This window comes from Hypomesus nipponensis, chromosome 9, assembly GCF_054491055.1.
Source record: "Hypomesus nipponensis isolate SF chromosome 9, ASM5449105v1, whole genome shotgun sequence".
In the NCBI taxonomy this organism is placed as follows: domain Eukaryota; kingdom Metazoa; phylum Chordata; class Actinopteri; order Osmeriformes; family Osmeridae; genus Hypomesus; species Hypomesus nipponensis.
Genome location: NC_140369.1, coordinates 18,443,809 through 18,513,291, shown reverse-complemented (window position 1 = coordinate 18,513,291; position 69,483 = coordinate 18,443,809). Strand labels below are relative to the sequence as shown.

The window sequence follows — 69,483 nt, the reverse complement described above, 5'->3', positions numbered from 1 at the left end:
TTTGAATGACACGATAGACCCGTTCTTTCACTGTTACTATAAGAAGGTTTTACTATTAAGGACAAATCCGCTGCAAGGATCACAACTAGTATTGCTTTCGTCAACGAAAATTATGACTAAATATCGTCATCAACGAACCTTTATCAAGTGACAAAAACGAGACGCAACGTAAATGCTGGTGATGTGACGATAGCCTATTTAAATGTCTAATGCAATATCGTTGACAAATAAAAACGAGACGAAATGTAGTCCTAGTTTACAAAATAAAAACGAGACGAAATGTTATAAGGTTATTTTGTCTCGTTTAGTCGCGTTATTATGATTAGCTAACTCATGAGGCTGTGCTTAATGTGTCTCATTTTAACGTTAGCTTTAGACGTTAGCTTTAAACGTTAGCCACTGGAGCTGAAACCGACTGAGACTCTCAGTGAGAGTGTGTGACTAGCGTGTGTGTGTTGGTTTGAGAGTGTAAAGTGGGTTACCACGTGTGTGTAGCTACTGTGTGTGTGCGTGTGTATTTGTTTGTATGAGAGTGGGTTCTTAGTACCTACCTGACTGACTGCATGTGAACTAAGCATCCCTTGTTGGCCAAATACTGTAGCTAATTTTGTCATTCACATAGCAATCACACTGAACTGAATTTGGCATCAACAACTTGAATTTGAATAGGCCTACCTTATTCTAGACCAATTATCACCCTACGTCACACAACTGTCAAGCAGGCTCAACTGCGCATGTTGGTTGCAAAAGACGAACTTCTCCCCGGTCTATTAGCCTACTCTTGGAGTGTCATTCAGGTCATCATATATCTTGATATTAACATTTTGATGCTCTTGGCCTTTGGACAAATACATTTACGTTCACATGTCTATGCACAAAAGTCACTTGACCCCGATACCCTTAAATAGCCTGTCCAAGTGATTGGGCAAAACTAGCCTGGCTAACGGAGGTCGCTTTCTCAGGAAAATTACGAATGAAACAGGCTCGGTTAAAGAAATTTGAGATTCTGGCTATCTTCATCAGACTCGTATCTTCATTAGGCAGTCCTCCCTGACGTTTCTGGTGTAGAATGGAGTGAAATACAACATTGTGCACACTGCCAGTGAGCGAGTCTGACTGAGGTTAACGTCAAAACAGTGCAACTGGGATGTCTCAGATTGCCAGTTTAAACAAATCAGAAAAATAATCGGACCAGCTGACTAAAAGCAGAATTCCCATATCTCTTGAAAGCTGCCCTGTTCGACTTTTTAAATGTAGAATTGACTGTAAAAGCGTAAAATGATTAACTTTGTGACATGACGTGAAGACATGGTTGCCGCTCGACTATGCGGTCTGTACCGGGCACATTCTCACTCCAATTTAAGACTTTTGTGACCCAAATCAAAATTCTGATGCAACATATCATTGGGTAATCGCTTTCTCTCTTAAAGGCATGTCCTCCTCGACGTTTTTTTTTTTTTTTTTATCGAATTATTTGGATTATCAGTGTGGTCCTTTTGCCATTTAAAATGTTATCCTTTCCCGGTTTTCTGCAGCCACATTGCATGCGCATCCCGAATGTACACAAACAAATAATTGGTCTATAGGCCTACATTAGACAAATGGTTTTGGCATTAACATCTCGAGACTATTGCTTAGACTATTTCTGTTTTTATCTAAAAGAGACTCAAATACAATTTTCATTGACTTAAATTACTATACTAAATGTCAGCTGTTTTCGTTGACTAAAACTAGACTAAAATGTCATCAGTTTTTATCGACTAAAACTAGACGAAAATAGTTATGGATAAGTCTGACTAAAATAAGACTAAAATGCTCAGACTTTTAGTTGACTGAAACTTTACTAACTTGACTAAAAAGAGTATGAACGTGACTAAAACTAATAAAAACTAAAATGACAGCTTTACACAAAGACTAGACTAAAACTAAAATTAAAACAGGCCGCCAAAAACAACACGAATCACAACAATACTTTAGGGTCAAACCTTGCAAAATACTTTTTTAAAGACATTTCTAAACAAAATTCTTAGTGCAAGTGCAATAGTTTGATTTTCTTTACATTTGAATTTTGATACAACATTGAGAATGCAGTGCACAGTCACTCAAACCTAATTGAAAATATAATATATTGACTTTTTATCTTAAAGTTTACTTTAAGGAATGATATTTAGATAAGATGCAAAGAACCATTGTATGTAACAATGTACATTGCGAGAAAATGGTTAACAGTTACAGAGACAATACATGTTCCAGGGCATAAACTGGTGCAAGTAGGAATGATAACATGTTGTAGCTCCAATGCATGCACAACAGCTTTCTTTCAGGTGTGCAGACAGGTGTAAAGAAACAACAATGGTGTGCCAACAGACCTTTTTAAAGTTGCAAATGTTTACTTTCATGCAACAACAAAAACATATTATTAAAGAAAAGGAGAAATACTGGCTCATGTTCATTTCTTTCTCTTTCTCTCTCTCGGTCATAAATTGAACATATCGTTTGACACTTGACAGCCACACCCTGGCACTTGTCATGTTCTTTTTGCTGTGCAATGTCAACTATGTCAAGATATAAAACGTGTAGAGTGATCAGGGCTTGGTTGCATGTCAATGTTCTGCACTATACTATATATGAGAACTTTTGGCTGATGGACAAGATTGAACATTTTGGGGCACTGAATGGGAAAACCGGTATAGGCCCGTGTAGCCTCAGCAGGACAAGACCAAGCACTTTACATGGGCTGTACGAGTTCCTATATTGGCACTGCTGCAGAGGCTATGGTGCGCCGAATGTACGCAATAACCCTTGGACAAGACCAAAAGTTCTTTTGAACGTGTGTATGGACCAATCTTCACACACACACATATGACAAGCAACACCCTACCAGATTCCAAGCAGCACAATTCTCCTTAATATTGTCAATTTCATGCAGGTTCTCTCTGTCGAACTGTGCAACTCTTTTAGACCAGGCTTCTCAAACCCTGGAACTGGCTTACAACACTTACACTGCCCTGTTCTCTGTTCCTTGAGAGCTATCGTTCATAATACTGTAATGCATGTAATATTGGGATGTCATTCTTTTGAGTATTGATGCCAACGGAGGAAGTGGGTGGATCACAGCCCATCTAATATCACGCACACCTACTACCGAGCCTCCAGCTCCTCCAATGGACAGCCAGCTTTCGGGACATTCACAGCCGAGCCTCCAGCCCCTCCAATGGGTGGCCAGCTTTCGGGACATTCACAGCCGAGCCTCCAGCCCCTCCAATGGGTGGCCAGCTTTCGGGACATTCACGGCCGAGCCTCCGGCTGCTTCTCCAACAGACAATTAACGCCAATTAAGGACAAAACCTTAAAGGGCATGTTGGCAGCGTAAAGGGTGTTGGGTTTTCTGATATCACGAAGCTGTGCGAACAGCGTGACGTTGGGTAATATTGAACTGGCTATATTGTTATCTCTGTTTTGAACATTGCAGGGTTTTGATAGGGCAAAGTGCCATTCGTGCAATTCGTGTCATTAGACTTTGTGCACTAGTGTTAACTTGCCGCCTCCCCAGCTCGCATAGCCTTCTGGTGGTGCCACTATTTCCCTGTTTGTATTGTATCTTATGTATCGTATGTATTATGGTCGGTTGCAATTGCTGGCGTGCGGCCAGGGCCCTGATCGGAAAGTTTGCATGTGTGTCCAGCTATACTTAGACCAGAGGGATTAATTGCCGTGAACCTCAGTGTTTTTTTGGGTGCGTGTGCTCACTTATTGCATCGTGTTGACGTTTTGTGTGTAGTTGCACTGCCTATTTCACTGTGTTATTATTAGCTGGGTTATAAAGGCATCCTGTGTATCAGTGGCACCAGACCTAGAATACCTGCTGTACATTTTATTTGTGAAATAAACGGACTACTCTTTTGATAACATGCAAAGGCTACCGGTTATTCACTGAAGCCCCATTCCAGATCCTTGGTTTAGCTAAATGACTTCCGAAAGTCACACGTTACAATACTATAAACGATAGCCACGGCTCATTATAATACTAAAGTTAGATAAGGCCGAGGCCAGTATCTGCAGGCTGCTATTGTAGCTCTCCAGGAAGAAGGATTGTAGAACCCTGCACTGGACGATCCGGTCAGGTTTGCCACCCAGGCGTGCTGGACCATAGGTATTGCAAACCTACAACCTCTAGTCAAACCTCTGACCTTCACGCCAAAGGACTAATGGATTATTTTTGACTTCCAACCAAACTTGCGAGCACTTGTTAATTACACGACGAGGGTGTAGGGGCTGGTGTAACATCACTGTTTCCAGTGGTGCATGTGCAGTAAGCTCATAATAAAGCACAACATAGATAGCAACAGACAGAGTCCCCATTGACTGAGAGTTAGAGGGACTCTGAAAGGGGTTTAAACGTTACTGTCCACAATGGAAAGCTGTTGGAGAATGCCCCTTTTGCCTCCTCTAGATTCCGGTCATACCTCTCCATTGCTTTACACCAGAGAAACTTTGACCTGCAGCCTTTTACTCATACGAGTTGGCTTAAGGAGAGATCACAGGGGCACGTCATTTAAAAACTGTTTTTTCCAAGTGCCATCAACCTATTGTGTTGGGAATGATACTTAACTGACTTTCAGGTGAAATGTGCTTGTTTATGTGGGGATCCACACAGATGTATTAAACCACACATGACACGTTTATGTGAGTGGAAATCAAATGCAGTTGATGCAATACAAAAGTGCAATCTGAATATATTCTGTTTTTACACAACACCTGAATTCTACTCCATGCTACCCTTCCCTTGAACGAACTCCCATATATGCACATGTACCGACTTAGATGGGAGCACAAACATACACACACGCACATACACACACACACACACAAACCAGGTGGTGTCCAAGTGGTTTGACAAGGCATCAGCTACACGCCATGGGCTGTGAAGTATGAAGTGCAAATAATGAGTTTGAAGTACCAGTCGTACCCCACTGCTCCACATAGACTGTTCATTTTGAATCCCAAAGAGAATTTCTGGGAGTGTTATGCCGTTCATTTCATACCAGCATAGGAACTAAGTATCAGCATAATAATAAATGTCAACACTGAGCCACAGGGCGTGTGTGGTGCCTTTTCACACAGAGACACACACTCAACACACCCCTGCAGCTTTGGTCTTCCTTGTAGGTGTGTGTCTGCAGAGGCGTTGCCCCGACTTGTTATACCGAGGAAGCTTTGCTTTCACCACCTACAAAGGTACACACCCTAGCAATGAGCTGATAGCAAGTCAAGTGTTCATCTCAACAATGCAGTAAGACAAGACAAAGGGAATGTTGTTCAACTGATCCAAAGCCAAAGGGCCAAACTGGTACAGAGCTTAACAGAGCAAATAATAGACACAGAGTTGTTCCTTGTCTTCTGTGAAGGTTTTACGATGGTAATTGTTAGTGCTGATCTGTGGGCCACTGTAAAGCTCTTTAGGACATTGCTTGTAAAAATGGCTATGAAACAATGAAACAATTTTGTCGTGATTTAGCTGGATACTTGCAATGTAATGCTAATTGTTAATTCTGCTGCTTGTCCACTCACATACACTGTGCAGTTTTTCCAACCTTTTCAAGCCTTAGTACAGTAAAATATCTTCTTTAAGAAGAAAGGTTCTACAACTCTGTTTAGGTAAAAAAAAAGAAGTAGAAGAAGAAGTTATATTTCCAAATAGCACTTTAGAAAGAAGGTTTACCATGAACATGGTTCTTCAGTTTCTATATTGAACCGTATTTCATAATCTTGATTTCTTGTTTTCCTAATTAGCAACTTCATGTGTCACTACCCCACCCATTATTTCAGACAAAATGTGTGAACTTTCCAATAGGATCTGATGGGTGGTAGCTGGGATGTTAGGGTTTAGAACAGTGTGTACTTACGTAGCTCAAAGATGATGTGATATTGTGTGACTCACTGACCACAAGACACAAAGAGACAGTTTACCGAAAACATGTCGACTTGACCTGAAGCTCATGATAAAGAGGGAAAGTGAACAATTCTGCACAATATGTTGGTGTGGTTTTGAACACCTGCATGTCTGTGACTAAATGTACCTGGGTGTGTGTGTGTGTGTGTGTGTGTGTGTGTGTGTGTGTGTGTGTGTGTGCGTGTGTGACTGTCTGAGTCTCAACAGGTGTGGCGACATGCTTAATTGATGACATGTTTTTCACTCCAAGATTTTGATGTGTGAAGAGGGAGAGGACTAGAATTTGATCCTAAAAAACTAATCAGGGCCCTTTTTTCAAACAAGATTGAAACCGATATTAATGATATGGATAGTATTTAAGGTCAAGCAATTGCCAAATTTAAATCCTAGATCATCCATAGCAGGTATATGTTAATAATTCAACCTAAGCCTCCGTAAGCATAGATGAAATTATGTAGGGAAGGAATCTTCAGTGATAATCCTTCCCATTTCCTTTCGGTGCACAGAGACAGAAATATGGATTTGCAGAAAAGCTATTACAAATGCCATGTAGTGTTGCTCAGAGACCAGCTTGTCCGAACGAGTCTATTGGCCCCAGGAAAATTCCTGCTGCGTGATCTACTGTGACATCACAGGTCATCTCAGAAGCCAATCGCAAAAGCCAATTGCTCCTTTCCTGAGGTGGCCCCATTACTTTGTGCGAGTTTGTAAATGCACAAACTCAATGTTTGAGTAGCCATCCGAGGAGCTATCAGGATTGAACTGTGGAGCAACACACCTTAACAAGCGAAACATATTTTCTAGTAAAATTAGAAAACAAAGAGAGTTGTACTCATTTGTATTCATTGCACTGACGCTTGAATAGTTATCTCTTCCAGTTATCTATTCCATGATCTAGTCCATTATGTAGAGTAACTTTAACGTGTAATTGCACTATACTCTGTATAAAACGTACACAGCCAGCCAGGCAAACATTAGCATGGAACACTCCATACAGGGGCTAGTTTATATCAAAATATGTCTATAGAAGTCTACAAAATATTTTTCAAGACAATTTACCATACATGGGATACAAAAAAATAGATTTAATCCATTTCAAATCATTCATGTTGGCAATTTCATGACAGGCACCGAGAGGTTGTTTCAACCTGTGTTTGCTCTTTTCTTCTGAATGCATGATGAGTAATAGTGGGTAGATGCATTTGTAGACAGACATGAGGCCACTTGCATTGTAAAATAGTAAAACTAAGAGACTAAGTGGGTTCATTTCATGGGAATTGTGGTGTTGTGGGAATGTTCACTCACATGGATAAACACTGTCCCCAAACAATATTTTCATTTTCTTATTTATTGTAATCCTTCCGACTTGAGCCTTATATTTTTTAATGTATTTAAACAGGCAGAAGGCCTGGGTAACATGCAAACAAAAGGTCATAGCACACATTCTTTGAACCGTTATTCAAAGCTGTCATGTTTTAGACCGTAGGAGTGATATTTCAAACCAAAGTGTAAGACACAAACGACTTGAAAAATTACACATTGCTCAAATCTTAAAATTGTTCTAGGACCTATTCTTTCAATATGAATTGAAAAGAGCCTCAGATTTCCATTTTCTGCCACTAGTAGCACTTAAATGTGTTTCTTGTTTGCAGACGATCCATAATTCAGTTTCCCTAATTTAGACAGGGTGCAGTGTTGTTGTCATAGCTGCACAGTGCCTAGCAACGGTAGTGGTTACAAAACCTTTGCCTCATTTTCGAGCTGAGTGAGGCAACCTTAGGTCATAGTTGTGGCTTCCACCCAAGCACTCCAGACACGTTTATGGCTACGGAAGTTGTGTATTTCATCCATTGCCATCATGAGAGAGAGGTAAATAGATTTGAAACTTCCAATAGACAGTATAACCTATACAGTATAACATACAGTACAATATACCCCCATTGTCTTTGACAGTAACTTTTGCTGTTAAGTTTAGGGGCTCACCCAATTGTTTTTGTTTGTTTTGTCTTTAATGTCTTACAACAAACTTAAACCCATGTATACTATCTGAAGATTAACCATGTTGATTTGAATGAGTTATGAGACAGTGTAAACGAAGCACTAGCTGTGCAGACTCAAACACACCAACAATTATGGTTATGGAACAAACTGTGTCATATTTCCATGGCAACTTACAATCCAGTCAGTCCAGTAATCGCTTAGATAATGTCTCATTCATTGACACCTTATAAGGACAAACTGTGTGGGTGTGTTTATGAGTGAGTGTGTCAGAGACATGGGCGTATCAAACGTTTCATTAGCCCCCTCCAAAACATTTATAAAAAAATACATACATTTAATTTTTAATTTTTCTTTCAAATTCTAAATCTAAATGTGTTAGTTTATCTTCCTAAAACCCAATAGACGACACTGTTTAAAAGGATATTCAAAATATCCAGACCCCCCTAGTTTTGCTGCGGCACAGGAAAAATAATTGTTTTTATCTAGGGGCTTAGCCCCCCCAAAAGTGGTAACCTAGATTCATCCCTGGTCAGAGAGACAGACAGAAAGAGAGAAACGGAAAGTACAATGACTAAAAAAACATAGACAGGGACGATGATTAGCGTTGGGCAGGGAGAGTGGGAAAAGATTAAGATAATCGAGTGGGAGCGGTCACACAGGATTCAAAAGGAGTGGCCACAGTATAGCATTGACAGACCCAGCAGGTCAAGACCGTGCCACGAGTCCTCGTTACAGTGACCCACATAGCTCTGGGTGGACTTGTCTCATAGGCAGTCCACAGACAATTGAGTACTTTTTGGCTGTGTGAGCAATGACTGACATTTTGTCTGTCTTGTTTGTGTATACAGTACAGTACATAATTTGGAAATCAACACACAAATAGAAAATTTGATATGTAGTGTGTGTGTGGGAGGAGGGGGGAGGGAAGGGGGAGGGGGAAGGGGGGGGGGGGGGGTTGCGTGTGTATATGTGTTTTTAAGCCTTGGGACAGAGAGAGTTGTGCAACTCTTAAACAAAAGCAGAAGTGAGGTCAACTAAATACAGAATAAAACAGATCTTATTTACTCCAGTCTGGAAACGGTTAAAAGGCTCACAGACAACATGGAATTTACTTTAGGTGTGCCCTTCCCTCCTGGGTCAAGACCTTTGGTTGCTAGGGGCTACCAGAAGACCAGGTGGACTGGTCAGGACCACTCCGCTGACCCAGACAAGAAAGAGGAATCACTGTTTAGACAGAACGTGAAAACTCACATCAACTTCAATATTTTCAAATGTCATGCTGGAGCTAGATCTATATCACTGCCAACCAAGACAGGCCTCTTAACTGTCTTTCAATAGCTGTCTGCCATGGTGGTAAAGCGTTTTGTCAGCAAACATTAGACACCACATACCTGCTGTCACTTCATTTTTCTTTTCTTTGTGCTTAAAGTGCAGCTGCCTCAGTCCAGACATGTGGACACTGTTTAGGGAAATTCAAATTGGTTTAACAAAATGTTTCATTCAGAGGGTTGTAACTGCTTGTTATATTATTCAGTTATACAGTGCTTTGCAGTAGTCAGAGAGGCATGTTCAATGTATCTGTTTAATGTCAATAATATTTCTTGCTGTTACCCTCACCAGACACACCCACTCACACAACAAGCAAGGACCTGTTCCTTAGATCAACTCTCAGCTCAGAAGGATACTGCTCCCAGCCAACTCAAGTGTCTGAAGTGAATTACATTGTATGAATAATATCCCTGAAGTCATCTACCCTAATGCCTCGTAATTTGTATTCGCAGTCATTTAAATTAATAGCTTTTGTGCCAACACTGACTATTACTAAATGAGTGGGGAAAAAGAAAAGGCCAAGAAGTGCACAAACTGTACATATTCTGATCAGCACATGTTATTTCTCATGCGCACACAGTCTCACGCGTGTGAACATTCAAACCCACACAACACACACAGCCACAGAAAGAACACAACTATTCACTAAAAGCACCGACAGAGTGTTACTTAACACTGGAACTCAGGCATGCTACTTGAGGATCAGCATTCTCTGTCAGAAACACATCTGTCACGGTTCTGACAGGTGCATTAAATGGATAGAGTACGCAGCATCAAGCAATAAAAAGATCTCAGCAACTGCCCAGACAAGCACGAACCAGTTGTTAAGCCCATGCAATGAAGAAACCTGCGATGTAATTGGTCCTTGACAAAGGCGTTAAAATACTGTAACCTTTGCATTTAGCTTTGAACTAAACTGAAACAACAATCTGCTTCATTAAAACCCTGTTAACCCCATGTTTCTTTGAGATCTGATTGCATTTTCTCACTGTACTCAGCCTTTTGCATTGGTGCATGTGATGTTCAGCTATGCAACATCAGCGAATGCATGCTATGAAATGACAGCAGAGGTTAATGAAATGTCAACACCTTAAAAGTAACAAAGGACATGTATATCTTGGGGCATGGATTAAGGGGCGCTTTGGAACTACCTGCTAATCTGACAATGCACAGGTGCAGAGTGAGTTTTGATTCAAGCAAGCGAGGTGAGTCGTAACAAAAGTGGTTGCTCCAGTTATCGTGATTGACTTTGCTACATCTTCAATCTTATCTCTAACCCATCTTGTCTGAGAAGAACTGATCTGTCATGTCAGAGTAGTTCACAGAGGCACTATAAATCAATGTGGTGCGTGTTTTTACAAAATTGAGAAATTCCTCTCCAGCAGTAGAAGAAATAGTCCCTTTTCTTAGGCCTTTTTTCCAAAAAAACCTTTTGGTTCTTGATTGAGTCTGATGTTTGGGGAATCTATTAGCAGACCAAGATTGTCTTCAAACAAATGTCATCCAATGATGTTTCATGTACAGTAATCAGTTTTGTGTAGGTCTGAGGTAGCAAACCAGCATCAAACCATTACACTTCTGCTTCCAAGCTTTGTGATGTATGGGTCACTAAAGCCTTCATTTCTCCTAGTGGACATTCCCATACAGTTCTGTAGGTAAATGAGTCAGGAAAAATAAGGCTTGGATGGGACCTCAGACCCCATGATTTGCTGTCTTTTAATCAGCTATTCCAGGGGTCCCTAAACTTCAGCCCGTGTGCCGAATACGGCCCACCAACGTGTTTGGACCGAACGGTAAAAAAAAATATATATATTTTTTTTTTATATATATAAGATATCTATAAAAATATCTGTTTACACTGATTAATATGCATGAGTAAGTAAATGTTTTGATTTCAATAGCAATGAATATGAAAAAAGGTAATTACGATAGTAGTAATGCTCTTTTAATAGGCTATACATCCCTTGATATGTTCGGCTGTACGGTGCATAACAAAATGATAAACTAATCCATTAATCCAATTAATAAATTTAAAATCATAATAACATATCCACAATAATACTGGTAGTCACTCTGGCCCATGTTATTTTCTGTTACAGACCGACCCGGCCCCATAAAAGGAAAGGAAAAATTATCTGACCATCGCAGAAAAAAATTTGGGGACCCCTGAGCTATTCCAGACAATACCAGAATAGTTTAGACCAGAGCCTGTAGACATGCTGAAATGTGAAATGTTTGTTGTATTAGTCTGGAGGTAGGACAGCAAAAAGATATCAAGAGTTGATGTCTTTGGTGGTTGATATTAGTTGGTGATGAAAACTTGTCACATAATTAGTACACATTTTGGCTACTTCATTGTAGATGTAGTATGGGACAGAATACGTATGAAAATACAATTATTTCTTGTTTATTTTTTGTAAATTAGTTTTTATCTTTTTTTTGTACGGTCAATACGTTTACAATATTATTTAAAAATTATGTTAAGTGAAAGATTAGTTGTTCTTAAGGGGGTAAATGGTTTAAAAATATATAATTTGGATAAATTATTACATCATTATTAAATCTTGGTGTGAGGTCTTAACTGACATTATGTAGACAGTTACAAGTCTAAACATATTTACAAGGCGTTACTTCATTTGATCTCCTTCCATGGTAATTTGTAGAACATGTCAGCTTTTGAGTTTTATTGAATGAACTAAACGATGCACTGGCGGGTATAATCATAACCTTAACTTGTCTCATCATGGCTCTGTCTGCTGAATGCCTAAAATAAATTGTCAAACCTTGGCAAGATGTCTTGTTTCACAAAAGATTAGCATTTTTTTCTTCTTCTTCCGCCTGGAGCAACAGGTTTGAATTCCTCTGGACTAGGCTGAAGACCACTGACAGATTAGGGAATAGAACCAGTGAAACTGGGCTCATTTCAGATGGATGCCCCTTTCAGGTGTGGGTTGTGGAGGTGTGGTTCAAAGTATGGGAAGCAAATCCAGCAGGTATTTCAAAAACTGATACCTCCAACCCTTATCAAAACCATGAAGGGCTTAGGGCTTAGCAGAACCAACTACACCGATCAATGCAAGACATGAACTGATCCTTCGAAGTTTAGCAAGCGCTTTCATTGTATGTTCACATTTCAATGTCACCTTTGAGCAAGCATTGTATGAACCATGACAAATGAACACATTCAAACAACAGTAAAGCTTTCAAACTTTTACATCTGAATCCCCCAGAAGCTTTCGTTCTGGTGATATGGGTGGGGCACTTTGCATTCCTTGGAAACTCCATACAAGGTTGAGAGATATTGAAAAAAGAATGGGCTGTTGTTTTACTTTTGCATTTCAACTTGTATTGTCACTGAATCCATGGTATGCATGATATGAAATGTATAGTGTCTTGACTTAACATAGACCCAAGTCCAATGTGCATACAGTTTAAGGTGAAAAGTCTCAAAACAACGTTACTAAAACATTTCCAGATTACAACACTATAATTCATTTTCTGAGCACATATATCTATATGAATAAGAATTTGTAATAGTTTTGGCCTGTGCCTCTGCTCTTTTCAAATGTCTTCACTCCTTCACCACAAAATGAAACTACACAGATGTTTTTACTCACAAGTTTAATTGTGTTTTTTCAAGTGCTTCTGATACTTAGTCACATTAAAGGTCAGATTTTGTTCAAGGGGTTGGGGTGTGGTTCAGAAGTTTACTGTTTTGCTTGATTAAAGTCCACAGTACTCATTAAAGCAAATTCTGAATAGTCTTTAGTGGCAAATGTTGACAAGTCCTGTCACAAGTCCAAAGACATGTTCAGAAGATCAAGAACATAAAGTCAAGACAGTTTGGTTTGGGTGTCATTTCCAATGATAGCCATTGTATGTGAAGAAACAGGGAGAAATTATATCAGAGCTTCTACACCATCTATTGGCACAAGATGGTAACCTTTTTATCATGCTCCTCAACATAAGTTACAATATGTAATGAGACAGTGAATTGTGAAAGGAAAATATTCAGTGGCACTCACAGATTAAAAAAGGGCCCCCCTTACACAACATCCTGCTCATATTCCAATACTATTTGGTGTTCATTTGGAGTAAATGATTTGGTCATGTGGATGCAAACCATGGAGATGTATGATTATATTTGCATGATACTCACTGACTGTCATTGTTGTGTTTTAATGTAATCATCTTCTACCTACTCAGGCTTATCATATATAGGCTTACCTTTGACACTGCGGTTTAACTGTGTACACAATTTCCTCTGTCCTAGAAAAGTACTTGTAGTTCTTATAGGTTTTCGCAAAGACACTGATAATGGATACTATGTCAATTATGTGTTACCTTTTAAAATAGGGTTTGAAATAAGGGGAATTGTTTACATAACTTGTTTAACACAATTATGACTGGTGTAAGTGTTGAAGTAGTTTTATTGCTGAAAAAAGTCACCAACAGCGTTGAACAGAAATGCTCTTTCGATGTTATTGAGACACACATGGAGAATGAACTACACAGACATTCATCTTTCAGCCCTTCAAGTGCAGTAGGTCTAACTCATCAATGTCATTACAGAAATACTGCATAATGGAACAAATCATCTGTGTTGATGTTTTGTCTGTGTTGGTGCTACAGCAGAAACAAACAGCAACAAACGTACACCACAGTGAATGAGACTACATTGACAGTGGGAAGCCTCACAACAAACACCAGAAAACCCATCACTAAACTTCTCACCACCACAATCTTTTTTTAGGGTTAAGGGGAGGGTCGGAGGGTGGGGACGAGGTTGGATACGGAATCTAAAAGGCACATTTATGAATGGCAGTGTTTCAACACAGAGACAGGGGCTCATTGAAACTTTGCCCTTCTGGAGTCAAGTAACTCCTGTAACAAACTGCCAAAGACGGGAGAAGTGTACAGAAACTGACGGAGATAGAAAAGCCTTGAGCGAGATCCGTCATTGACTTCACTCGTCGTCTTCCGCATCTGCCTCCTGTTCCTTTTCCTCCGCGACGTCAGGTGTTATCTCAGGCGCCTCCAACTCTCCCATGGACTCTTCGGCCTCCAGGGTCTTGATGACAACGTTGGTTGTTTTGGTGACGGTGGTGGTGCTGCTGCTGCTGACGGTGGCGCTGTTGTGGCTCACCACACTGCTCTTCAACTCTCCCTTGTTATCAAAGGTGCAGCTGACTATTTCGGGAGGGCTGACTTTGACTGCATCAAAGGTGCAGCTGACTATTTCGGGGGGGCTGACTTTGACTGCATCAAAGTTACAGCGGACTAATTGGGGGGGGCTGGCTTTGAATCCACCATAGCTAGAGCTGACGTAGGATGCGGTGCGGGTGCTCTCCATTGGGTAGGAATTGTAGTTTGCGGCTGCGGATTGAGATTTTTAAGTTAAATGAACGTTATATTCAAGTTTTTTTTATGCCTATCATCCAATGTATCAGGACATTGTTTAGCATAGTAAAGAATGCTAGAGCCTCGTGGAATCAGAAAGCAGAATAATGCATGCTTGTCTTTAGGATTTACTCTTGTTTGATTAGCAGCAAAAGAAAGTAGGCTTATCTACATAACTACTTGGTTCTCCTGCTTGTGACTGTTTACTCTTTGAAGAAATGTCTTAGACCTGTACTCACAGTTCTACTCAAGTAGAATTTGTCTGAAGAACAGCAGAACAACTTTTTATAAAATGCTTCTGTACTATATCCACCTCTGGTGGGTTCAATAATTGTTGGCACAATAAATCCATGTGAGCACAATAACTTACAACTCTGTTTGGAGACATTAATGGTCTTGATTCCAGTTGACAGTCTGTTGGAGAGAGGGAAGAGATTGTCAAACATTGCCAGTCATAGACTCAGAACTCTTCTTTTTATCGTCATATATACATGATATACACCAGAGTGCAAGATTAACTTTGGACACCAGCTGTTGCTATAGTTTCAGTTAGCTATCATTTTCTAATGAAGATGAGCAAGATGAGCAAGATGAGAAGCTGGGTTCTCTTAATCAAGATCTTACCTATCCTCCTCTCCTTCCAGCAACTTCCTGTAGGTGGCGATTTCAATGTCCAGGGCCAGCTTGACGTTCATCAGCTCCTGGTATTGGCGCACCTGGCGGGCCATGTCCTGCTTGGCTCTCTGGAGGGCAACCTCCAGGTCCCTGACACGGAGTCTGGCATCCTTCACAGCCAGCTCACCACGCTCCTCTGCCTCAGCGATCTGGCTTTCCAGGTTAGCACGCTGGTGAGATAGATGGAAGATGGCTTAATATTCGAAATAGTTAACTGACCCAGGTATCCTAAGGCATCCCCAGTATTCCCTTTAATCATTGAGATATTCTGTTTGATTACAAAAAGACATAAGAAAGATGATGAGATTGCTGACTACTTTGCCTGAGGCCTAGAGGTTAGATTGAACTTTTCTAAACTTTCACTCAGCTAGGGTGCAGTTTTGGCACATTTGTGGATTTGTGTAAAATACATGTTTTCCTCATGGCACCCACCTGATTCTTCATTTGGTCAATTTCAGACTGGTATCTCATGATCTTACGGTTCATTTCTGAGATTTCGGCCTTTGTGTTTTTCAGGTCATCCCCATACTTGCCAGCTGACATCTGCATCTCCTCATACTGTTGGAGGCACAAGCACACATTTCTATTAACTAAAACCCACAACTTACTGTAGCTTCTCAGAACATACACCATTACAGGTTAACCTGAGTCAATAAGAAGCATGTTGATGTTTTGGGGGGCTGGGGCGAGTCAATGTTGTTGTGTTGTTTATTGATTATAGGTGGGAAGTTGCATGTAGGGGGGGAGGGGCGGGGCGCAAGTGAAAGACCTTTATGATACCTTCTTCTGGTGCATTCTGGGTAGTAGAGTTTTATTTCTGGGCTTCACCGTACCTTGGCATGGTACCAGGACTCTGCCTCGGCTCTGCTGCGGTTGGCGATGTCTTCATACTGAGCGCGGACCTCAGCCACGATGGAGTCCATGTCCAGGTTACGGCTGTTGTCCATCTCCACCACGACCGATGTGTCTTTGATCTGGCCCTGCAGCTCACGCAGCTCCTGCACACAATGAAAACATTGAGAATCCATTGGGAATCCGACGAAACTGAACGATGGTGGCCATTTTGAACATCTCGCATGGGATGTTTCTTTGTGAACACTGTTATTACAGCTGGCTTGACATGACAGGGTCACATAAATAAGCCCCGGATCAAGTGGGATTGCGTTGTGATGATGTGTTTGACTGAGGTCATGGTAAAGGGAGCGGGGGGGGGGGGGGGTGATACCTTACCGCTTCATAGATCTGCCTGAGGAACTCGATCTCATCCGACAAACAGTCAAGCTTCGCCTCCAGCTCCACCTTGTTCAGGTAGGCTGCATCTGTGTCCTGAGGTTCCACATCCCGAAGCAGAAGGCATATGTTCAAGAGGTAATACAGATGTGTGTGTGTGTCATTCAAATTATACATACTAAAAGGCTGGTAAAGCTAATAGCTTTGAGTGTTCTAATGCTAAATATGTTGTTATATGTCACTGTGACTAATAGTTGACAAGTTTCAGGTCTTGAATTGAAGGATACTGACCTTTTTTAAAATAACGAAGTCATTTTCGCACTCGTTGCGCTTGTTGATCTCATCTTCATACCTTGGAAACAATTTCAAGCCACTGAGTAAGTGTCACACAAACATGGACATGGAAGACATGTTTCTTGTGCATCCTTTCCAACTTTAGCATGATTCTGCAACTGGCACAACAAAATTGTACATGCAGTCATTTAGTCATGCCCCAAAAGAACAAACGTGCTATATTTATCTTTCAACACAGATAAGGCTAGGGTCTGGGTTAAATTAAGACTTCAGTTTAAGGTTACATATGGTTGAAAATGCCCATTCAAACTAATTATATTCAATTCATTATGTTATTATGACATGAAGTAAAAGTTCAATTTAGCACAGGGAGCATGTGCTAAATTGATCTATTTCCCACCATTGTTAACACTGTACATTAAATACAAATTCATAACTTTTAATAATCAGAAAACCACTTAATAAAGGTAAGCATAATGAAAATGTTTGTTTCCAAAATGTATTATTAAACATTTCATGATAGAGAGAGACAAGAGAGGCGGGAGACAGAGATAACTGAGGGCCCGGGCTGAAATCGAACGCAACCCCCGGTTTAGGCCTTTGTGTTTTAGCCCAGTGAGCCACACCCCCAAAAAACGTTTCTTTGAATCCCATTCCACTTTTTCCGCTAACTTACTTGCACTTGAAATCCTCCACGAGCCCCTTCATGTTGTGCAGATCGGACTCCAGCCGCATCTTCTCGTTGCCCAGACCGTCGAGCTGTCTGCGCAGGTTTGCGATGTAGGCCTCGAACATGCCATCGATGTTGGAGCGTGTGGTGGTCTGGTCCTGCAGGAGGCTCCACTTGGTCTCCAGCATCTTGTTCTGCTGCTCCAGGAAGCGCACCTGCAGGTCAGGAAGACAGACAGATCAGAAAGTCGGTTAGTAGTGTTTAATGAATGGGTGGATCATGGATTAAAAAAATACTGGTTTGTGAGATTTAATTGAAGTATGATCTTTTAGGTGGAAATAAAGTAGCTGCAATGAATAATCAAGAGAAAATACTTAAGCTGAAACTATTGGAATCAAAGAAAGATTTCAATAAATGTATCTATGAAGGAATGCTTGGATAAATGGTTGCTAAAATATTGGACAGTTTGTACATTGTACCCTGGGTTAACTGCTTCAGTATAATGACGCCAGTCCAATTTGTCCTCCACAAAGTTCCATATGTTTACATCCAAGTTCTGTGTATCAACACAATGAGGCACTGTTTCTCAATGTTTTCCATGTTTTTGTGCCCCCTGCCTTTGGGTGGGGTAGTGTTCAAATTTAAAACACAAAGGACATAGAAAAGGTGGGATGGTTGTGTGCACAAAGGTGTGTGTGAGGAAGGGTCAACTGCTAGTTAACATGGAATTCAAGTGGCCCCTCGGGGGCCCCTCTATGGTATGGATGACATAGAGAAGTGACAAAGTAGAAGTAGAATCCACAAGACAGACAGAAGACACTCCAAAACCTCTATCTAGCACTGTAGTGTTTCAGCCATCCCATGTCATTTCCTGTTTGACTTGGGATGTGCTAGACAATGAGTGATGAAAGTCTCAAGAATCTTCTCAGCAATAAGTCTTACATTAACCAGTTACAAGTTGATGCCATACAGATATGTATTGGTCTTGACATTAGGGTGACACATAAACAGTTGTGAGTGCTGAAAATGTAAATTCTACTTGCATTTTGCTTTGTTTAAGTCATGTAACTAAAACCACTGTCTCTTTTTCTCCTTAACTCTTACCTCATTACCTCCACCCATCCAACCCTTCACTAATAAGAAGATGCTCAGGAAGTTATCATCATTTGGTTCCCCTTCTAAAATAACAGTTTTTAAGTTTCCATCTTAGAGAGTGCTGGGTGACTGCCACAGGTTGTATGATTCCATAACAAAGCAGGGTTTATTGTCTTTGCATGTAGATGACACACCCCTTCCGAACAGAAACATTCTGTACTCAGCTTGGTGTACTTACTTGTACTGCTCTCTCCATGCAACACACGCTTTGACTGTGCAACTCACATTTGGTTGCAACCCGATAGGGGGTGATCTCACCTATCACGGAAAATCCCTGATACAACCTAACCTCATCTCACTTTTTTAATGTAACTTTTTTCCTCCCATGCAGCTCTCTATTACAAAGAACAAGCACCATATGGTGAATAATACTGTACTGTAACAATATTGCGTGTGTCAATAAAGCAGACAATGCCTTTGCTGGAAACTATGTAGATCTACACATGAAACACACATCACGTACATTTTTGCACATGCACTGGATATCATTCATAGGCATCGCTACATGTGTGGATCTGTGGAAAATGCATGGAAACAAGCAAAGAAACTCACCTTATCAATGAAGGAAGCAAAGCGGTTGTTGAGGCCCTTGATCTGCTCCTTCTCCTGGGTGCGGACAATCTGGATGGAGGGGTCGATCTCCAGGTTGAGGGGGGCCAGCAGGCTCTGGTTGACCGTGACAGCCGTGATGGGGGGCTGGCAGCCTCCATTCATCATCCCCATACCACCGCCCATCCCCATGCCACCCCCCACACCCATGTACCCAAATTCCACCCCGCCACCTCTCTGAGCAGACCCCCCTGCCACGTATCCCCCAACCACCTTGTACCCCCCCACGCCCATGCCCCCAGCCCCGCCGTAGGCACTGCGGACGCTGTAGCTCTGCCTGGCTCCCCCAACCCCGTGCCCCCCAGAGAAGGAGCGGCTGCTGTACCCTCCGCCCCCGCCCATCCCTGACGAGGTGGAAGATCTCACGGAGTAGCTGGTGGTCTTCACAGCTCTGGTCGACATGATAACTGGGATTCTAGCACGTAGGTGGAAAGAGAGAGAGAGATGTGGTCTGAGAGAGGGCTAGAGGGGAGACTGCTGCTGGGAGTCAGTCGAGCAGATAGGACGGGCCCTGTTCCCGCAGCCACTATTTATCTGGAAAGGGGAGGGGCCCGGGGGTCGAGGCGATTGGCTGATCCTCGTGGTAAGGGGAGAAAGGGATGGTGGAATGTCGAAGGAAGAAGAATGAGAGTCCTGTTACACATTTACAGCACACGGAGTGAATCTGACAGAGGGAGAACGAGAGCGAGAGGGAGAGAGAGAGAGAGGGAGAGAGAGAGAGAGAGAGAGAGAGAGAGAGAGAGAGAGAGAGAGAGAGAAGAAGAAGAACACAATCTTACATAACAACTTAGTTTGACAGTCTCGATACAACTTCAACTGAAACTCTGGCTGTAGTTTTAGCGTCTGTTAGTATTGGAAGTCTGCCATTGTGTGTTGCCAGCACACCCAATTAATACAGCACCTATAGAACTCTATGTTAAAACTATACATGACGGTTGTCAGCTCTGCTGCACATCAGTGGAGTCTCTCCAGCAAAACATGGTTCGCCTCAAACAAGTACAAAACTTCAGCCTCACGCATGAAATAAATGCATGACAATCGATCTTGCATTCATTAATGTCTCTGTTGTCACCTATGTGCCGCCATGTTGGACTTCCAGTATGGTCATTGTTACCTGCAGGAGAGGCACACCCACGCCCATTCAATAAAACACAAACTTAGAAAGATAAAAACGACTTCAACCTATTCCATGCATGTCTTTAAAATGTTGGTACAGGTTTCTTTTATGATCGGACAAGCTTTGTGTCGTTGTTCACCGTGACTGATGCTAGTAAAGAGTAGTAATCTATGGGGCCATTTCAATACAGTCTTTACGCTACTGTACTTTACATTCTAGACAGGTACATGCAGCCCTATCTCTCCCAGGTCAAGAGTCATCATGCATTCACAGTAATAACAGTTTCCACAACTCCTCGGAAAGAAAGTTGCACTCTTAGCGTCAATCCTACAAAAAATACTATGCTCTTCATAGTATATCTGTATTTCACTGTGTCTCATTAACCCAAAACCAAGCAACCATTGACCAACTCACTACCCCACTTTATTGTCTGAAACCTTGGCGTGTGCGACACAGATGAACATTCCTTTGTTATCTCCCCACACAGCGAACAAACAGCGCTTGTCACTTTTTCTACCTTTTAAAGAATGCCCGACCCCTCCCTGGTCTTCAAACCCTTTCCCCACCCAAGCATGAAAGTCAACCATGGTGTACTCGCAAGATACCTGTGGCATACTGCACACACCCTGTTCAAAGTGTCAATCACGTACACTCGCAGAGATTGCAAATCCCCACAGCTCCAACATCAACTTCCACTTGTGTTGACAGTATGACTGATGGACTGCTATAGTGTCCTCTAGTATGGACCTTATACCTGATCCTCGCTTGAAAGACAGTAATGCATTTAGGTGATTAATACCTTTCACTGAATGGGCTGCTTGTTAAAAGACTGAAGTTGCTCATTGGTCCTTTGTGCTGACATGCCAAAATGAGGTTCCCTCAACTCTGATTATAAAGCAAACATTGTAAAGGTACGGTGAACAGAGCAGTGCCGTTGACACGCCAGTTCTGTGAGTTTGTGGATCAGGCTTGTTGCCTAGTAACACAAGTTACAACCCACATACTCCCCTGGGAAAAGCTTATCTTTGCATGATGGTAGTGTTTATGAGATAGGGCTGCGGCTCATTTAAAGCCACACACTCAGCCCGGATTTCGAGTCGTGAAAGTGTAGGATTCACTCTCCTTTGAGGTGAAGTGGCTCCTGGCTGGTATAGAGGAACACAACCAACCCCTCTAACTACCAATAACATAATACCAATTTCCCAAGACTCTAGTTTTGAAGTGAGGCGTGTTATTTCTGGGTCAGAGCCAAAATCAGCATTCCTCCAGACCCTGCTTCCTCAATTTTTTTTTTACTTCTCTCCAAAACAATTGGAAAAGAAGCCCTTAACCAGTCATCCATTTTGGAATGTAATTCTTGGCCAGACACCAACTAATAAGAAAAGTTCTCCTTCCCCTTTGGAAAAGCTCATTCTGGTTGCAGCCCACCATATATGCTCAAATGACCACTGACCTATTGTCCAGTCCAACAATCCTTGTTCCAACATACAAATGAAACACATGCAGCTGTATCTATTTAACTCCCTTTTTGATGACTAATAGATGGAAACACTATAATTACTATATTTTCTTTGTAGATTAAGGGCCCGTGTTGGATTTTGGGGGTACGAAGGAGAAGGGGGGGTGGTCTTTTCAAAACGTTGTCAACCTGACACACACTGTAAATACTGGAATGTGCTGAGACGTGCATGCCATGGGGTTGAGGTAGGAAGGGAGGGAAGGAGGGAGGGAGGGAGCAAACAAGAAAACGACCAAAATTAGAGCAGACCAGAACCACTGACAACAACTAGGCCCCCATCAACCCAGGCAGACAATCTTCTAGAATGCAGAGGAATGAGGGGGAGGTTCAGCGAGCCCCATCTCAACTGATGTCATGTCAGCCATTTTGGGAGGGGGGACCCCTTATGATGCCGTTTCATAATGATACTTCCCTTCTGGCCTACTTCACAAACTCTGAGAGCAATAAACACATATGTGTTTCCAGTGAAATTGTCACTAACGTCGTAATTTTGACACGTTGTAAAACAAAGGTGTGGCAAATTTCTGGCTGAGTCTCCAGAGAGCAGGGTCAAAGGGGATGGGTGAGCTCAGCTGCCCATCCCCCCTCGTCATGCCACTTTGGGGTTGTTTGGTTTGTGCATAGCGCCACCTGGTGGAGTAGAAAATATAGCATAAAATAGTATTAAATATAGGATATTTTCTGATTATTTTGCAAGATACATTTATACAGTGTACAGTGTGTTCCGGTTGTCACTGACTTTACATTCAGAAAAGAAGGCAGTATCTAAAAACACACGCACACATAAAAAAAACACATAAGCACTGCTACTTCGTGAAGACAGTTATCTGGGTTTACTAAAAGAAGGTTTGACTTGAAAAGTGTTACTGTAAGAAGTCTCTTAGGGCGTCAAATTATCCCACGTCACAACCCCTTGGTAAAAAATGACTGACTGATGAAGATTGCTTGCTCATGAATTTGTAAACTTCTAATATCTTTAGCCTTTCAGTCCAAAACTGGCATAACTTTGGCAGTTTTTCCATGACAAAAGATTAAAAGTGGGGCATTACCCTAACCCTATACCGTGGATCTTCATTAACAGGAATATGTGTGAGCTAAAGTTGGACATGACATCTCCAAGAGAAAATAGTCTTGTATCCGTCAAATTTCGCTCACTTCTGATGTATGACTCTTTTACTTTGACCATGTCTGATTTGCACCATCTGTGCCACACCCAGCTCATAAACATGAAGAAAAAGTTTGAAGATTGTAACTTATGTTACAGGGTCTTGGACATAAATTTGAGCATTTCCACCAACTAACTGGTCCTATGTTTTATTTTCATCTCTACAATAGTGTGTTTGTGTGTGTGTGTGTGTGTGGGGGGGGGGTGTATGACCACTCCCTTGGAAAAAGAGTGAAAACAGGGGGGGAGCAAAGGAAAACAAGATGAATTCAAGAAAACTCAAGCTGAGAGCTAAAGTCTTCTGACAGTTGTCCAAAATCCATGAACCACATAAGCTCCTGTAGAGGTTGCCCAGATTCCTGCTGATTATTGCCGTGAGTCAGAGTCTCCGGATCCTCTCCCTCTTTTCTTCCTCTCTTTCCCCCTTTTCCCTTTGTCTTTTCTTATCTAACAGAGTTTAGGAGAACCGGAGTCCTAGCTTACATGCAAGGGTGAACCAGGTCAAGATGGTGTTGCATTCCCCACCCCCTATGTAATCGCAATGTTCAAGATTACTGATAACCCCCCCCCCCCCCCAACCTCCAAAATGCCCTGTCCTGACTGTTGCAAAACCACAGTGGGTGTAGCACAGAGGCTACAAAGTACCAGCACTGTATGTAGAGTGTTCATTTCTGTCAATATAGGGAGCACTTCTCTGATAAACTATTTACCAAAGGTGTTTGCAGATGAAAGATAGCGGTTTTGTGCTGAGTTGGCTTAGCTCTTTTTATGCTTGGGAAAGAACAATCGTTGTTTGGTCTTGATTTCTGATCGTGAATGTGAGGAAAGAGCTGTGAAAGAAATAAGATGGCAATGTCTCAAAAGGGGATTTGAGACATTGCCAACTCCCCCTAGGTGCTACTGTGTGTTTTGTTTTTCTCTGGGGTCCATTTTGAAAAATGTGCTTCAGCCCAAACAATGTAATAAAGGAATTGAGAAGGGCCGACAAACTTTGGGGACAATACTAACTGTTCCTTTTATTTGTTCTCATGCAATAAAACCCAAAAGGTTTGTTAAGGTTTGACAAAAATGTGACTCATTCGACTCAAACTTTTTGGGAACATCGACTGAAAGAGGTTTTAAGTTATTACAATGACTGCAGTCACCTTTGACCTGCAGGATTAAGATGAAGGTTCCACATGCCCATTGTCTTTCTGTACAGTTCTGAAACTGAGGATCAACACCGCTAAAATATTGAATCACAATCTACGACTGCAGTACTTCTAGCTGCACTTCCTCATATGTATCATCTTGATGCAGCAACCTCACTGTTTGGCACATTAGTGACCTGCACTATTGTGTTCATTTGTGTTTGTTGCACCCCAACCCTACCTCACCTTTTGAGTGAGGACCAACTCCCATCCCCCAGTCTTTCTTGTTGGCCAGAAACAGTGATATCAGTTTCCCTCAGGTCTTTGTCTCGGTCACCACACATACAGTTCTGTGCCCTCATGAGAGTGTTTTAATGCTTGGGTGTTGTCAAATTTAACATGACAATGCAAAACTATGATAAAAGCAGTTTAATACTAAAGTGATCGTAGTTTTTCTCACAAGTTAATTTTATATCAATTGTTCAGTTTTATTTGTTCACAATAGTTTTGCACTACATGCTTCTGGGCAGTTAAAATCAGTGCCTTGTTGCATTAGGGAAAGAATGTTATTTTTGTTTTTGGAGCAGTTATATCTCCTTTGCCAGACAGTTTTGTCTAGTTAGTTATTTTTGGGGCAGCATACCAAGGACGTTTGCAGCCTTAAATGGACAAACCAAAAGAATGTGGCTGGAAGCTCAGCATTACAGCACATTTCTTATTGGATTCTCACTCTTGTTTTTTAAGATTTTGTCTTGGTTTTTTTCATCTTGATGTTCTCGTACTTATGTCCATATCAAAGTATTATCTGTCTTCAGGAATTTTGTTCTCTTTTCTTTACTCCTTCGGTCCATTTCTAAAATGTAAATATTTACAGCAGATTATAAGCATAAACCAAAACTCTTCTCGTTTCTCGGCAGACAGAAGCATACAAAAGTGTAGAAAGTGTGGCTGTGAGTGAACAAGAGCATGGGAAAAGAGGGAGGAGACTGGGAAGGATGGGGATGTAGGCAGGGTCTTGGAGGCTGGCCTGCGGGTGAGCGAGAGAGAGAGAGAGAAACAGAGAGGGGGGAGAAGTATAAGTTCTCCATTTCCCTCATTTTGCCTCACTCTCAAAAAGATCCACCTCTGAGCCTGCTCCCTTTCTCTCTGTCGTCCATCCAACTCCAATCGCTCGCTCACTACTCCAACATGTCTTTCAGAGTGTACTCAGCGCCCATGTCTGACATGCAGTCCTCCAGGATGTCCTATGCCACGCGCTCCATGCCACTCTCCTCCCAGCGCGCCGCCAGCACCTACGGCGGAGCGGGCGGACAGGGCACCCGCATCTCCTCGGCCAACTTCTCCGGCCTGCGCAGCGGGGCCCCTGGTGGCTCCTCTGCCTTCTCGTCCTCTTCCTCCTACAAGGTGAGCAGCGGCATGGGCATGGGTGGAGGCATGGGCATGGGTGGAGGCATGGTCGGTGCTGCTTCTTCCATGGCTGCGGGCGGAGGCAGCGGTGGCATCATGGGCAACGAGAAGGGAGCCATGCAGAACCTCAACGACCGCCTGGCCAACTACCTGGAGACGGTGAGGACCCTGGAGCAGGCCAACGCACAGCTGGAGATGAAGATCAGAGCGGTGCTGGAGAAGGGAAGCCCGGACAGTAGAGATTACAGCAAGTACACCCCCGTCATCGACGATCTGCGCAAAAAGGTGGGTTTGGGGGGCTGGGGAAAAGGAGAGAGAGAAGGAGGGACGGATAGATGAATGAATGAGTTGGGTGAAAAGAAAGATAGCAAGATAATGATTGTACTGTATGCGAGAATGTTGTGTTGATTTTATTAGAGGTAAATTATAGGAATGCTGATGCTGTTAGTAAGAAATAAGGGAGAGAGTGGGCAGATAGGACAGAATGAAGTGATAGTGATAGATAGAATGCTGATGAAAGCTGTTGGGGGGGGGGGGGTGCGGATTAAACAGGTAGTGCAGAATAAGGGGAACTACTTGCATTTAGAATCCTGAATTTAATTCACCCAGACATAAAATGCATTTGTTTTCATTGTATTGGTTATACATTGGCATATAAACAATGTTTTTACATTTAAAAGATAAACGTTTCTTGAGCATATTATTTAGATGTATTGTGCCTGGAGAGAACATGATTTGTATCTGGGCTATCAATGTCCTATGAAACAGAATGGCGGGTGTGGCCAATATCCAATTTCCCTTCCCCCTGTGCCACAAACTGACCAGAAGTTCCTCAAATAAATCACCAGGGGAAAGAGTGAATAATCACAAGAGAGACACAAAACCCCCAAACAACCCATATAAAACGTTTTCAACTAAAAAAGAAAGAAAAAAACTGTTCTGACCCTGAATGGTCACCCTCCACATTCTCAAGCGTAGGAGGACACCGATGTGAACCAGATGTGTTCCACTCAAAATCATTCCTCTTCACATTTCCAGCATGTGACCGGTTGTTTAATATCCAGCGCCACATTGGAGTGTCATATTTTGTTCCTGAGTTCAGATTTCCCGTGAAGCTAATAATGACAACTACGCAGCACCTAACTCCTTACTGCGTCGGGTAACTAACTGGAAACCATGGTTACACATGCAAACAGCCAAACAGCAACAGAGATAGACACAGCCAGAAACCGAAAAGGAAACATTCCAACACAACCACACACTCACATTGGGGGGAACAGAGAACGTGTGTCATGAGGGACAGGAAGCACAGCCCATTCCTCTAACAATGAAAACTCACAGCATACTCAGCTGTGAAGAAACCCGTTACATTGCTTTTCCATCTGAGGTTCCTCTTTTTACATAGGCGATCAGGGCAGTTGCCATGGATTCAGACATGTTTTGCTCCCATAACATGACCCACATACAAGTTTTCAAGTTTTGTTTGTTGGTCAGAATTCTTGTCTTTGAGGTCGTCATTTACTAGTTGGCCAGCAATTAATGGTTGAACAAAGACTGTATAAAAAAAAAAAACTTACATCCAGAAAAAGTGCATAAATTACTATTTACAGTCTTAAATTATTTGTTACCTTTTTTTTTATCCATCTAGAGTATATATTTACATTTTCAGTTTGGGAAAAAGTAATTATTCAATATATCTCTCCCTCAGGTGTTTGATACGACTGTGGATAACTCCAGCCTTGTGCTCCAAATTGATAATGCCCGTCTAGCCACTGATGATTTCAGAGTGAAGTGAGTCTGAAAAACAGTTTAATCCATTTTCTCACCACACACCGAAGATTGCCAGTTTGTGTCTGCCTGTTTGTGTAATGTTACTGGCTTTATAAAAATGGTCTAACGCTTCACAGTTGTAAAATGTGAGACCAAAAGTTTGACTCATGCCAGACCTTGGGGAGATAATTTGGTGCAGCATTAAGTGAAGTTCAAAAAGTGGATTTGATGTCATCTTTATGCAGTTATCTGGTCTTTTTCATTAAAATACTTGGTGTGTGAAGTCTAGCGTGAAACCTCTACAGAATGCTACACAGCCCTCTTTGTAAACTGCTTTGGTATCATCTTGGGTGATGATTCAAGAATTCCTTCTTAATGTGAACCACGCGAGTTGAACAGCTAAACTGAACATAGGCCGGTGTCCAGAGACTCCATCTTGTGCACTGATAGCAACGAATGGCAATGGCAGCCATTTTGGGCCTTTCTGAGTTGAATATTTCATACCACCAAACAGGTTTGTGAAACCATATTTATTTATACAGGTTTGAAAACGAGATGGCCATTCGCCAGTCAGTGGAGGCAGACATTGTGGGGCTGAAGAAGGTCCTTGATGAAACCAACATGGGCAGGATGAACATCGAGAGTGAGATCGAGTCTGTGAGGGAGGAACTGATCTTCCTGAAGAAGAACCATGATAATGTAAAATCTATTCCAGATTAAAGATTTGTGATATACTGTACTGCACGCATACACCACTTCTCTAAAATCATATTAACATTTAAGATGACACATTATCATACCATGGGAGGCCATGAGGATCTATGAAAGAACGTAACATTTTTAAATGAAGTTTCTTCCTGTTTGACCTGATTTCCTCCTTTAGGAAGTCATGGAGTTGCGCAACCAGGTTGCCCAGTCAGGAGTGCAGGTGGACATCGATGCCCCCAAAGGTCAAGACATGTCCGGGATCATGGAGGAGATGAGGGCCAATTATGAGAAGATGGCATTGAAAAATGCAGAGGACCTTAAAATCTGGCATGAAAATCAGGTAAGCTTGGGTGTACGGAGAAATGCACAGTTAGTCTGGCTTGACCTAAACAACATTGATACGTTCGGCCAGATCACAGTGACAAAACCATGAACACGTTGCTTTCAGTGTTGTCATGCACAATTCAAGCTGGCATACTGCAAGGTTGCATGTTTGGTCCTTGAAAATATTTTCAATCTAAGATTTGTAGGATTCTTTCACATTATAAAGTATTCCAAATATCCCAACGTACCCATAACTGTCCCAACAATTAGATCCAGAGCACTTGCCTCTATGGTTTACTGACCCATCCCTCCATGGCTTCCTCCCTGTAATTCCCTGTGTTTACCGTCAGATCTCAGATGTACAAGTGCAGGTATCTCAGAACACCGAGGCTCTCCAGGGAGCGCAGATGGAAATGACGGACCTCAGAAGACAGATTCAAACCTTGGAGATCGAGCTGGCGTCCCAACAGAGCCTGGTGAGACACACGTACAATGTTTTGGTGCATACACCATTAATGTCTTCTTGCAGCTGCATTCTCTGGAATTCATAAGTGACATCGTAAACATTGGGGGATGGAATGAGTAGCATTTCAATTGCACCCGTTGACCTCCATAACCAAATGCCCCATTCCTCTACTGCACTGCATATCAGCCCCCATAAGTCAGAGGTCATTTGCTATTCATTACTGACATTCAACATTCCTGACATTCACAAAGCAGAAGAAGTTGAGCTCTCTCTAGTATTTATATTTGGCATTTCCATACAAAATTCAACAATACATTGTTCAACATTTTCAAAGGGGATCTCTCAAAAGTACATTTTGACTTGGCCTTCCCCAAGCACAGGCTGAATCATCATTCCCGATGCAGCACTTCAAGTTTACACCAACAGATAATAAACCATTCACACACCACCACCCTCAACATTCCTCTTCTGCTCCTCCACAATAGAAAGCTTCATTGGATGACACGCTACGGAACACGGAGCAGCGCAACAACATGGAGATGGAGAGGTACAACAACATAATTGTAAACCTGGAGGGGGAACTGACCAACCTGCGGGCCAACATCCAACACCAGGGCCAGGAGTACGAGGCATTGCTCAACATGAAGATGAAGCTGGAGGCTGAGATCCTCACCTACAGGTCTCTGTTGGATGGAGAAGATTTCAAGTGAGTATGAAGAGGTAGCCATGAGATGTTCCTGGATGGAAACTAATCCTAGACTTTGACTAAGTGTTCTCCCAAATGCGTTCGACCCTGTTTGCATGAATCCCGTTCTGAACCTTTATATCCCTTGTTCATTGAATAAAAGCAATTGGAACTACATTATATCCACCCTAGTTCGTTTACCTATAAATTCCTCTTGGGGCTAGATTGCATGGCAAGATTAAACTGTCTGCCATAACACATACCTATCTTTTCAGATCTACCCAACAGCTTAGAAGCTAGGGGCTGTGTCCAGGCAGGGCCATAGGGTATGTTGTGAATGCATACTCTTTCAGTCCTAAAGTACAGTAGGATTGAGATCAAGAGTTGGATATCTGTAACATATAAAGTGTTAATTTCACAAATGAGTAAGAGTGATACATCCACATTTCAAACTTCGGGATGCCATCTATGGTTTATAAATGGTATTGCAAGACAATCTGCCCTATCAAAGCATGCTATCAAAACAATGCTTTTGTTTTGTTGATTTTTATCCAGGCTCCAAGATGCTCTGGATGAACTGAAGGCTTGAACAACGAGAAAAGAAAAGAGAAAATCATGGTGATAATCATCATCCAAACAAAGAGCAGTTATTGCAGAACTATCATTGCATTAAAAGCCAGTCTCACTGAGCAAAGCTTTCAGTGCTGTGTCAACAACTGACCTAAAAATGACCAAAGTACCAAAATAAAGTTTTTGAACACCTTTTAAGATGCTGTTTTGAGTATTTTGTATTCATCCCATTACTGTGGAGCTATGAATTCAGGCCGTGTTGAAAATTAGTAAGATGTCTAACTTTAGATTGCTATTATACCGTCTGCCCACCTTGGGGACTTGCCAAGACCCTGAAGATATTTGAAAATTCAGACTATCTTTGTTGTTGCGTGAGTTTGTAACATGAGTTTGCATGTTCTTGCCGTGCTCACCTGGGGTTTCTCCACTAAAAACACCCAAAAACATGCAGAACAGATGCTCTTCTGCCTGTGTCCTTGGCCGCCCACTGTTCCTGACTGTCCTGGGAGGAGGCCAGTCATGGATGTGAGAAATACAGAGGACCCGTTCCAATTTGTGTGCTAACGTGTGTGTGTCGGGAAGGGGGGGGGGGGGGCATGTTGTGGGTTATTACGCCTGAATAAAAACCTTGTGTGTGTCGTGTTTACAAAAATTGGCAAGTAAAAGATTTCTCCGGGAATCCATTTTATTATTATTATGAGGTAAGAATGCATTGCTTTGTACGAGCATTTGGCCCCACCAAATCTCACTCCTAGGCTTTTTGAAAAGTTGGCTGCCCTGTTTCAGTGGACAGGGTTGCCAAGTGATACAAGCATGTAGATGGGGCAAGGTTGTCAAGTGGATGTACTGTTATTTAAATAACTTAAAACGTGAATTCTGATCTTATTTCAAACATTATCTCTACTGTTCTAATAACTTGTAGGGGCAAGAAGTGAGCAGTGGGCTCGTGAACAGAGATGCGCGCGCTCGATAATAAACTTCTGACGCCTTCATCCGGGAATTTGGTACTATCTCGCTCTCCAACATGGCGGCGTCAGGTGAGGTTTATGTGGGTGAACGACCTGGGTTTTTTAGGTGTTTTCAGGGGGTAGTAGCTCGACACAACTTATTGAATGTGGTTTTAAGGAACGCATAAGCCTTACCGTTGAAATCAGTGGCAGTGTCCTATGATTGAAAAGTATTTACTGATTGTTTTTAAGGGATACGAAGCAGGGGCCGAGAGAAGGGATGTAGCCGACTAGCTACACCGCGAGAGCGATTTGCTTTATTTGATCATTTTCCTTATAGTTTTGGTCTGAGCCGTGCATCGGATTGGACACTGGAATTAGATTTAATATTGATCTTTTATCTCTTCCAATTGTCTTTGTCGGTTTGTGACATGTGGTGTTGTGTTGGCCACTGCGGAAAGAAATGCCACATTGTGCCTTCGTAGCAATGCTAGCCACAATTCAGTGGCGCGGCTTAGGGAAGCTATGCTACAGGCGCAAGCGCATTTCTTGGAGGAGGGGCTGGGTGAATGGTATGGGGTTCTCAATGAATACCCCCACGTGCACATTTTGGGTTCCCAGATGAGTTATGTGGAAACCCATGGGTGAACCTGGTCAGTTGTCTGACACTTCTTAAACACCACTAGTGCCTTAATAACTTAACCGACTGCCTTACAAACTCCAGTTCTGACGATGGCGCACTTGGTACTGGCGTAGCCACGAGCACTAGGCCCTAAACCTTAGCATACTTTCCCGTCGTCAGCAGTCCTTTGGTGACTAAGCCTTTATAATGACTAAGGCAAGGTGCTTAGCAATCTATTAACCTGCATATTGTGTCTACGGTATATTGATCACTAGATTAGAAACATCGTTTTGCCTGATTAGGTAGCTCGAGCTAACTGTACATTGCTAGCTGTATGGGAGCCGAATTGGATGACAAGCCACCTTGTTAGCTTGCCAACTAGCGTCAGCATGCACAGAAACTAAATGTAATTTCAGTAATCTTAACACTTGTGAATTAAGGTTGTACTTAAGTTCGATCTGAAAGCTGATCAGACCATTTGTCACGGACATGATGCTTAGGTTAGGATATTGCTGTGGTTTGTGTGTGGCGGGGAGAGGGGGTGTCCAAATAATTCATCAACATTAAAAACTGTAAGAGTTGGCCAAAGTTCTATTGATTTAAGGACAGTTTGGCATATGTGACAACTGTCCAGCCCGCTTGTAAACAGTGAGTATGTACAATGTGTACCAGGCAAGGGTTGGAGTTGAAAACAAAGTTGTGTGTGTGGTTGTGATGTTTTAGGAGAAAAGAATGTCCTGACAGCTGGGATTTTCACAATGAAGCTGCCATCCTGCTTTGTTGCTTCCTGTCCGCTACAAACCAAAACAAACCTAAACTTTCCCTATTGAATGGTATTGGTTCTCTATTTACCCACCTCACAGGGCGGGCAAGTCCCCATACTAAATTTCGACTTGTGTGATGGAGATATCTGGGACACATGCTCCTTTGCAAGAAGTTGAGCACATCTGCATTCTTTTCCCCTAATTAACTAGCATTTTAACAAGCCATATAATTGGCTGCTCAAGTGTTCTGAGTTACAAAACAGTGCAGCCATGCCACTCCCTTTTAGAATGGGCCAGTGAGGACAAGTTGGCTTGTCCTGCTTTGACCGCTGACATTGTTAAACCGTCTTGTGGAAGACGCTAGGCTGCACAGTGCTCAGCCCTTATCTGACTTGCCGGTTGCATGGGAGCACCCCAGCGCTGGGTAATGAATGCTATCGGTTTGTTCGTATGCAGCTGTCAAGTGAGTCTTCTACAAAAACCATTCACTTGTTGTGTTGGGTTGGCAGAAATTAGATTTTTCTGGGTTGTCTGGGAGACTTGGTGGTAATGGCATCCCATAGTATTCCAAGGCTGTAAGCCTGTTGTACAACTCCCAAATTACTCCTTTTCTTGCGTATTTTTTTTGGTAAGGACAACAATTGGGGATCTAAGCATTTATTTCGACTGCCATGTTTTTGGTCAGTGTTCAAGCTCCTTATTAAGCTGCTGTTTGGGTGTGTTGCTATTGTGACTGCTGTTAATTGGCCTATTACTTAGTCACTAATATTGCTGACTACATGAAGTCTAGCCATTTTCAAGGCTACAAGGCCTCTTGCATAAGAGCTCTTGACTCACCTGTTGAAACTCCCAGGCAAAACTGTCTAGGAGACAAAAGAACCACGGAAATGTGTACATTTTCAAATGGGTATCTGTGGTCCTGACTATGGAGGATGCTTAAGGACTTTCTGTTTTGCCATTAGTTTTTTTTAATACCATACAATCTCCATGTCCATTAAGCCATTAGCAGCTAATAAAAAGGTTGAGGTTTATGATGACATAGCATTCCTGGAGTATGTTATTGCTTGTTGTGTAACTCTTGGTTTATACTAAATACGCCATAAGCACAGAACATTCCATTGGTCCTCAAACAGGGCAATGAAAGTCTCTCATAATCGGCTTGTAAACATAACAACTAGCTTGTAACATCCCATCTTTTTCTTCCCCCTCCAGCTAAGAAGAAGAATAAGAAGGGGAAGACCCTGACTCTCACTGACTTCCTGGCCGAGGACAGTGGGGGCAATGCTGCCCCCAGCTACCCTCCCGCCAAGTCCACCAGCTGGGCTGACGAGACCGACGACCTGGAGGGAGATGGTGAGTTTGCACGTTTCCTCGCCACGGCACTGACCACTCCGTTCAAGTCCGGTTGAAGTCAGTCGTCCTCTGATTCGCGTACACCTTAAAACGACCTGCACTGTCGTATTTATGGGTTGATATCTTTATCTTGCGTCCGAGTTGCTCTCATGACGTAGCACTCATAATTTAAGGTGCAGTCATTTTGTCACACTGTGATATTTTGTGCCTGGACACAAGTTATCTGCTGCCTCACACCACCTCCCTCCACACACACACACACACCACCACCTGCCTCCACACACACACACACACACACCACCACCACCTGCCTCCACACACACACACACACACACACACACACACACACACCACCACCTGCCTCCACACACACACACACCACCACCTGCCTCCACACACACACACCACCACCTGCCTCCACACACACACACACCACCACCTGCCTCCACACACACACCACCACCTGCCTCCACACACACACCACCACCTGCCTCCACACACACACCACCACCACCTGCCTCCACACACACACCACCACCACCTGCCTCCACACACACACCACCACCACCTGCCTCCACACACACACACACACACACACCACCACCACCTGCCTCCACACACACACACACACCACCACCTGCCTCCACACACACACACCACCACCACCACCACCTGCCTCCACACACACACACACTCACCACCTCATCCCTCCTCCTCTTCCTCTTCCTCAAGTCTCCACTTCCTGGCACACGGAGGAGGACATGTACAGGGCGCCGGCCATCGACCGCTCCATCCTGCCCACGGCACCTCGGTCGGCCCGCGAGCCCAACGTGGACCGCTCACGCCTCCCCCGCAGCCCCCCCTACACGGCCTTCCTGGGCAACCTGCCCTACGATGTCACCGAAGACTCCATTAAAGACTTCTTCCGAGGCCTGGCGGTAATGTTTGCTCCACTTCCTACCGTCTTGTCTCCTTTCCTCGTCTCGTATGTTCCACCTATATGGAGGGCGCTTCAAGGGTGAACGAGAGCCTTAACAATAGGCTTTACAGCCTGTGTCTTTTCTTAGAACCACTGGACTGGAGTCTGTAGAATAGGGCTTGGGTGTTTGTTGGAGACACTAGTACAAGTCATGTGTTGGAGACAATCCCCCAGTGTTTTTGGGAGATTAATTGAAATAGCTTTTCCCTCGGTCATCGTTAAAACCATGTCACTCGCTCATCTCTTATTCCCACGCCTGGCTTGTTTTTTTTTCCCGCTTTCATTTGTCCAAGGCAATGTTTGAGAACAGGGAGGCTCGTTTAACCCACAGGGCAGAGGAAGGATTAAGTGTCGTTAAAACTGGACTTTCCGGTTGCCAGGTTCCCACTTTCGTTTTATTCATGTCTGTATGAGTATGCCTTTGCTGAAGAAACGACAGAAGTCTGTGTTTGGTAACGGCCCTGCAAGTTCCCACGCTCGGCGACAAACCTGTGTGCAGTTTAGAATCCTCCCGTGTGTCTGCTCCTTATTGCGCTAGTCACCGTGTCTGAAGGCCCACGGCTGCAGGCCGTTGCGGTGCCAAAGACCCAGAGTCCATCCCAGTCGTCGGAAAAGCGCCAGATGGCTTAGCGGTTAGGGAGTCGGGCTGGTAATCTGAAGGTTGCCAGTTCGATTCCCGGCCGTGTCAAATGACGATGTGTCGTTGGGCAAGGCACTTCACCCTACTCGCCTCGGGGGGAATGTCCCTGTACTTACTGTAAGTCGCTCTGGATAAGAGCGTCTGCTAAATGACTCAATGTAAATGTCTCCTCTTCTCGGGCCGCTGCTGACTAGTTTCCTTCATGAATATGCATGAGGGTCTGTGTGGCGTTACTGGAGGCAAGTGAAGGTACTTAACAACTGTTGAGCTAACACAGCCACGCCAGAGGATGTAAACAGATGATGCGTGGTTGTAGTCTTCGGGGGAGGGGGGCGGGATTGGAATCAGCAATGGGTGTCACTGTCTGGGAGTGGACCAGGCTTCCCAGTGTCTATCTTCCTAGTCCCTCCTCTGTCGGTCCTCAAACATGTACAATCCCGGGGAGGAACAAGGGGAACGTTTAGTGACGCGCCCCAGGTGCCGCGCTCTCGTGCTCATTTCTTTCTAACCACCTCTCCATTTCGTTCCTGCCTGTCCAACCAGCACACGCACTCACTCACACTCTGTCAGTCTGACTCGCCCCGTCTTCATCCCGTCGCTCCCAGATCAGTGCCGTGCGCCTGCCCAGGGAGCCAAGCAACCCCGAGAGGCTGAAGGGGTTCGGCTACGCAGAGTTTGATGACGTGGACTCCCTGCTGAGGGCACTGAGCCTTAACGAGGAGGTGAGATGACCGACCCCAGCGTTCTCAACAGGCTTTGAAATCGTGTTTTACTGCCGCGGTTGACCATGCAGTTATTCCTTGAAAAATATATGCGTGCTCTGTTCTTCTCATAATCTGTTCTTCTCGCTAATCAAGTCCATATTTGACCTAAATAATGTGAAGCTCTGCCTAAATTTTTCACAAAATGAGTTGAAAATGACATTCACAAATGTGTCAATTTAGGATTTTAAGAATCCCGTTATTGGTGGAATGCATTGCAAACGAATCGAATGTGACCAAATGTCTACCTGCTATTTATGATACTATTCATAATGCACGCCACAGACCAACCGAGTTCTCCTCCTCTGTCCCCGTAGAACCTGGGGAACCGAAGGATCCGTGTGGATATTGCAGACCAGTCGAATGACAAGGGTAAGCCAGAACCCTCGTGAACATGAACGTGCCGACCTTCGTACATGTGCGCTCCTCGTGCAAAAATTCATAAAAGAAAACTACTTGTGGGAAAATGTCTTTTGCCGGCGTTTCCAGACGCCCCCTAACTTGTCTTTGCCCTCCTCAGAGAGAGACAATGGTCAGATGGGAGGTCGGGACCGGGGAGGGCGCATGGCGGACATGGGTCCCGACAAGACAGATACTGATTGGAGGGCCCGTCCGACCGCAGACGCCGACGACGGCCCCCCCAAGAGAGAAGAGGCCTTTGGGGAAAGTAAGTCAGAAAGTAAGAGGGGTCAGATGGCTGAGCGCTTAGGGAGTCGGGATATTAATCAGAAGGTTGATGGTTCGATTCCCGTCCGTGCCAAATGACGTTGTGTCCTTGGGCAAGGAACTTCACCCTACTTGCCTCGGGGAGAATGTCCCTGTACTTACTGTAAGTCGCTCTGGATAAGAGTGTCTGCTAAATGTACGTCATCACTGAGCCAAGAAGCCCTGCAGGACAGGGCGTCAGGCATGCACACGTAAAACAAAATATATACACAAACGCATTCTCACACACACACACTGAGGTTTTTGACATGAAGAAGTAAATTATTTGGAACTGGAAAACTTCCAGGCTAGGGGTGCATTTTACAGCTTTTTTTTTTTTTTTATCATTACATTTTAACAATCGTTTTATTTTCATCGGCTGTTTTGATTGTGCGGATGTTTTCCAAATATCTGTTTGGTTTGGTCCGTCAACGTTCCTTTCTTCCCTTCGCCACCCTACCAGGGTCACGAGACCGCTTCGAGTCTGACCGCTTCGGGCGGGACGGCCCCCGGCGTGACAACGACCGCTTTGACAGCGGTAGGGACCGCTTCCGCGACCGCTATGACGACAGGGACCGCAGAGACTTTGACCGGGGAGGTGAGGCCACGAGTGAGGATCCATATTTACATTCTTTTTTTGTTTTTCTCTTACTCTTGGATGCTGTCGCAGGGTTTCCCCGCAGAAAATGTGTTCGTTAAGCTGGCGGGGGGGGATGTTTCTCTCAAAAAACTCATTTTTATGCGTTCTGCAGAGAAGGGAGGCTGCCGTTAGACTGAAAGGAAGAAAACAACAGAGTAACACAGTGGGTGTCGCTCATAAAAAATAAAAATAAACGACGTAGTTAAGGCGGCAGGCGTGTTGCTTAGGCGGCCGCCTTAACTTGCAAAGTGCTGCGGGAAACCCTGTGTTATAATATAACTTGACTTGATGGAAGTTCTGTGTGGTTTTACCATGTGCACGGTGGAAAAGTGAATCCTTTTAGTTGTTTGTTCTGTTGTTGCTCTGTTTGTTACTATCCAATATCAGGATTGAGTTGCAGTTTGTGTATGTCGTAAAGCTTTGAAGAACTCCCCCTCTCCCCCTCAGTTCTGAACTGCGTACTTCTGTGAAACGTGTGACCCCAGGTTTCGACTCTCGCAGCGGCGGGGGGCGTCGCGCCTTTGGCAGCGGCTTCCGCCGCGACTACGACGACAATCGGAGCAGCAGCGACCGCTACGGCGGGGACCGGGGCGGTTTCGGCGGCGACCGCGAGGACCGCTTCGAGAGGCGCGAGGAGCGGCGCGAGGAGAAAGGTGAGGGTAAAACGAAGAGTATCAATACTACGTCTTTACAACATCACGACTTACAGTAGCCATCCTGTTAGCTCCCCAGACACAAACTGTGGAATGGCATGAAACCCCATTGGTGCGGTGTGAAATGTGTTTGTTTTCGATCGAAAAGCAATCATTGAGGAAGTGCACCACAAGCCAACCGATTAGAAGGTTGGATTTGTTTTGGTCGTTGCTTGTAGGTCTACGCTCGCTGTCTGTTTCCATCCTGCGAAGAGGGCGGCAGTGCCCTGTCCCTTCAACCAGCGAGAAACTGATTTCGGATTGATTACGTCTCCGGACAGAACCTCACTATAGACGCCTTCGTCCCCCTCCTTTAACCGCATCCACCTCCTCTCCTCCCCCTCTCAGGTCCCACTCAGAGGCCCAAGCTGAACCTGAAGCCCCGCAGCGTACCCAAGGAAGAGGAGCAGGGCGGAGGCGGCAGCGCGGCCCCAGCGCCGGCTCCCAGCTCCGGGCGCGCCTCCATCTTCGGCGGGGCCAAGCCGGTGGACACGGCGGCCAAGGAGCGCGAGGTGGAGGAGCGTCTGAAGAAGGAGCAGGAGCGGCTGCAGAGGCAGCTGGAGGAGGACAAGAACCGGGGCCCCGAGAGGAAGCCCCGCGACAGAGACAGGTCACAAGCAGCGTTTCCCCCCCCCCCCCCTCTACCCGTTGTTGTTGTTGCTCTGTCGTGGGGTATAAGGAATTGATTCATGGATGGAGAGAAAATTAAGAGTGATTCATAAGTACAATTGTGGAGAAGAAAGGAGAGGGGAAAACCAACCAGAGAGAATGAAACCAAAGCTGGGAGCGATCTGGGATGACCTCCAGAGTGAAGCGTCAGCAGTAGACAAACGGCTCACGTAGAAATGGAAGGTGTCGTGTTCTGACACAGAGTGGGTCCCCCCCCCCCCCCCCCCGCCCTTTTCGAGTTGTTGCTTCTCTTGTGGGCGTTGCACCTTCAGGGGTTTTGGCATTTTGCACCCTGCTTGACAGATATGACAGGAGAGAGACGGGGTCGGGAGTTGACAGTTGGGCAGGACGATATTCAAGGGTTATGTTGACCAACCTCTGCAAAAAAGGTTTTTAATAAATATATGGAATATCTGTAGTAATCTATGAATATCATCAATTGGTTAATTTAATTACACAAGTAGTGCCTTATGAAGTCTTGGACTTGCCTATTTCATATAATGCAGTGTTTTCCTACAGCTCTGCGTACTGGATTGTACCCGTTGTGCCTTTTTTGCAATTGAATGCTTCCTTCATGGTTCAGGGTATTAACCAGACCTCCTCCTCAGGGACCCAAGCTGGCGGAGTGAGGAGCCTCCCGCTGAACGCTCCCGCACAGGAAGTGAGTCATCACAGCCCGGAAGCACTTCTGGGAGAGGTACGTTTAAAACACCCCCTTGTTTCTGCTTTTACCTCCATAGCACTTGAGTCGATGTCAGAGGATGAGAGGGCCAGTTTTATCTGAGATGGTGAACTTGGCATGGGAGACAACTTTGACTAACCCACCCCCCCTCTCCTCCCAGCCTCACGGCGTAGAGAAAGCGAGCGTTCCGTGGAGAACGAGGTGTTCAGTGGCAGGGAAGATGACCCGCCCTCTCCCGGGGCACGCCCCCCCTCTTCCAACTCCTCCACCTCCTCTAAGGAGCCCCTGAAGGTGATGCCTGCGCCCCCTCCCAAGGAGAACGCCTGGGCAAAGCGCAGCACGGCGAGCGCAGGGTCCAGCGATGGCGATGGACGCGCCCCAGTCTCCCCCAGTGGCACCACACCCCCCAAGCTGAGGTAGATGGTCTCAATCATTGATGTGACGTCCGAAAGCCATGGTTATTATGATTGTAAAGGAAAACGAAATGTGAAACATTTTAACAACTTTTTCAAAATGGTATTTCTTTATTTTGGTAGAGTCTCTTCCTTGCCTCTTTTTTCCGGTAGTGAATTATGTGCGTCTATTAGTCAGTGTCCTATTAGTGTTTCCATAGTTTGTTTTGGTTATTCTCTTTGCATCAAAAAGATGTAGGCAAATGAATGACTAGCTGTCTTCCTAGTAGGGTAGCCTGTTTGCATCCCAGCAAACAAGGACCAAGTGATGGCCAGGAGTTTCAGGGAAAAATCGTATCTAAACTATTGCTGTAGAATGACAAGCTATGTAAGTGAGCTGGAAAAGTGTTGACATGTATTCATTGGTTTGAGCCTACACAAGCTTGTGGATAGCCTGTGGCCTTGAGCGTGCATAATCCCATTTAGAATTCTGAACCGTTTTCAGTGTTTAGAACTTATTATTATCCATCAAAATGGTTCTGCGTCAAAGTAACGTTTACGGAGGATCATTTAGAATGATGTAGAATGAAAGGAAATGACGTCTTTCAAAACTAGCTGCTGCACTGGTACCCTATTGCTCACTATTCATCCTAGCATATTGGATCATTCTGAGGTTCAGAATTGGCTGAAGTTGTGTGCAAGACTTGATCCCGTCCAAATGCTAGTTATTTTAATCAATGTGAAACTTGCAAAACAGATTGCATACTAAAGTGCATCCATTCCCAACCTTTTCCACCTTGCGGCCCACCTGCATAGCTTGGCGGCCGGCCGGCCAAGTAAACAGAAATGAACAATAAAACATAAATGTTCTGTAAACGTAAACTGAATTTTAATATAGATTTACTACCAAAGTAACGATGAACCGGAAAACTTGAAATACATTATTAGAATTTTTAGATCGTGGTCAAACTATTGCAAAGCAACCTATTGCTCCGGCGAGAGTTGCATTGTAAAGATGATTTTTCATGCTTGATAACACAATGAAGAGCATGTTGGTGAAAATGTATTTGAGTTTTTTTTTTGTTGTTGTTTTCCAGCTCTCATTCTGCAGATGAAAGAGGATCTGGAAAGGGTAAGTTGCACTCGTGGGTACCGGTGACCTTGTCAGTGTGTTTCTGTCTAAATAAGGAGCAATCAAGACTTTGGTGGTTCTAACCTAATCCAGAGTAATCTGACATGAGTCTTTTGGTCTAACTCCCAGACTAAGAAACTATGCTCTGAAGTCAAGATTGAGTGTGACTGACAATTTTGGGTTTTATTAATCGGCCTCGCCCCTGAATCACTTCTAATTGGTAATGTGATTTTCCTTAACATCCAAGTCATTGTAGAGGACTGGAGTTGAATTGAACTTTTCTTGTAATTTCCCTTCCAGCTCAGTGTTTTGATGATTTGGTGCTTTGATTCATTGGATATAACAAGGGAAGACTGGGTCAAGGGGGTAGCAGAGTGGACTCTAATCTGGAATCCTGTGGTCTAATCTGGAATCCTGTGGTCTAATCTGGAATCCTGTAGTCTAATCTGGAATCCTGTAGTGTAGTGCTGCCCAGTCTTGGTCCTGGACCTCCTCTCCTGATGGTTCAACCATCTCTGAACCCACTGCAAGAAGTATCATCTGGTCCAAAAAGTAGGTTTAGGAGAAACCCCATGGAAGTGTGCTCAACGACATATCGGCATATATTGAGCAAAAATTCAGAATTTTCAGAACAGTTGGACTTGCTGGGTCACTTCATCCCGGCTCGAGTCCTTCACTAAAGAGGTGGGAAACTGAAACAGAGAGAGAGAGTTGAGCTGGGAACGCCACTGGGCAGCTGGTTGTAGTGTTGCTGTGGGGAACCCACGGTCGTCAACGGACGCAGTGTCTGCCGGTTTTTTTACGTGTGTCGGGGCACCAAACAGGAGCGGGGGTGGTAGACCCAGTCTGGTTCACTGGTCGCTACCGCATTTCGCTTGTGCCCAGCCAATTTAGAACCTGCTTTGTGCAGTCGACAGAAGATGACGGGCGTCCCTTTTTGTTGTGGCTCTTCATCTTCACTCGACGCAAGTTGTCTCAGCGAAAGCGGCAGACCCTGCAACCATTGAAGGCCGATGGTTCTCCACGCCCCCCCCAATCCCCCCCCCCCCCCAAAGTCCGGTTGCATTCAAGACGGCAATGCTATAGATGTGTGAACTTCCCATTCGACACAGGAGCGCTTTTGCGTCAAAGAGGGCCAAACCATAACGCTCTTCAATGCAACCCGGGCTTTTAGCCAAGGTGGCGTGGAACGACGGTTGAGTGTCGCTTCAACGACAGTCCCACCCCAACCCCATCCTCACTGTTTGGGCTCTCCCTTGCAGACGAGAATAAAGTGGACGGTGTGCGTCGGGACCGGGGGCCCTCTCGGGGTAGAGGGGGGGCCGCAGGGCCTGCAGCTGGGCGGGGCCGAGGAGAGGGGGCCAACAGAGACCGACGGAGGGAGGCAGACAGGTCAGCCCGAAACGAGTGGTGCTAGCAGGGGGACAGGCAGGATACCTACATGGGATCTTTTTTAAAGGCTGGTTTAGAGTCAGCGTGATTTGTCAAATCACTCAAGACATTGTTTTTGTTTTTGTTTTTCTTGTCCTTCAAGATGGCCAGTTGTTTAGAGACTAACCACAATTCCCTTTTACAAGGGATGTATTCAGTTTGAAGTTGTGAACTGCAAACTAACTCTTTCCAATGGCCAATAATGGGCTAACTTAAAATGGATGTGTAAGTGTTTCAGTACGGAATCATGAATGGCACATTTTAGTTTATTCATTTATTTTTTGCACAACCTGACAAAATGCAAAATTGTTTACTACTTCAATTGATTGACATTGATACCTGCTTGTAAGAAAGTAATTCAGACAACTGTCAACCAGCCTTTAGAGGATACTGAGATGACGAGGGTGTGACTAATGTCCTTCATGTGACTTGATCAAAATGGCCTGAAATCCTAACAGCAGCCCATTACCAATCGGACCATGCCTCTTGGTAAATGTCAGTGCTTGTATGTGCACTTTTAAATAGGCTTTGACCCTCCAGACTCCAGCGAAGGTTGACCTAGTGTCCGTTCTGATTGTAGAAAGGATAACAGAAGAGACCGAGACTCAAGACCAGCACCAGAGCCAAAGAAATACGAAGAGTCCCCCACCCCCGTGAGTCCCGGTGATGTCAGTCTGACTCACCCCCCCCCCATAGTGCATTTAGTCTTTCCTAAACCACCACTCCCTTGCACCCCATCCCTTCCATTGTCAGTCTTCAGAGTTCAGTCTTCCATTGGAAATCCTCACAACACTGTATAGTGTTGCTTTCAGTCCCCCCCCCCCCCCCGCCCCCCTTTTTGACACTTCCCCGCACCCAATTGTCCATTCATGTTGGCTTCAGTCCTTCAGTGAAACTCCTTGGGTTTCTGCTCTCTGCTGCTAGATAGTACCTGGTTTCCTTCCTGATGATGGCAGTCACCAAATCTCTTCCTGGTGCCCCTGCAAGTCTCTCGCATCATCTGAAGCCATGCTGTGTGAGGAAAGGGAGAATGGTGGGGATCGCTCTTGACGGACACGTTTGTTTGTCTGTTTTGTTTGACGCAGAAGTTCAGCTCAGCCAGTAAGTACGCAGCTCTGCTAATGGACGGAGACCAAGGAGATGATGTGGAGGACGGCTTGGAGTAAGACGGCGATAAGAGAAAACGGCGAGACGAGGAGGGGAAACGTCAGACGAAAGAATCTCACATTTAAATAAATCTCCTCATCTCGAGTAGCGGCTCCTGCGGAGGGCATCACCCCCTCCCTCTTCCTTGAACCCCCTCCCCTTCCACCCCACCCCCTCTTTTTCAGGACTTTTCGGTTTCTAAACAGAATAGTCACATACTGGACTTATTTTAAATGGAAAAAGGAAAGGAGTTGTAGCCACATGAAAGAGATGGAAAAATGAATTAATTGTAATAAATAAATAAAGTGGGGGAAAAAATATTTTTTTTGTATATTTGTGACTCAGCGGGTTAAGTCTTCATCTACTGCGTTAGCAGTTAGTTTGAGGTGACAAGGATGTTTGTTGGTTGAAGAACAGTTAACCTTGGGTTGAATAGCTGACCCTGGGGTTTGACAACAAAATAAATAGTTTGTGTTTTTGCCCTTGATGCTTTGAGGAGCGTGAAGGTTTGGGAGTCATTTGCATGTGGGAGCGTGAAGAATAATTTTGGGAGCAATTAAATGAAATCCCAGCTGCTCTTGCATATAGTCGGATCACTTAATTTGGGTTATGATATAGCATGAGGTAATGGTCGAAAAACGAAATTTGTATTTTATCAGGAGATTAATGTATTTTTGCATGATATCCTTGAGATATGATCTTTAACTAAGCAAACAAAGGAGCTGCTGTACAAGTGGCCAGATACTGCTTGTATTTAGTTTCACGTGAACTAATTGCTGAAATGTAAATGTAGGCAAAACTGTCATAAGAAAAAAAAAAAGCTAATCCCAGATGTTCAGACTTCCATTTTTCACTGGTTCTCCCATTTCCACTTGCTTTTCACAAAGGCTATACACTTTGTTCGACCTTGGTGGGACTGTGAGGCAAGGTTCCTAAAAACAACCATCAAAACACTTCATCCAACATCCAGTCTCATTCCTGATTATCTTCAGTTACACCACAGATGTTTCAATCTTTTCTCATCACCAAAATGATGACCACAAGTCATTAATTTCCCATAGTCTTCAAAAGAAATGCACAGCTATTGCTGTGATTTACGCTTCCTCAAGAAAATGATTCAAATATTTGTGAGAAGCTCCACATAGCAGGCTGCAAGGTTTACTAAGAGACTTGTAACATGTCCTCAAATTTATAAGAAATTGCTGTCATCTTTTCCACAGATATGTGGTCATTGTGTAAAGGAGAATAATTGGATGCCTATCATTGACAAAGGGGTTATAATAAACGCACACTTCCGTGCTCCGTTTTATGCTGGACAGTGGACTGAACAGTTTAGCTTAGATGGAATACGTAAAAGGTAAGGAGTTGTGATTTCTAAGCATGGCGTATGCTAAATGTACATGTTTTCAATCATTTTTCAACAAACATTGTTTGCATCACCAAAGTTTTTGATCCACCTCATTAATGTGCAGAATTTAGCACAATTGACAATTATTTAGAAAGGCAGGCCTAGCCAATGTACTGCAGAAGTCGGAGCTTTGACTTTTTTTTTCTTAAAGTAAATTAAAATGACATTTTTGAATACGTATTTATAAAACTGAATATCTGCCCAAATATTTGCATATTCAAATTTGTTTTAAAACTTGTAAGCTAAAGACTTACTGTTCTGTTTTGTGTCACTGTGTGCCAAACATGTAAAAAAAAAATGAAAATAGGAATTGTCTAGGTCAGACACTAGCCATGTATCATTTTTCCAGTTTAAGGAACCCTGGAAAGGTTTAAGCTCAAACTGATTAGCAACATTGTTCTGAAGGGTCAAGCAAGGCTGTCCTACCAAACATTAAGTTAGGGGTGTCAATCATGTTGTCAATGTAGGCCTACATTTAGGAAACTTTTGCAAGGTTGCTTAAACTTCCAAGTTAAATGGCAAAAGCCTACCTACAGTACAGTAAAAACTGAAGGTGCAGAATAATGGCTATCATTAAATGCATGAAGTGTTAGCAAGATTGTTTAATGCAAAAGTGTAAGAAAGCACAGTATAGGAAAGGTTTCATGTTGTAAAGAGGCAGTCTGCCTCAGGCAGAAGATGGTTGTTTTTACCGAGATCATTAACATTCACACACCCAAGGAAAAGCTAACCTTCCCAATACCAAGTTTCCCTTCTTGAGGCCTGCCGCTAAACTGTAATGAAGTGTAACTAACTACACATAGCAGTTCCTATGTAACTATAAATGTGGATACTAGGCAGTAACATGGTAGTTAACATTAACGGAAAGTGGTGCCCAATTGATTTTAATGTTCTAATTTTAATGGGTACAAGACCTTGGTCGTGTAGGATTACCAGCTTATGACAGCGGCCACCTGTGTGGTCCACCGACATGACCCTCATTTCCTCATCTCTGAGAATACCCCCTGCAGTGTTCAGGACCTTAACCCCCCACCCCCCCTCCCCTCCAGCAGGTTTGTAAGTTACTTGTGTGCCTCCCACCTACTAACCTACTGTGTGTGTGAGAGAGACAGAGAGATAGATAGAAAGCAGCAGGGGGTTACTCCCATCTATCTCTCTGTCTCTCTCACACACATGAACATGTATATTTATCAGCCTGACCTCTCCCTTGCACAAGGCACATAGAGCGCACCAGTGGATGTAATGGATCAATGTTCACAAATGTCTGTATCTTGCCAGCTTCCTTAGGTGTTTACATCGAGTGGCCGCTTCTCTCCTCTGATAGTAGAACTATCGGGTGACTGCTTTTGTGTTTGAGCTTGTCAGCGTGCTTTTAATCTGGCAGTTTTTGTGTGTTTGTGTATTTGTTGGTTCATCAGAACAGTGAGGGCTGTGTGATGTTACCAGTGGAGGTGGAGATGCTTTGGAAGGGGAGGTTGATTACTAGTTCTCCCAGTCCTTCGTCCTGGGTCTCTTGACTAGCAGCTGGCCCCGCCTTTGCCTCCCTGGAGGTCTCTGATCTCCATGTGACCCACCCGGGAGGGGGCATTCTCCCCAGGCTAGCTACACTATCTGCCAGACACACCACCAGTTATTATTTTTGTCTTGAATTATAGTTGGATTCATGACCAAAAGTTTTCTTTGGCATTTCTCATTATTGATGTCTCGTGTCATGTTCCAGTGCAATGTCTAAATATTAAATGGTTTTCTTTTTCATTTGTCATAATTTATGACAACTTTATCTTGTCTTTAGGCTTTATCTTCAGGAAAGCAATTTGGTTTAGGTTTATTTTGCGTGTAGCGATGACGGGAAATGTGTGCCAGTTTGGATGGTAGCCTATACTCAGAGCCTGTTTAAGTTGTTGTTGTTCTTTATAAAACATTTGGGGGTTTTCGACTTAAATAGCTGTTTCGGATTGGACGGGAGACGTTCCATGAGTTGAATTATCTGACATTCTAAAACTGGTTGTCCCCATCTTTGATTGTGATTTGGCTATATCGCGTTACATGCTGTTGTAAAATCCAGCATAACCTTACAGGTTGTCCTCATAACATTCTTTAACATTCCATATTACTGCACAACAAATATTTCAACAACAAAAAAAAACACTGCAAAGGAGTCCATCTGGCTGTGGCAACGATTTATGTAGGAACTATACTTTGTAGTGGCGAAATAACGACGGTTTATTATTAAACTATTTTGTTTCTAATTGTTTTTATTTATGAAACCATATCAAATATTTGTAGTAGCAGTTTAAAAAAAAGCAATAATCACCGCGAATGCGTGTTTTTTTCGCTGATTTTATAACAGGTAAGGGGGTTTTCGGTTTTGTTGTTGCCTACGCCAATCGGCCTCCGGCCTCGTGGCTACGGCCGAACACCACCCGTGGTATATCCCTCAACAACCCCACTCGCACTCGTACTATTGCTTTAATATTAGACATTCTATATTAGACATTTTCTGGTATAGGCCTACTCTCTCTATTACAGAAGTGTCATCCTGTTGACGTTTTAGAATGCATCTGTCATTTCAACTTTTTCCCAGTAGATGTCCCCATTGTATACAACATATTTTCAAGAAAGTTGAAAGTTGCGGTGACAACATTAACGCTACTAGTTTGCTGTTGTTTTGTTTACACAATACGGGTACAATTGGGCAACAAGCAGCAGTATGTTCGGTTTCCATTATTTACTTAACTTAGTTAATACACTACGAGCTTTGAGTAGCCTACATAATTAATACCGCTTTTGCCAAATATGCTATCAGAAATTGCTCTGGCCTTGACGGTCAAAGCTTGACCCCTCCTATTTGACTAGCCCAGGGGTAGGCAACACTGGTCCTCGAGGGCCGCAGTCCTGCATGTTTTAGATGTTTCTCTGCTCCAGCACACCTGATTCAAATGAATGGGTCGTTATCAAGCTCTGTGGAAGCCGAGCAATGACCATTCATTTGAATGAGGGCGGGCCCTCGAGGACCAGGGTTGCCTATGTGACCCCTGTCCTCCGTCCTCCAACTCAACCACTCGTCACACGCAGTTAAGGATGATAGACAGTTTATTTCTGCAACGGAATAATGCACGTGTCGGGGTTTCGCTGAGAAATGGTTTCTAAACCGACAGACATTCTCCCCAATTCTGTGGTAACAGTCCCATAATTCCACAGTTTTGCTGCCGACTGCATTGTAAGTCCCATACAAGCTGTATAGTAGGTATTGCAATCGAAATTCACACTAATTCTAGCCTGACGTTGTCATGCTCATAATTCTAGTCAGAATATGAGTCTGAAAACTCTCCGTTGGGCTGTGACTACGTGTTTCAACCGACCTAGTAAAACAAATGCCTCTTCGCTCAATTGGATAGACCTACAACCAATCAGAGCAACGTATGTTGTTTGTTGAAAACGAATTCAACCCAAGGGCTCTTTCGTGACGTTGTTGATTACGTTACTGTTGATCATCTGTCCATCATCGAATAAAGCCCGCCCTGGCAATTTCATTGGTCCGCCCAGATCCTGGTGTTAATTAGTTGGTCCCAATATGAGACCCTCCAGACCCAACTTCCCGACCAATTTTTTTGTGGGCGTGGAGAAGTTAGGCTGGCAGCCTTCTTTAAAGGAGACATGACATGAAAACTTCATTTTATGAGGTTATTTAACATTAATATGAGTTTCCCTAGCCTGCCTTTGGTCCCCCAGTGGCTAGAATTTTCGATAAGTGTAAACCAAGCCCTGCGTGTTCTTCTCCGCCTTTGACAAAATGAAGGCTTAATTGCTCTGTTTGAAAATCTCCCCCTAGTGACGTAGATAGGGGGAAGGTTACCTCCCCTCTCTCTGCTTTGCCCGCCCAGATCATCTGGCCCGCCCATGAGAAACTGAGCTACCGCCGTGCAAGGGCGAGTGCAATATCGGTTTTTCTTGGAGAGACATCATGGTGCGTAAACAAACGATGCATAAAAGTTGCTCAGTGCTTGGATGTACAAATACAAGCACAAATCTTTTTTTAGTTCCTTCATCTGAGCCTCTGCACAACCACTATCTCAATTTAATTTTCGCTGTAAATGCGCCGACACAACTTCATGTCTGCCCCAAACATTTCAGCGACAACTGTTTCCACGACTCGGTACAATACAAAGCTGGCTTTCCTGGCCGTCTGCAATTGAAGACTGGATCAGTACCAACTCTCTTGGGTCCAGCTACAAACCTCAGACAAGTAAGTCAACTAACGCTAGGCTACATAATTGTGTTGCTTTACTGTATATGTTTACCTTGCTAGTTACCCTTCAAATGTGGCTGTAACATCAGCTCTGCAGCTAGCAGCTAGCAGCCCAGTTAACGATTAATTAGTGATTTAAAGTCCGGAAAATATGTGTGTGAATACACACTGTAATGCGAGTGTTGTACCATTCATTGTTATTTGGATAGACGTTCTGCTGTTGTTGTAATTGCGCATGCTCCTCATTAGCATTTAAAGCTACAGACACCAAAACAGCGCATTCTGAGGAAAGCTCATTGTGGGACAACTCGTAGTGGCTATAATTCTGCACCATGGCTGAATTTCGGGAAAGAGACTTCAGATACAGTATTAAGTGACCACTAAGGCCTATATAAAAACCTCCAAAAACAGCATTTCATGTCTCCTTTAAATATTGGGGGGGACGTGTCCCCCTGTCCCCCCCATATAATTACGCCCTTGGGCATGTAAGAAAAAATCAATTGGCCTAAATTAGATCTTTTTTTTTTTTTTTTACAAAAGTCACCAGAAAACAATTATCCAAAATTCTATGAGCAATATCTCGAAATGGTTACTGACACAACTCTTTAGATAATTTCCTTGAAATTAAAAACCTACAATTGGTAGGGTTGTGAATTCGGGTAATCTGGGACATTTGGTAATGTGGGACACCAAAACTCCAGAGCGTTTTCTTCTCTGCTATGACAATGTCTAGTCCACAGAACTTTGACTCTAGGTTTAGCATGGATGTTATGTGACTGAAATCACAAAATGTGATTGGTGTGGTGTCACAGAAAGGGTCAGAGCACTCGTCAGGAATCAGGAAGCTCCAATAAGAAAATACATGCATCTATAATAAGCTTTTTCAAATGTTAGTTTCCTGATCCTTTCACCTCCTACCTCTGCGATCATATGATGTTCCTCTTCTTTGCTGAATCATTTTGTTCTATTTAGTCATGTATTGAAGGAAGAGCCTGAAAATTACTCAAGCCTAGCGGCCCCCACCACCCTAAGTCCTTCCGTGGACATGCCAATAATAATCACAGTCCTAAATGTGAATTCTGATAAGAAACATTTCCTTGTGGTGAGTTCCTGACTACATCCCTTGTCAGCATTGTTTCTTTGCACAAACTAAGACAGAAAGCTTTTGCATCAGATTTCACCCTCTGCCAACAGATACTAGAGAACAAAACAAAAGCCTGCCAGTTGAGTGAGATCCTTTCATGGAGATCCAAGCTACTTTCCTCTGTTCACATTAACAACCAACAAAAAAGGCGTTTATTATGGCGATCCTTCAAAGTGCACTACAAATTGAGGAAATGCTTGTCTACTTAAATGTACTATCTGCCAGTTTACCGGCATATTCACATACTTGAGGAGTTTATGAGTTTAAAAGTTTAAAAGTCCCCCCAAAATGCCCCATCAGATACAATGTTTTCATACTGAAATCTTTCCTACCGAGTCCGATACACATTTTTATAGCACAAGACCCCTCGATGACATGATGAAAATGTGGTATCTTAGTAGTTGGAATATTCATGTCCTGCGCACCTTTCCATTATAAATCACAACCAACGTGAGATTGACCGCACGTGAACAAGCCACTGAGTAAGTCCTGCCCTGACTGTGTTGCACAATAATGGGGGGCTTATGTCAAACAACGCCCCTGACTAAGACACAAACAAGCAACAGTAATGGAAGATGGTGACAACCACAATTTCTCTATTTAAAATAGTACCTTCAAGTGAAGAGTGGGCTAATTTCACTTATTTATATTTCAGTTTCTAACTGGTCTTTTCAGTTCAGGACAAGGTTACAGCTAACATCTTGTGCATCCTGTGAACCTGACATCCCCAGATATATGAGGCTGATTATCAGACAGAATGCAACAACCACGCTAATGCAGAACTAAAGACTGCGGAAGAAGAAGGGCGAGATGACAGAATGTGCTACTGCAAGCACAGGTCTGCTAGCCGGCCAGATAGACGTTGAAGATTGGCCATTCATGCACATTTCTATTGGTTCTTAAACACCCATAGCAAATTGTATTATCGTCTAGCACTTTTGTCACCATTATCAAGTGACCACAACCTTGACTAATAAAAGAACAACATCTGCTCTACCTGACCAGCAACCCAGGAGCTGGATGGTGTGGTCGGCGACACCAAGGAGGCCGCACCGATCCTGAATGAATGTGCTGAATATAGAGACAGGTTGATACCTGATTTGGCGAGGATGAAGCGAGGCCAACACAAAGTTGCAGTTCAGAATGAGTCTCTATGGGAGTACATGGCTTTGACCAAACGGGATTGGCCAAATAGTTCTATAGTTCCCCATTTAGAGGAGTTAAATGGCCAGAGGGCCCTGTTTGACATTCTACATTGCACGATAAATTCATCAGTCAGAGTAAGTGATTCAATCAATTGATATATTTAGTCACAAAACTAGCACAAAGCGCTCTACAAAGAGATACATGATATATTGGGGTACCGATCTTTATATTTACACACCTCCCTTGTTCTTTTGTCTGCTCACTACTAAGAATGGAAGAATGGGGCATCGCAATCGGTAATCTCTATCTCTCACCCTCAGCTGTTTACATGGAAGACTTCCATTAGGATGCTCTGAGAAGAAAGTACTGCTGCTGAAAAATACTTCTGGTCCTACTCTGTCCCCATGCCTTGCGACCCTGTCTTGATCCATCGCTGCAATAACTATCACTTACAAACAGGGGGCAATAAAGACCATAGGAGGAAGCAGAAAGGTGAGCGTTTTCCTCCACATCGTGAACACCATCACCCACTGTGTCCCAAACACTGTCATACACTGACTAGTCGGGAGTTAGTTTAGGAGAGGTGGTTGTTCTTTGTTTTTCATTTGGGATTTTGTCAGAATCCTATGCGATATGTAAAAATATTCACTCCAACAAATTGATTGTCAAGTGAGGTTTAACATAATCTTCATCTCTGTTTCTGTACCTCGTATTTAATAATAATGAATTCTAATGGTATTTTAAAAGTTGAATGTCTTGAACTTTTCCACAGTTAATTGCAACAAAAAAAGAAAAAAAAAGTAAGAGGTCAAAGGGAAATAAAAGCCATATCCATCTTTAAAGATTAATATGCTATTCAAATGCTTACATTATTTAATATACATTAATGTCTTACTGGACATATAAAATAAAGCCAAAACTTTATTGTGACAGACAAAGAAAGAGTGAATGAGAGATTGAGATGACAACATTCAACCCCTTACCCAAGGGTTCACAAGATGTCTTAAAGCCCATAAAGATTAACTTGATTGAAAAAAACCTTTATCATCTAATAACTTTAATGTCTTTACACAATCAATGCCTTCGCTTCTTTCCTTTCTTCTTTACTGCCTTTCCACCCTCCCTGATTTGTTCTGACAAGAACTTATGAAAATATTGTGTCAAGTAGATACATGTGAAGGAACAATCAGAGGGCAGTATGGAGAGTATTAATGCTAACACTTCCCCAATTCTGTCACAGCCGTGTGACACATGGAGACAAAATTGCAAAGTATAAGGAAGGACGATGGAAAATCAATCACAAAGAGATCACTTATTTCACCTTTCATTACGTGCTGGAAAATCCTATGACTCAGCCTCTACCTATAACCACAGTTTAAGAGGGCAGTTAGACAAGTGGACGTGTATCATTCACACGTTGGAGGCCTTGGTGATAGACAAGCAAGGAAAGAAAAAAACAGAAATAGTACAGAGGAAAGAAAACCGAAATAGTACAGAGAAAAGATAAGAAAACAGAGTGCCTGGCTTCGAACGTATGGAAGAGAGCAAATAGTTGTCTTTGCTGCATTCACTCTCTGTTTTCTCTCTCACTCTTTTACTCTTTTTTACACGCTTCTCTCTTTCTCTCTCTGCCTTCTCTCTACTATGCCCTACAGTAAATCTTAACTTTAAAAAGAGACTTTAGAACTCATCATCTTTATATATTTCCAGGTGAGACATAGTGTGTGTGCATGTTTGTGTGTTTGTAAAATACAGATGTACATGAATTCCTTGTGATACAGAACGTCTCCTGGTCATGACTGGAGACCCTTTTGCGGCAGTCTTTCTTTTTTCTTCTTCTTTTCTTTCTACATAAACAACTATATCTGACTACTCCTGTAACAAGAACAGGAGTCTGGACAGAGTTTTAAGGAGAGTTAAAAAAAAATCTCTCACACACTCCCTCCTCTCTCTCTCTCTCTCTCTCTCTCTCTCTGCAGGTTATAAAAGCTGTCCCCATCCAGTGGAGTTGACAGAGTCAACAGAGAGAGAGATTAGGACCTCCATCACAATCACCATCCCTAGAACCAGCAGAGATGTCCACCTTCATGACAGAGCTGAAGGAGACCTACAGGATGCAGGGCTACCTCTCTGGCATCCCAATCCTAGATGAGACAGAGCTGAGGCAGGCCAGACTGGCCTTCGCAGAACTAGAGAGGGAGTTTGGTGAGTGCCAGGAGGCAAGAGAAGGAGTAAATGGATTCAGAATGTGGATTGAAGGGAAACAAGGATAAAGGAGGAGGAGAAGAGGGGGAGGAACAAGATATGGGGAGATTTGAAAAACCTTGATATCACATTGCCATGTGTGTTTGTTTTTGATGTGTGTGTGTGTGTGTTCAGGAGAGGACTACACCCAGTACAGTCTCCACAATGTCCACCAGCAGTATGATTGGGTGATGAGTCTGGCTAAACACCCACGTCTTCTCCAAATTGTAATGGCTTGCCTGGGCCCTGATGTCCTGCTCCTTGACTCTCGCTTCATCTGCAAGTACCCTGTAGGTAACCAGGCAGAAAGCGATGTGGGAGAGGAGCAGGAAGTGAGAGTCGAGGCAAAGGAAGAGAAGCTTGGGCTGCCCTATGTTGCCTGGCATCAGGATATGAGGTTTGTTAATGCTACCATAATGACTACACAGTTTTTATTAAAATGCTTGAATAGTGAAAAATATTAGAAACATATTGACAATATTAGATTTGTTTTAAAGGTATTGGGGCATAGCTGGTGGTCCAGTCCTATCTGTTTGGTTGGCCTTGGATGACTCACTACAAGACAACGGTGCCTTGCAGGTTATCCCAGGTATTGAAATCACACATTCTATATTAAGATGTACCCTACACTGAGGGTTCAAAGGAAGTAAATGTTTGTTGATAGTATTACTGCATCTCACACTACAGTACAGCATGCTGTTTCCAAATGCAGTCTTGGACAACTAAAAACATAAACTGACTTCTCGAAAATATTTTGTTTAAACTGTTATGAAAGGACTGTACACCCGGAAGACTAACAGAGAGAAAATGTGTCTGAGTTTCCATACTGTGTCTGAGTATGCTCTGTATGTCTGTGTGTGTCTGCGTGTGTGTTTTGCAGGAACCCATTTCTCCGGCCTCCTGCCCCACCGCCTTGCCAGCCGTGCTGGGAACATGCTGTCTGTCAACCAAGAGATTCCTGAGGAGCTAGTGCAGACAGAAAAGGCCGTACTCTGCCCCCTGTATGCAGGGCAGATGTCGGTGAGTAACACCCTACACCAGTTTACCAAGTTTTAAATGATGATGATTAATGCAATGACTTCTGTGATGGCAGCTATTTGAATACCAAAACGTCTGGAAATCATTTACATTTTAGATGTATTTATTTAGCATAGGCTTTTATCCAAAGCGACTTTCAAGAAAGAGCTTTACAAAAGGTGCACAGGTCAATGATCATAAACAATGAGAAACATTGCTGATAGCCAAAACATGAAGCATACATTGTGAAAAGCAAGTGCCAATGGGTAGAACCAGCAAAGCATGTAGATAAACAAATTACAATTAAACAACAAGATCCTCAAAAGTGCTAGTGTACCTGGACGAAAGCAAGCAGCAACAAAATAATTCACAGCGAGTACAAGTAGTTAAATCAGTTACAACTAACCAACAAGTGCAACAAGTCCCTCAATAAGTGTCATTGTGTTCCTGGAGGAAATAAACTAACATCTGATCCAGCAAATCTTTCTTAAGTACTGTTGTACTCCCGGAACAAGTGTGTCTTTAGCCTTTTCTTGAAGGTATGGAGACAGCGCTATGACTATCGATGCAATTCTAGCGATAAGGATTTTTGAGTACATTTCAATAATGCTGAATGCGGATATATCTTAGATTGGTAGCTGAGTATAATTTATTATGATCTTGAACCAATCTTTTGCCTTTCTTGATATTGTCATAATGTTTGTCTGGACAGGTCCATGATGGCCTGCTGGTTCATGCCAGTGATCCTAATACCTCGCAAAGGAGGCGTTGTGGTTTTGTAATTCGTTATGTCCCCTCCTGTGCCTTCCCCATTCAGGTAAGACACACTGACGAATTGTATCAGCACTTTTTTTTTTTTTTACTATCTTTGGTACTTGGTCTCTTTTGTCTTTATCTATCTGTTGACTGTTGAACTAAATACCAATTCAGTTTTAATAATTTAGCAAACAGAAGCCACTTGTATGGTGTTACCTTCATCTTGTAATTTTCTCACTCTCTCAGGACTCTGACCGCCCCAGGAAATTCCATGCAACAGTGTTGGCCACAGGAACAGACCAGTTCAACCACTTCTCCAGCAGCACTGTGCTTCCACTGGCATGAGGCAAAATGGGGAAACAACTCCCCTTCCCTGGGGACAATTATTTTCTTAATTCGAGCCATGGCAACCTACTATCTTGAATACTGTAGTATTTTGTTGCTTTCTGCAAAAGTATCCAACTTTATTGTATCTTTATCATATTATTTTCCATTACTTGAGCCATTCAACCCCCTTCAACATTTTAAATAAATTAAAGCAAGCTGTTACTTGAATCTAGGTGGAATAATATGTGTATGTATCAAATGTGAATGGGTAAACAAAGTGACATTTTAAAGACGTGCTCTGTATGGGTATATCAACTGACACAGTGGATGTTTTGTAATATGTGTCTGTTAATTGGACAAATATTAAATAAAAAGACTGCAGAAAATGTCTTTTTTAATTCAATATTTGCTATTTCATTATTTGCAACAAATGTATTTTATTACCCCTTAACTCTCGCTGAAAAACAAACATCGGTGGCCTGACAGTTCATACTCAAATCATGGCTCTATCCATTATCATTATTCGATAAAAAATGTAAGTGCTTCTTTCCCCTAAATAAAAACTCTTGATAAATAATAAATAAATAAAAATTTAGACAGTAAATGAATGTGAAATATTCATGTAAAATTGTACTTTGTTAGACATTTGTGAGATGGGGAAGAGGGGGTTGGGCTGGTAGATCTAAATTCATTCTTGAGATTGTTCCATGGGGACAGTCCAGTAGGCTTTACGAAATCTCAAATGATCCAGGACATCAAGGGTCAATGAGTCCTGGGTCATAGTGTTATTATGGGCTGTTTGTGTTAAACATGAATACGGAGATGAGGTAAAGGGGGAACTTCTGCCACAGAGCTCTGCTGTGTCCATATAATTTGGTCAGAACTTTCATTCCTAATTCCAAAAATATATTTTCAAATATTGTCACAATGGATGCAAAGCACAGTGCTTTGGTACATCAATTATCAATGCTAACCCAAACCTTCCCACCACAAACACACAAATAAATGCTGGACCTGATGTTAGTTTCCTCCAGGTTCACAATGACTCTTATTGATACTTGATTGCTCTTGTTGGTTAGTTATAACAGATTAAAACTTTGGTACTCACTGTGAAATATTTGACTGTTGATTGTTCGTCTACAGGTACACTCTTGCACTTTTGGGTTTTATGTTGTTTAATTGTAACTTGTTTAACTGCATGGCCTTATGGTTCTTCTATTTGGCACTTATTTGGTTTTTCACAATGTATGCTTCATGTTTTGGCTGCTTGCAATGTTTGGGGCTACCTCGTTGTTATGATCAGGGACCTATGCTCTTTTGTAAAGCTCTCTCTTGGAAGTCGCTTTGGATTAAAGGCGTCTGCTAAATGCATAAATGTAAATGCAAGATGTCCTTTATGTCTGTCTATCTATATTTGCACACCGCCACGCAACTTGTTTGTGCAAACATCTGATGTCATTAGCAAGGGTTCCTTGTTGTTGTGCAGAGGGGATGTGACAATGCAGGGCATACCACAGCAACCTTATGTTAGCCCCTCCACAACCCCCTCCACACCTCCCCTGTGGTGTGGGGGGTTGAGCTGTCAACATCTGCCTGGTTGCCAGTCAGCCGGCTGTCCTGTGATGCTGCGCCAATCACATGCCCCCGGCCCAGTGGCTACCACTGACTCAGATGGCTGTGCGATTAGGGAATTGGGCTAATAATCAGAGGGTTGCTGGTTTGATTCCCGGCCATGCCAAATGACGTTGTGTCCTTGGGAAAGGCACTTAACCCCTACTTGCCTCAAGGGAATGTCCCTGTACTTACTGTAAGTCGCTCTAGACAAGAGCGTCTGCTAAATGACTAAATGTACCACTGCTTAAACTGACATTTGCCAACTCTGACCCGAGTTAAACATTGGATTTTGGTGTTTCAACGCCCATTGACATTTTTCTTGATGTATGACTATGTTTAGCCTATGTTCTGCACCTCTCTTTCACCAACCGTCTCGGAGGAGGGGATCCCTCACTGAATTGTTCTTCCCAAGGTTTCTCCAATTTATTCTCAAATTAACTTTTCTAGGAGTTTTTCCTTGTCTTCCTTGAGGGTTTAGGTTGGTTGAGGGGCAGTTCTATGGGCATATGTGAAGCCCTCTGTGACATTGCTTATAAAAAAGGGTAATACCAATACATTTGATTTGATCTGAGCCACGAGTAAAAGCAAAGACTAAAAGGAAGAGCGTCTTAGAAACATCAACAAACTTAAAAAGTCTGGATCAAAAGCAGTCTAAAAACAGAATCAACATATGCATTTCAGGAATCAAAGGATCGAAAATTGACGCCATGACTGCTGTTTTTCCTTTTGGACAAGTAATCACATGTTTTTATTCGTTTTTTTTTATATGTTGTTAATGTAATTAAGTATTTAGACTCTCCTTTGTGTGTGTGTTAATGTTTTATAGAGAAAGCGTGGCTTTGGAGACACCTCTGAATTGAGGGTAGGCTCTATGCTTTCAAAGCTAGCTTGCTAACTGCTAGCCGCTCTGGATTCAGAAAGGCTCTCTCTGGACTCAGCCGGAGGGTGAGTCCAAACCCGGGAGGGTTTAGATGGCTGAGTGGTTAGGGAGTCGGGCTATTAATCAGAAGGTTGTTGGTTCGGTACCCGGCCGTTCCAAATGACGTTGTGTCCTTGGGCAAGGCACTTCACCCTACTTGCCTCAGGGAGATGTACCTGTACTTACTGTAAGTTGCTCTGGAGGGTAGGTTGCCTGTGGTGTTCGTTGTATAGAGAAATGTTGATGAGGTCTAACAGACTGCATTTTCATGATTTAATTTTGTCCCTAAAAAAGCATACTGACTTGAAAATGGAAATGCCATTGACAGGGGGCGCTGTTTAGCTTATTGCATTTGATTTTTTTCCGCTGCACAGCACAGCACAGCCCAGCACAGCACAGCTTTGTCTTTGAAAATGAGGTGTAAAAATCTGTTTTTTATGCTCCAGCCTTACACCCCCACCCGCCACCGACGGTCTTCTTCTGACAATCGTCTGGTGGTCCCACCGCTCAAGAGCGCCTGATCCCAACACAAGCTCTTCTCCTGTCTGGCCCCCAAATGGTGGAATCAACTCCCCACCTCCATCAGAGACACTGACTATCTCCCCACCTTCAAAAAAGGCTCAAGACGCACTTGTTCCGGGAGTACAACGGTACTGAGGAATGATTGGCTGGACTTGATGTTTCCTCCAGGATCACAATGACTTTTATTAAGAGACTTGTTGCTCTTGTTGGTTACATTTACATGTATTCATTTAGCAGACGCTTTTATCTAAAGCGAATTCCAAGAGAGAGCTTTACAAAGTGCATAGGTCACTGATAATAACAACAAGATAGCCCCAAAGCATTGCGGGTTGCCAAAACAAGAAGCACACATTGTGAACAACCAAAAAATAAGTTCCAAAGGGAAGAACAATAAGAGCATGTAGTTAAGCAAGTTACAATTAAACAACATGAATCGCTAAGTGCAAGTGTACCTGTAGAAAAGCAAGCAACAGTAAAATCAAATAAAAAATAAGAGTAACTCAAATAGAATATTTTGAAGCAAATACAACAGTTAGTTGTAACTGACTTAAACTACTGTACTTGCTGTGTAATATATTTTTTGCTACTTGCTTTGTTTTTTCCATGGGTACACCCTTGCACTTTTTTGACGTTCATGTTGTAAAATAGTTTAATTGTAACTTGTTCAAATACATGCTCTTAGGGTGCTTCCCTTTGGGACTTATTTAGTTTTCACAGTGTATGCTTCATGTTTTGGCTACCAGCAATGTTTGGGGCTATCTTGTTGTTATTATCAGTGACCTATGCACTTTTGTAAAGCTCTCTTTTCGAAGTCGTTTTGGATAAAAGCGTCTGCCAAATGCATAAATGTAAATGTTTTCATTTCCATTTCCAAATAGTGACAATGCAAATGCAGTTTGGATTTTCATTTGAATATTATCCCAAATAACACCTACATATATTGCTAATTATAAGGCATTTTTGAAATTGCATTATTGTGATAATAAAGTCCCCTACAGGCTTCCATAGCTTCTGATAAGATTGTGCTATCATCAAACAATAAGTAAAAAGTCTCAAAGTAAAAAATAACTTTTATTTCTACTTCAAAACAATACAAGCATATGACAGCAAACAGTCTGAATGTCCAACTTAGCAACATAAAAGAGAATACCTCTCTAGCAAAATAACACATTATTATTTACATTTCAATCTTAAGCTAGTTTCAGTACTTCTAGAACCATGACACCAATCCCATCATAAATGTCATGAATAGGAGCATTGCACATAAAGGCACTGGTGGTCACCAGTTTATTCTTGACATCGATGTGTACCTGTCCCACATTTTTATTGACATGTTTGCAGCCCATCTCGGTCATGGTACCTGCAGTCTGAGCATATGGCCACCTAGTGGTTAAAGAGAGAATAAACAGTTGAGTTAAAATGGCCCAAATACGATGCATCTTAACATTGAAAGTACACCCACACAATTGTTATCCCATTGACACTACTCACACACATTACTCATCACACACACTCTTCTACTCCTCACATAGTGTGACGTACATCTCACACTCCTTGTCCTGTCCCACGGTGATCTCACAGCCTGGTAGGACCTTGGCTGCAAGAACTGGAGAGATGCAACACATTCCCAGGGGTTTGCCTTTTACATTGAACTCCTTGATCAGTCGTTCTACCTGGGGCTGGACGCTGCATTCCTTCCCTTTCACTGCCCAGTCACTCAGGTTCTTAGCCACACCGAATCCACCTGAAGCAAATGTAGCAGAGAAATACAAGGTGGACAAAAAGAAAATACTTTCATGTAACTGGGTCCTAGAGTTTTATGCGGATGAGAGGATCAGTGGATAAATGGATGAATGAACGGATTGAATGTTTGTTATCTGAGTCATAAGGACACGGATAGCAAAATAGGAACAATAATAATAGGCAACTGAACAATGAATAAAGGAATATTTTCCATTTCACCGCTTCATCTCACCTGGGATGATAATGGCATCAAAGGCAGTGGTTTCCAGCTTGGACAGGTCTTTCACTTCACCACGAGCGATACGGGCACTCTCCTGGAGCACATTGCGTTTCTCTTCGGAAGGTTTGCCCTCACAGTGGTTGATGACATGCATCTGGTCCATGTCAGGAGCAAACATCTGGACCTTGGTGTGTGGGGGTGGGGTGGTGAGGGGGAGAGAAGAGCTTGATGAGAGAATTGAAATGGAAGCGAGAATGAGAGACGAGCAAGATGGGAGAAAGAGGAGAAGAAAGGAGGATAGGAAAGAGGAGATAGGGTACCATGTGTTTTTAATGGCTTCATGCCATGTGTGTGTGTAAGCAAGTCACATTTCCATGCAGGCACATGTAAATGTCATCTTTTTATTGGCAGAGGACTAGAAATATCTGAGTCTAGAGTTGAATGGCAGTTGGGTGGTCTACCTTTGCCCCAGCCCTGCTGAGGTGCACTAGAACAGCAGAGGCCTCATGCACTTCTGTTCCATCATAGACCCCACACCCAGCCAGAATCACTGCCACACTCTTTGCCATGGTTCCTGTTGGAGCACAAACATAGGCACACAAACGCACAATGTCACACACACTGTTTACTTAATTTGCTTGCCAAAGACAACAGCAGTTGCCTAGATACAACTATGAAAACATTTCCCCTTCCTTCTTAGGGTACTTGTGTGTATGTGTGGTGTGGGTTTAGAATGACTCGGCATTTTTCACTAGAAGCCCATTATCAAACAACTCCCTATTAAAGATTCAGATGGGTTGACTCTCAGGTGAGCTGCACACTGTCTCCCGGTAACCCAATACGGATCCACTCTGTCTCATAAACAAACACATCCAGCCCACAACCAACAGGAGACGGAAGTGTTGGGACGCTAAAAACCTCTGCTGTGAAAAGGTTGCATTAGCTAATCTAGAACAGTGGGCAACAATTTTTTTTTTTTTTACTTTTTGGAAACCGTTAAGTCTTACAATATCACCTTTCAATGTTCTGATACAGGATTGAGAAATCTAGGATTCTCCTACATGAAATACATAGACCCATAAACACTGGCAGATACATTATAAATATTGTCATTATACATAAAATGATAGTCACCTTGTTAAAGCAGCTGTTGACCTGTAGATGTGTAGAATTCGAGTGTTGCCTTTCAGATGAGGTGTGTTCAACACCAGCAGCCTCTTTTATAGCCTGCTCCGTCTCATCCCATAGGGGAGTGTCTGGAAAAACACTCACTCACAGTCATGCCCTGTGCTGTGTAATGATGACTCTAAGATGAATTTGAATAAGCTTTTTTATGTTAGTTTGAAACAGTGGCGTTGTAAGACATAAAACCCTACTGGGGCACAGGCCCCTATTAATTTTTTCTTCCAAGCGTGCTCTGCACAATACACTACTCGGCTATAGAAACTCCTCTTGCTTAACCCACTATAAAACAGTTCAGGGACGCAGGTTTGATATCAGCTTTGGTGGCAGGGAGAGGTATAGACAATGTTGGAATACTCTGCATGTTCGTTTGAGGTTTTATATTCATAAAAGTATTATAAAAGTCATTTTTCAAAATTGTGTGGTAGTTTTCACCCGGTCCATAATGCGACACTGCAAAGGAGCGTCTTCCGAATGTGAGACGAATGTCGAATATGAACTTCACCTCGGTCTTTGGCAGGGACATCAATTGTTAATGCCAGCGCGCATTCATTTTCGTATGAGCGCAGATACTGTTTTATGAGCTTCATGTAATGTGTATGTATGATCGGTAGGCCTATCATTTTGAAACTTTCTTTAGTTTTGTAATATTTTCTTAGCCTACCTCAATTCTTGTGTCCGAGTCCAACACCTTGATTTCAGTGTGCCTGCTGCAGTGGCTATTTGGCAAGATCAGAAGAGCGCAGTGACATGGAATTCTGCATGCATATCGGTTTGTGTTTTTGGTTAAACTGCTTTGATTTTACAAGCATTGATACGTTTATTTTTTGCGGGATTATCAACATAAATGAATGCACTGACTAATAACGTAAATTGTTAAAACTCAAAATTTTGATTTTACTGGGGCACAGCTGATTTGTACTGGGGCACGTGCCCCAGTAAAAAGGGTCTAACAACTCCCCTGGTTTGAAACATTTACTGTAATAGCCTACTCTATACAGCTGTTGGTCTGTTATATCATATATCACAACACAATGCCTTGTGCCAAATGTACAAAATGCCAAAATCATTTTAATTTTACGCTCACTCTGTGTTTTTGTTTTGTTTAGGGTTACTCCAGTTAGGTTATTCAAAATAAATAAATAAATAAATGACCTTCAGGTTATTCGTTTAATGTTTTCATACGTAAAAGTTATTGTTTTTCGTGAGCAGTATGATCTCACTGCTCTTGAGAGTAGTAAATTGCTTCAGGCGGAAAAGTTCCGGTATCCCGTAACAGGTAGGCTCTGAAGTGACGTCGGGGACGTGTGTGTATAAACCGTAGCGTCCGCTTCAGGCCATGCATTCGACGCTGCGATGGCTGAGATCGAGTCTCTCCATTTCTCTATTGGAATCCTCGGAATCTCCGGCGGTGAGTGGCGTAGCTTGTCTATATCGTTTTCGATCAAATCCTTGATGTTTTTTTTAATGTAAAACATAGTCGATAACGATATCAGACATTTTTATTTACAGTCTTGTGATCTTACTTGCCTAAAATGTATTTCTTTAGCATACAGACAATCAGGTGTCAGCAGTGTGTTAAACAATATATTTTGTCTGTATGTGTTTTATAACTGTAGGCTCCTTATTGCTTCTGGTAAATAACTATGCCAGTTCAACACAAGATTTCCTCCCCCATACTGTACTGGGGATACTGCTGCTTGTCGTAGCTGCACTTTTGGCCTATGTCGGTAGGTCTAAAAATGTAGTTAATTTTGTTTTCAATAAACAAATATTTCCCAATATGAAGTGTCCATGTTCACACACCAACTCTTTCCTTCTCTCTCTCTCTCTCTCTCTCTCTCTCTCTCTCTCTCTCTCTCTCTCTCTCTCTCTCTCTCTCTCTCTCTCTCTCTCTCTCTCTCTCTTTCCATCCCTATCACGCTTTCATTCCTTGCCCCTTTTTCTCACTTTATCTCACTCTCTGTCCCCTCTCACTATTACTCTCTGTCTCTGGTCCCTCTTACCCCTGTTTCTAAGGAGTGTGCCGCAGCCTGTCCCAGTCCCAGCTGTTCTCTAATCTGTGTCTGACTGTGTCGGCCCTGTGGTTTGGCTCTGGCCTGATCTACATCCTGTCAGGGGAGGGGTTCCTGCAGGAAATGGATGAGGCGCTCCGCTATGCCCTTATCCCAGGCCTTGCAGCCTTCACCCTGGCTCTCCTTATCCTGGGCATTGTGGCCATCCTCCAAAAGAATGTTTTCCTCTTTACCATCTCCCTAAGTATCAGCATGGCTTGTGCTCACCAGATTGCAGGCCTGTCAGACGCTCACTTTGGCCAGGGTGCCACAGCTTCCAACTACCTCCTTGTCTGTCTGGTGGGCCTATACTTTGGCATTGGGCGTTTGTTGTCCAACATCACTTGTTGTAAGGTTGAGCTCCCTGGCACCGGACTTAAAAATAAGTCAGGGTTCCGTCCGAGTTCTCTTACCCCGGCACACAATGATGTGATCTCAGTAGGCCTGGTAATGAACCTGCTGTCTGCCAGTGTGTTAGCCTGCCCTCTATTAGGCGTAGTACCCCAACTGTTCTCAGGTCACGTCCCTTGGCTGTGGACCGCAGGGGTGTTCCAGACAGGGGTGTGCATCCTGTCATACCGGACCAAGGACCCACTCACCGCTACCTTCTTTGGTTTTACTGCTATTCTGAAGTTTGCAGAGGGGTATACTGCTCTACTCACAGCCTTCTCCATCCAACCTTCCTCGTCCATCCCCTTCCCCATCGTCTTTTCTGTGCTATTTTTTATATTGGCTGTGTTCAGCTGCCAGATGAGTCTGGCCGTGGGGCTCTACCAGCTCTTCTTTGTGGCCTACTGCATATCCATTGCTACCCACTCACAAGGCTTCCACTACAGGGGCACACAGGGTGTGCAGGGTGCCATATTTGTAGTTTCCACCATCATGCTATTCATCAGCCTACACAATCATGGCTCCCCCACGCGTAAAATTCCCACGGGGGAGGGGTTATTCCAGTCCCTGGTGATGAGAGTTAGCAGCCTCACCCTCAAGCCCCACGACAAGCATCTCCATGCACCATACTTGGGCACCTCCAAGTATGCAGATGCCGAGGTTCTGGGCCACGGTTGCAGCGTCCTTGCATCCTTTGCAATCACAACCAGTGTTGGTGTTGCAGGGCCCTTGTCTGTACTGGTCCTGCCCTGGGTGGTGGTGGCAGGAGGCCTGATGCAGCTGCTTTGTGGCTCTATGGCTTTCTCACGAGGGAAGACATTAGAGAGCACTGCCTTCATCCTGTATGGAGTGATGTGGAGCATCTGGGGACTGACTCGTTACGGTGGCCTGTATGGGGACACACGGGGGTTGAACTTAGCGGTCGGAATTATCGGCTTTGTTCTGTTTAACTGTCTGGTGATTGTGGCGACCTTATTCCTAAATGTGGCCTGGTTTGCCTACGCCCTCACCTTTCAGCTTATCTTGATTAGCTTTCTGTTGGATGCACTGGGCGTTCTCCCCTATGGCTACGACATTGGGGTCACCATCATCTTTGGCCTGGTGAGTTTCTATTGCTTCCTGGCTCACATCTTCAACAGCACCTTCCAGAGCCCCCAGATACCTTTAGGAGAGCCAATCATGAAGCTCCGAGGGGTGGGAGGAGCCAGGCACATCTGTCCTCATGTCCCCGCCAGGAAGGCCTTATCTGTGCTGCAGATCGCTGGTGAGAATATATTGCACTAGCAGCTGTCAGTCAATGTATCCACGTCCATATACAACTTATATTAAGAGCAATCAATCTTAGCTACTGCTGGTACCATAATGCAAAGATTGTCTGCAAAAATGTTTTACAGAGTGCATGAAAATCGTAGGCAAGCAGCAACAATCTTTGTATGATGTTGTCAGAGTCCTTCAGAAACAAACTCAAATAGTACTGGACCTCTCTTACCCCATCCAATTCTAAGACCTTTCCATATACTTACCCATAAACATAACCAAGACCACAAATATTTCTAAGAACTCTTCCATTTCTAAAGCCCTTTAGCTTTAATAACACAATGCCAATTTGCACTATAGCACAGTATGATGTCTGTATTATTTTGTGTAATGGTGTACCTGAATGTCTGTCTGTACACAAAAATCCTTTCCAAAAATGAATACATGTATCCATCTACGTATATTGATATATACTTCCAGACATCATTCAAATTGTATGCATACCTGTACATCTATTTCAATCATGACTGGATGTAGTTTAATTAAATGATTGGTATGTATCTCTCTGACCCAGAAATCATGATGAACGGAGGAATTTGTGGGATGCCAACAGACACTGTCTATGTGTTAGTGGCAGCCTGCAACAGGCCCGAAGCTGTGCAGAAAGCTTTCAGGTAAGTTCTGTTTTCACGTTAGGTTTCAAGTATGAAAATTAAACAGAACAACGGCCTAAGAAACTGAAACATGCTAAATCAATTCCGAAATGATCTCTCTTTGTCCCGTGCGTTTGTGTGGGTAGAGTGAAGAAGCAGGCCCAGGATCGTCCCATGTCAATGTGGGTATCCTCCATCCAACAGCTGGAGCCTGTCAGACACCTCCTGAGTCCTCTACTCTGGGACTTTATGCAGGCTGCTTGGCCATCCTCCATCAGCTTAGTCATCCCCAGGGGTAGGTCCAGAGTTCACATGCCTTTGTGCATGAATGTGAATTATGTATTGGGTCATTCATTGTAAAATCTTCAGATTCTCACTTGTTCAGGCCAGTGGATGGATAACTTTGGCTTGGGTGAGGCAGCCAAACACATTGGCACCCCTCAGAGCATCGCCATCAGAAACCCAGACTGTGCAGTGGCCACACATCTTATGAGCCTGGTAATCTCTCTTTGTGATCATGAAAAGTACTCGGATGCAAGATTATTTAGCAAATTCCTCACACATAAGACTAATCCCAAACCTTTTATGTAATGGAATCACCATCTTGTTTTCTTTTTGGTAGGTCGGGCCTATTGCTGTGACCTCAGCAAACCCGACAGGAGAAGCAGATACCACCCACCACAACCAAGTCTATGCCAAGCTAGGAGACAAGGTGATGGTACATACATTGCTGTAAAAGCCATTAAAGCCACTCTATAAACACTGAGCCTGACTTCTATGACTACATTTATACACCCTTGCACTTTTGAGGATCATGTTGTTTAGTTGTAACTTGTTTATCTACATGCTCTTATGGTTCTTCCCTTTGGAACTATTTGGTTTTCACAATGTACGCTTCATGTTTTGGCTACCCGCAATGTTTGGGGCTATCTCGTTGTTATGATCAGTGACCTATGCACTTTTGTTAAGCTCTCTCTTGGAAGTCGCTTTGGATAAAAGCGTCTGCTAAATGCATACATTTTTGTATTTACATTTGTCAGCAAATGTAATGTAAATTTAGATTAGAATGGTGTATTTTTTACAAATAAGTAGCCATGAACAGTTTTATGTGAAGCTTAATGGAGTTTGTTTGCGCGCGTGTGTGTGTGTATGCATGTATACATGTCTACATTTGTGTGTGTGTGTGTGTGTGTGTGTGTGTGTGTTGCTGTGAAGTTGGATGGGGTGTTGTGTGATGGTCCATCCCCAGAAAATATTGCCTCCACGGTGGTAGACTGCACCAAGATCGAGAGCGGTCACATCGGTTTCTTCAGAGTGGGACTCATTCCCAAATCTAAGGTAGAATGTGATCAGATCCATCAAATGGGAACACATCAATGTGTTTATTCTTATTCGACGACAAAGTCAGGATAAATTAACCATCATTTAACCGAGACCCTCTTTCAACCAGGTGCTTCAAATCTTCGAGAATGTCCAGAGAAGACACAAGCAAGGTCATATTAATACAGCTTTTGAAGAGGACCTTGCATCTTCAGGCAGACTGACTGACCTGGGAGCAGATTTCAGCTCAGCGTCCTCATCAGACTCCTCTCTGCCCTCCTAACCTGACAAGATTCCAGTCCCTGGAAGTCTTGCGCACCTCTCCGTTGCTTGATCATAACTGTTATGTTGTATTAAAACAGTCAGTGTGTGGTCTCTTAATGGAAATCCTGATTTGTGTGTATGTGGGAAGGGAGAAAGAGAGAATGACAGAGAGACAACACAGGGATAACTGTGCAAAGCATAAGCATAACTGCAGACCATTCAGTAGATATTATCTCTAGTTTTTGTCGTTTCTATAGAACAAGGAATTCAGGCAGTAATGTAATATGTTACAAAAAATAAGAAATACTGTATGTACTGTAGGGTAAGTTAAAAAACGATGACGTTATTAGCACAACTGAAAATCTGTTATTTTCTATTTAGTATTTAGAGAACTGCAAAAATGAAAACTAAATATTAAGTGGTGGTGTAAAATGCATTGAACAAAAAATGCATTCTATGCAGATGTAAGGTTTTTAACAATAATAAATTTTGATGAAATATCATGATAAAAATATGACGTTCTATGCACCACTTACTAGCATTATAAAACAAATATTACATAAAACACCTGTTATTCATGTTAAAAGCCAGTTATCGCACTATAAGTCACATTAAGTTATGAGAGTTATGAGAATCTAACAAAACTTGGCAACACTTTACATTAACTTCAATGTACCTAATGTAACAACATTGTCATTACAGAAACATTTCCATGTAGTTACATAGATAGATACATAGATAGGCAGATTGTCCAGAATGCAGCTTCCTGGCTAATCTTCAAGCTCTCACACACAAGTCTCAAGTACTCACACACAACTTCCCTGTTGAGATTGCTCCGTTGGCTGCCGCTTGCCTACTTTGCTCTGCGATTTTGGGTCGTCTTGCGACCCCAAAGCAAAGAAAGAAGGAAGCTTGCTTTCATTTAAAGTGCAGCCCAAAGCCTTAATTGTATTCTAGAGGAAGACAAGTAATTATCTGAGAATTCACATTATCAGATCAGAGCATTGAAGGTAGACCTCACAGTTTCTAGGTGGTTTAAGGATTACTCAAAGAATAATTGTACAAAAGATGATCTTGCCCAGTCATGTCACTGACTTGTCACTGTCACTGGTTTGTTGGATCTTGTGTATTTTATGGAAAATTATTCCTGTCAAAATTCTGTAATTGAAAAAATGAAATTCTCAAATGCTAAATAAAAATCTCAAATTATAAATGAAGCCTTGACATAACAGGGTATAGATGGGTGCTGAGTAAAAACCATGTCACATATTTTCAAAAGTCACCCGAAAACAATTATCCCAAATTTTATGAGCAAAATCTCG

The 69,483-nt window shown here is 43.1% G+C and overlaps 6 protein-coding genes across 15 annotated transcripts; 4 read left to right on the top strand and 2 right to left on the bottom strand.

The window, feature by feature from the left end:
- Positions 1-13,695: 13,695 nt before the first annotated feature.
- On the bottom strand, positions 13,696-19,839 carry LOC146273375 (intermediate filament protein ON3-like). Its single transcript, XM_084706036.1, has 9 exons — positions 19,260-19,839; positions 17,559-17,767; positions 16,880-16,940; positions 16,589-16,684; positions 16,192-16,356; positions 15,791-15,916; positions 15,308-15,528; positions 15,054-15,097; positions 13,696-14,659 (listed from the first exon to the last, which is right to left on the bottom strand). The coding sequence occupies exons 1-9, from the start codon at positions 19,716-19,718 to the stop codon at positions 14,250-14,252; spliced, it is 1,791 nt and encodes a 596-aa protein (XP_084562162.1). The 5' UTR covers positions 19,719-19,839; the 3' UTR covers positions 13,696-14,249.
- Positions 19,840-25,344: 5,505 nt separating this feature from the next.
- On the top strand, positions 25,345-30,375 carry LOC146273374 (keratin, type I cytoskeletal 18-like). Of its 2 annotated transcripts, XM_084706038.1 has the most exons (8): positions 25,345-25,939; positions 27,363-27,445; positions 27,967-28,123; positions 28,308-28,472; positions 28,807-28,932; positions 29,408-29,628; positions 29,883-29,933; positions 30,163-30,375. In XM_084706038.1, the coding sequence occupies exons 1-7, from the start codon at positions 25,436-25,438 to the stop codon at positions 29,905-29,907; spliced, it is 1,281 nt and encodes a 426-aa protein (XP_084562164.1). In that variant the 5' UTR covers positions 25,345-25,435; the 3' UTR covers positions 29,908-29,933; positions 30,163-30,375. The 2 variants fall into 2 exon arrangements, with proteins under 2 accessions (XP_084562164.1, XP_084562163.1); XM_084706037.1 differs by lacking the exon at positions 29,883-29,933.
- Positions 30,376-31,125: 750 nt separating this feature from the next.
- Positions 31,126-44,052, top strand: eif4ba (eukaryotic translation initiation factor 4Ba). 7 transcript variants are annotated; one of them, XM_084704973.1, is made up of 15 exons: positions 31,126-31,214; positions 33,723-33,863; positions 34,596-34,801; positions 36,088-36,204; positions 36,561-36,615; positions 36,764-36,910; positions 37,412-37,546; positions 38,074-38,241; positions 38,629-38,890; positions 39,558-39,646; positions 39,792-40,047; positions 41,121-41,155; positions 42,418-42,547; positions 43,167-43,239; positions 43,672-44,052. In XM_084704973.1, the coding sequence occupies exons 1-15, from the start codon at positions 31,202-31,204 to the stop codon at positions 43,750-43,752; spliced, it is 1,908 nt and encodes a 635-aa protein (XP_084561099.1). In that variant the 5' UTR covers positions 31,126-31,201; the 3' UTR covers positions 43,753-44,052. The 7 variants fall into 7 exon arrangements, with proteins under 7 accessions (XP_084561099.1, XP_084561098.1, XP_084561097.1 ...); XM_084704972.1 differs by having other exon boundaries at positions 38,074-38,247; XM_084704971.1 differs by having other exon boundaries at positions 37,412-37,558.
- A 6,843-nt stretch (positions 44,053-50,895) lies between these two features.
- Positions 50,896-56,444, top strand: LOC146273372 (uncharacterized). Of its 3 annotated transcripts, none has more exons than XM_084705386.1 (8): positions 50,896-51,620; positions 52,000-52,171; positions 53,659-53,884; positions 54,059-54,320; positions 54,421-54,512; positions 54,804-54,943; positions 55,653-55,757; positions 55,943-56,444. In XM_084705386.1, exons 3-8 carry the CDS (start codon positions 53,755-53,757, stop codon positions 56,039-56,041), a joined length of 828 nt encoding a protein of 275 aa, XP_084561512.1. In that variant the 5' UTR covers positions 50,896-51,620; positions 52,000-52,171; positions 53,659-53,754; the 3' UTR covers positions 56,042-56,444. The 3 variants fall into 3 exon arrangements, with proteins under 3 accessions (XP_084561512.1, XP_084561513.1, XP_084561511.1); XM_084705387.1 differs by having other exon boundaries at positions 50,896-52,171; positions 54,059-54,111; positions 54,208-54,320; XM_084705385.1 differs by having other exon boundaries at positions 50,896-52,171.
- Positions 56,445-60,136: 3,692 nt separating this feature from the next.
- On the bottom strand, positions 60,137-62,263 carry LOC146273371 (glutamine amidotransferase-like class 1 domain-containing protein 3, mitochondrial). Its single transcript, XM_084705607.1, has 5 exons — positions 62,176-62,263; positions 61,503-61,615; positions 61,054-61,225; positions 60,621-60,822; positions 60,137-60,461 (listed from the first exon to the last, which is right to left on the bottom strand). Exons 2-5 carry the CDS (start codon positions 61,608-61,610, stop codon positions 60,269-60,271), a joined length of 675 nt encoding a protein of 224 aa, XP_084561733.1. The 5' UTR covers positions 61,611-61,615; positions 62,176-62,263; the 3' UTR covers positions 60,137-60,268.
- A 1,316-nt stretch (positions 62,264-63,579) lies between these two features.
- Positions 63,580-68,675, top strand: LOC146273370 (uncharacterized). Its single transcript, XM_084705673.1, has 9 exons — positions 63,580-63,634; positions 63,843-63,953; positions 64,243-65,931; positions 66,499-66,598; positions 66,724-66,872; positions 66,963-67,075; positions 67,200-67,289; positions 67,793-67,915; positions 68,028-68,675. The coding sequence occupies exons 1-9, from the start codon at positions 63,580-63,582 to the stop codon at positions 68,178-68,180; spliced, it is 2,583 nt and encodes an 860-aa protein (XP_084561799.1). The 3' UTR covers positions 68,181-68,675.
- Positions 68,676-69,483: the final 808 nt, after the last annotated feature.

Coding starts and splice junctions, on each gene's coding strand:
- LOC146273375 (XM_084706036.1), bottom strand. CDS start 19,718: ATGTCGACCAGAGCTGTGAAGACCACCAGCTACTCCGTGAGATCTTCC. Junction 17,768..19,259: donor TTGCTTCCTTCATTGATAAG/GTGAGTTTCTTT, acceptor CCTGACCTGCAG/GTGCGCTTCCTGGAGCAGCA. Junction 14,660..15,053: donor TAATGTCTCCAAACAGAGTT/GTAAGTTATTGT, acceptor CTCAATCCGCAG/CCGCAAACTACAATTCCTAC.
- LOC146273374 (XM_084706037.1), top strand. CDS start 25,436: ATGTCTTTCAGAGTGTACTCAGCGCCCATGTCTGACATGCAGTCCTCC. Junction 25,940..27,362: donor TCGACGATCTGCGCAAAAAG/GTGGGTTTGGGG, acceptor TCTCTCCCTCAG/GTGTTTGATACGACTGTGGA. Junction 28,124..28,307: donor TGAAGAAGAACCATGATAAT/GTAAAATCTATT, acceptor TTCCTCCTTTAG/GAAGTCATGGAGTTGCGCAA.
- LOC146273371 (XM_084705607.1), bottom strand. CDS start 61,610: ATGGCAAAGAGTGTGGCAGTGATTCTGGCTGGGTGTGGGGTCTATGAT. Junction 60,823..61,053: donor TGATGCCATTATCATCCCAG/GTGAGATGAAGC, acceptor CATTTGCTTCAG/GTGGATTCGGTGTGGCTAAG. Junction 60,462..60,620: donor CAGGACAAGGAGTGTGAGAT/GTACGTCACACT, acceptor TTTAACCACTAG/GTGGCCATATGCTCAGACTG.
- eif4ba (XM_084704970.1), top strand. Junction 39,647..39,791: donor CGGAAGCACTTCTGGGAGAG/GTACGTTTAAAA, acceptor CTCTCCTCCCAG/CCTCACGGCGTAGAGAAAGC. Junction 42,548..43,166: donor CGACGGAGGGAGGCAGACAG/GTCAGCCCGAAA, acceptor TTCTGATTGTAG/AAAGGATAACAGAAGAGACC.
- LOC146273372 (XM_084705386.1), top strand. CDS start 53,755: ATGTCCACCTTCATGACAGAGCTGAAGGAGACCTACAGGATGCAGGGC. Junction 54,321..54,420: donor GCCTGGCATCAGGATATGAG/GTTTGTTAATGC, acceptor TTTGTTTTAAAG/GTATTGGGGCATAGCTGGTG. Junction 54,944..55,652: donor TGTATGCAGGGCAGATGTCG/GTGAGTAACACC, acceptor TTGTCTGGACAG/GTCCATGATGGCCTGCTGGT.
- LOC146273370 (XM_084705673.1), top strand. CDS start 63,580: ATGGCTGAGATCGAGTCTCTCCATTTCTCTATTGGAATCCTCGGAATC. Junction 67,290..67,792: donor ATGCCAAGCTAGGAGACAAG/GTGATGGTACAT, acceptor GTTGCTGTGAAG/TTGGATGGGGTGTTGTGTGA. Junction 67,916..68,027: donor GACTCATTCCCAAATCTAAG/GTAGAATGTGAT, acceptor TCTTTCAACCAG/GTGCTTCAAATCTTCGAGAA.